Below are 72,089 nucleotides of genomic sequence, written 5' to 3'. Positions count from 1 at the left end.
GGCTTTTCATTTCTCTATTTTTTTTATTTTTTTATTTTTTTAACGATGTTTGTAACCCCCAGAGACTTCAATATTCAAACTTCCGGTCATGCCGGATAATATTAACAGTGATCGAGAAGCGGGTGCGTGCATCTATGCTGCGTTTGGAGGAAGGGTTGTGCTGAGGGTGCATGTGTTATCGCGTAGATGTTTGCCGACAAAGGGATTTAAAAGGATAAATTATATATGGGTAAAATATATTTTATGCCTTAATTAATATATATATATATATATATATATATATATATATATATATATATATATATATATATATAAACAAGATGGTATTTTGCACTTAACTGAAGATGTTTATCACTTAACTGAAGATGTTTATAGGCAGTGGGAAACTCCATGCTTGATTAGTGTAAATAACTTTGGTTGAACTTGGTCATGCTATAGTTTAGTCGGACTTGAATCAACGCATGCGGTTCTTATTGTCTAGGACCTTTTTGTGCGGCTAAAAATATTTTAAAAAAATTATATTGAAATAAATAAACATTAAAATCAAACTAAGACAAAGCATAAACAATATTAAATATAGTTTATTAATTTTTCATTGTAGTCTAGGGTTGTAATCAAGTTAAGTCGAGCCGCATATTGAATCTTCAAGTTCAATTCGTTTAATTGTTTAATATGTATATATACATTCATCATACACACATACATAAATACACATAAATCCACTCATACATACAAATACATTGTCAAATATACACACACACACACAAATACGCATATATCTATATCAAAACTCACAATTACAATAATTTAAGCTTTATATATTTATCATATTACCAAGAGATGGAGTTCATTTTTATCTTTTTAAATACTTAACATGTTCTTATAATAAAGTAAAGAATAATATTACTAAAATAATTAAAATGAAGTTATAAAATTTATACGAGCCGAAACGAGTTTATATGATCTCGTTTATTTAATCGAATCTAAAATTTTGTTTAAGCTCTGTTTGTTTAATAAACAAACTAATCTTGAGCCAATCCTATCTAAACCGCGCCTGAACTTGTTGGCAAATGACTCTTTTCATATACGGTCCAAATTGTTGATCTCTCTCCTAGAGACATGGATTTTTTTTTATTTTTTTTTTTTTTTGTGTTCAACATAAAACAAATTGGTCACGTGGATAGCTTTTTTTGGTTTCTTTGATATACTAAATAAAAACACAGTAGACTAAAAGATCTTTGAAATAGGATAAAAGTAAGAAAATTGTTTTGGTGGAGGCTATGTTGAAAACAGTGTTATATATGAAATTCATAAAAATTAAAAAAAAAAATTGAAATAATTTGATAGTGTTAAAGATTATTTTGGAAAATGTTTAATTTTTTTTTTTTTGAGAAATGTTTTGAATTTTGAAAATCATTTTATAGTTTATTTTGCAAAATGTTGTAGTAGTGAGGTCACACCTAAAATCTGTTGGGCTAATTAATATTTTGAGAAAAAATTTCCTCATTTGAAAAAGGAATAGGGTTTTACAAAAGTTTATCAAAAATGCCTTATTTTTCTTTTTGAATTTTGTGATAGTTGTCCAATTTATTTCTTTATGTTTTACGACAAAGAATTAATATCCTCCAATTTATTAGTCCATCTGACCTTTCAGTCAAATCAGTCCCCATGCATTGCGAAAGCAATAACATTTTAACAAGAGAAATGATACTTAAAAAATAAATAAATAAATAAATTAAAAAAAATAATAAAAAAGATAAAAGATAAGTACACTTTTACTCTTGCATTTTAATTTTACATTCTCACATAATTTTAAATTTTTTAAAATTACAATTAAATTTAAGATAAATTACTATTAAATTTTTTGATCTAAAAATAATTTTAAAATTATGCAAAAGAGTATGGGAATAAGGGTGTACTCTTTTGACAAATTTTATTTTTTTGAAATTGAAACAAAAAAATTTGCCCAAAAAAATGTTCACGTGCTGTTTGTGGCAACGTAGTCTCAAGGGCTGCTATGCTGAAGAAAAATAAAAAAAAAAAAAAAAAAAAAAAAAAAAAAAAAAAAAAAAATTCCTCAAATAAATAATCCTATCTCATCCAAATCATCTAACATGGATACGGAGGAGGATCTATGTAACGCCCAGACTTAATTATAACCAAGTCGTAAGCAATGTGACACCACTATAATAATATAATATTACATCAGAAATCTTGTAGCCAAATAATTTTTCTTTCTATTTCATGTCTGAATACACATACCAATGCTGCTGTATAAACTTCTATTTGAATAAATATTAACATTGTCATCAGTGAAAACATTTTTTTTTTATTAATTGTCAGTTAATACATTAGATACACAATATATCATTTGTTTAGAAAAAGTGCTACAAGTGGCACATTAGACTATATACATCTAAAATAAACTAAGAGTGCATTTGAGATTGCGATTTCGTAGACAAAAAATGCAATTTTAAACCAAATCGCAGAAAATAAATCGTTTGGAAATTGCGTTTTTAAAAATTTCAATTTGAAAATAAATGAAACTGCTTTTTTAAATCACAGGTAAGAGGGTATTTTTTTGAAAACACAAGATTTTAAAGGCTCACCTCCAATTTTAAAGGTGAAACTGCGATTTTGCTAAACCATTAACTGCGTTTTTAAAAATTTGATAAAAATCATATTTAGTTTCTAAATTTTCATCTGATTTGGATTTAGTCTTTACGTTTTCAATTTAAAAAAATAAGGTTCTTAGGTTTTGCCAAAGTTTCAAATTGATCCCTATATTAATTTAATGTCAAAGTTAAATATTTTTCATTTGTCACATATGTTTCATTTTACACTATAGGGTTCATGTTAGGATCCAATACAATGTCAATGTCCTTGTCAGCATCAAATTTAACGGTTTTCCATCTAATGGTACAAATCTAAAAGATTAAGACGACGAAGAAGATGGTTTTTGTTTATAGAGTTGGGTCTTCTTATTTTCTTTTTCTTTTTCTATGGATGATTTGGCGCTTAATGATGTGGCATTGATATTAGGTACTGATATGGACACTAATTTGTCAATTGAGATACACATGAAATATGATAAACTATTAATCTTGAAGAAAAAAGTGATAGAGAGACCTATTTAAAATTTGGGCAAAACCTAAAGATCATATTCTTAAAATTAGAAACTCAATGACTAAATTCAAATAAGATAAAAACCTAAGGACTAAATATGATTTTTCCCTAAAAATTTCATTTTAAAATCACAAATCCAAACGAATCCTAAGTAAAGTTAGTCTACGAAATAATCGAGTCTAAAGACTGCCTCATCCGTAGTATCCTAAGCAAGAATTAATGCATGTCCTCTCCTCTGCCTCGTCTTTTGTATAATCAACTATAAAATTGTAAGATTATAACAATTTCACAAGCGAAAATATGAAGCCGTAGTCCCAGTAATTATATTAAATTAAAACTAACATCTATAATATGAGCCTCGATCTTTTTGATTTTTCATTTTTCAAGATCGACTACAAAGTTTTTTTCATTTTGTGGCTCTCAACAGATTGATTAATTGATTTATTTTTTTTATTTTGGAGTAGAAAGAGAATTGGGGAAACATTTACCCCACCCGGCCTCTAACTACGAACAAATTTGCACTGTTTCCCAATCTATCATTTTTTTATTTTTTTTAGAAAGTTTCCTCGGCTCATGCTTCAGAAAAATGCCTACTTTCCAAAGTCGTCAGAAAACTCAAATAACCACTACGACATGGCGCTCACGGCCTAACACACTAATATTCAGTGCCTCAAATTCTCAAACTCCAACCACCATAACCACATGCATGCACAAGAAGACAACACCGTAACCCTCCAAACATCCCGAATTGAACAACCAAAAAATTCAAATAAAACAAGCTTAATTGATAAAGATGTTAATAGTTATCTTTTAGAAGTTGTGTATATATATATTCTTTTAGAAGTTTAATAATATTGTATTATGTAAATTTTCTTGAACTTTTATATTCCTGGCCTATTTTCCTTATTATATTATTTTTGAAATATTAATTCTACTTCTAAATATATTAAACCAATTGACATTACGCAACTTGCAGCTTGATGTCATACAAGCGCGCATAATTAAGCACACACACTATGAAGGATTTAAAAATAAAAACACATAGGGAATTCCGTCAAGTAATTAATATAGTCTTTTACAAATATGCCTTTTCAATTTTTGTTTTTAAGGTTTCTGTTTAAGGATACATGCATGGTGATTTTATGTTATTATTAAGTTAATTATAATGGTATTTTAAAGGTTAAAAGAGTGGTGATGATATGACGTTATATTGATCATATTTAGATTTGTATATGACACATATATTATATATATTCAAATAAAAGTGATTTGAAGATGACATAATTGTAAATGAGAGGGCATGCAACTACTCCATCTTTGTTTTAAATTTCTCTTAGAGTATTTAAAGCAGTTTTTCTAAAGGGAATCTGTTCTTTAAATTTTAGAGAAAATTTTAAAAAAGTTAAAAAAATCCCTCCACAGCAACTAGCTTCTCTAAAATTTTCATTTCCCTGGGAATAGTGCTTCCCAATGCATTGAGAAGCACCATTCACTTTCCATTTAATTGTTTATTTCAAAAATATATTGCATCTCTCCTACATTATCTTCTTTTTCTTACTTTTAATTAAATGAAAAGTTAAAAAATAATATTTTAATAATATAGAAAAAAATAAAGAGAAACTGTTGTAGGGTTTTTTTTTTTTTTATAGTGAAGTAAAAGTTAGTTTTTCTCTTTATATTTGAAGAAAATAATTAAAAAAAACGGCTGAGAATGCTATTATGATTAAAAGTTTGGATTTTGGTGTGATATGACATAAAGGTACGTAAAAAAAATCTTTGAGTTGTTTGTTAGTGTTGTCCTGTTGTGTACGTGAAGAAAGTTATCTGTTAATAGTTTTTTATTTTTTTTGGATTAAAAAAAGAAAAAGGAAAAAAGAAAAAAGAAGAAGGAGACAAAAATTAGCAACCATACCCATAATACCTCAACCTATAGGGTAAGGATTTGGTGAGATTCGCAGACAAGGTCAAAACCTCACATGCAGGGCTAGCTAGCAGTAGTTCTGAATTTACTGACTTTGCAGTAAAATATGTTGTTTTTATATTTTACTATTCTAATCTTATAAAGTCGATCCCTTGACAGCCTCTCCCAGGTAGATGAGGATGCATGTTATAGATGAGTGCTCATGCAGATCTCCTTCTTTGGGGTCCGTATGCAGTCACACAGAAATGTGATAGATTTCTATATATTCACGTATTGAATTACATCGATGCCATAAAAGGTGGGAGAAAAATAAATGATAAAGAAAGACTAATGAGACCAAAAAAAAAGAAAGAAAGTTAGGAAAGGACAATAGAAGTTTTCTTTTGTCTTTGCCATGCGAGACAATCCACAAACTAGCAAGAAGATTCCGCTTATAACTAAACTGGTTTAAAAAATGAACTCGAAAATTGTACTTAATTGTCTTTGCATGGTTTAAATTCAAATTTATTCCACAAAAAACAAATATGAAACATAATTTTATTTTTAAAATAGTCAATTTGGCTAAAATTAATGATCGAACCGTTAAGGATTTCTATACAGGACAAGAGAGACCCACAAAACGAAAAGAGAAAGAATGACGCACATGGTACGTACGTACACACAAATTAAAGAAGAAGAAAGTTTTCATTTGTTGCCTACACTACCAAAAAAGAAAAAAAAAAGCATTTATAGACGTTTTTTTAGAAAATAAAATTTGTCTGTAAAAAATTTATTATGGACGGTTTGATTCATTTCCAGACGGTTTTATAAAAACTGCCTATAAATTTATAGACTATTTTTTTTTTCGAAACCGTCTGTAAATGTTATTTTCAGACGGTTTAGTTAAAACCATCTGGAATTTTATGAATGGTTTTTACCAAACTGTCTGAAAATTTTTTTTTTCTCACGCCATGTCATCAATCCGCGTGATGCCCCCTTATTTCACCACATCCCTCTGATTTTTTTCCTAACCAAAATCATAACCGTTCGATTTTTTAAAACCGGTGTGTGAAACCATCTCTGTAATTACATCGAGCTCTTAAAACCATCAATCTCTCTCTCTCTCTTCTTCTTCTTCTTCTTCTTCCCCCCAATCCCAAAACTCTCTTCTCTCTCTCTCTCTCTCTCTCTCTCTCTCTCGTCTCTCTGATCCTTCTCACTGTCTTCTGATCTTATTTTGTTGTTTGCTTTTTCTTTTTTTTCCACAAGACGATTGACCACTCACCCCCACCGGCCCGGCCGCACGACTCATCGCCACCACCCAGGGAGATTGGGCGACTCAGAGAAGTAGAGATCGAGAGAGGGAGGTGATCTGGCGACAGAGGAGGCCTCCTTTTTGGTGATTTCTGGTCATTTTTTATGGTATTTTTGCTCCTTTTTTGTCCTTTTTGTTGGTTGCCGGAGTTGGTGATTTTTGGTCCTTTGTCCGTGATGGAGATGAACGGTTAAGGTCTCGTCAGGGAGTCGGATTTTAATTTTGGGTTGGATAATTCCGGACGGTTTTGCCCAAACTGTTCAGAACTGTTTCTAGGTTTGGACCAAACTGTCTGGAATTTCGGACGGTTTTTCTCAAACCGTCTAGAAATTCTTTAGTGACTTTATATGCTAGACGGTTTTAAACTGTCTAGAAAAGACCGTCTGGAATTGATTCCAGACAATTTTTCTGCATTCCTAAACGTCCAGAATTTGTTTCTTTTTTTTTTTTTTTCTTTTTCTTTTGGTAGTGAAGCTAGCTTCTTCCTGCTTTTTTAGTATATATAAATTAAATGGTATGATTTATCACTGAAATATAGGATTTCATATGTACGCTGCTTCCAAATTTCCAGGGACAAGAAGATTTCATGAAATATTATTATATATATCAAACACCTTACGTCGTCCCAACTATTTTATTATTATTATTGTTATTATTATTTTGTTTGCACTAATTAATCACACATATAATTGGGACAGATTTACTCAGATCGACTTCGAATGAGAAACTAGTCTTCCTTGAAATAAATTAAGGGATGTCTTTCGTACAAACTTGATTCAACCATTCCTATCATGAAAATTAATAATAATGTCTGCCATATCTCTTAATTAAACACAACAAAAAACACTATATAGCACTTGTATAGTACTACTCCTTGCTTGGTTAAAGGTTAACGTGCATTAACAGGCTAGGGAAAATGGGCACTAATTAAAAATAATGTTCTTTAATTTGGACAATTTTAATTTTATAATCGGTTAAAGACAGAGGATAATTTTGAAAATAAATTAGATTATTTATAAATTTGTCCAATGGGGACTTGGCCGGGGAATATTCTAATCTTGTAAATTTCTTAGTTCATCACATTAAATTATTCACTATTAATATATAATTACACTTTGGTTACACATTTGGGATCTAGATTATGAATTCCTAAAGAGACAACTCGCTAGATTCTAGACACTCGGATGGGTTAAGGTTTTCTTGAGGGAACACCATGCACCAAGACCACCCTACAGACTACAGACCTTAAATTTTCAAATGGACTGACCAGCATTACTGGCTCACTAGCTTACCAACACATGAGATCACCTTATTACGTACACCAAAGGGTTTGAGTTTAAGAAAGATGATGCTACATTATATTGATGTCTAGATTTGTTTTTGACACATTATATTTAAATAATAATTGAAAATAAACATAATTCTAAATGAGGGGACAACTACTCCTATTTTAAATCTCTTTTAATTTAACAGACAGACTTTTAAAGACTCCTCTAACAAAACAGAGAAAAAAACAACAATAGAAAGCACCCATGACACAAGCCGACATCGGAAGAGAAACTTCTCTTATTATTTTCCTATATCATTTAAATATTATTTAATTAAATACTAAGATAAAGAGAAAGGAAAGAGAAGTCATGTAAATATTGTTTCAAAAAATGTTAGAGGAGTGAGAGGGGAAAGATAAAGTTTTTTATATTAAAATAATGCTAAGGAAACTACTTATGCTTCCCTAGATGCATGGTACAACTTTCAGTTATATTGGTATTTCCTTAATTTAGAGAACAAAAAAAATATGATTCTAAGTGATTTTTTAAGAGCTTTTTCCTACGTATAAGAAATATAATAACATTTAGAAAAGCTCCTTTTAGCTATTAACTCTCGCCATCTCTCAACAGAATGGTCTACTAACCCCCATTCATACCGACAGCAATCAGCTAGCCGCTCGATCTTCGCATTCCACAAATGGGCTGTATTGAGGACCTTAAGATTTGTAAATTTATGTGCACTCCATATTATAAAAATGTGTCGCTTCAAATCATGTGTTTGAAAACCTTCACATTCATAGGTGTTCGAAGAGGAGGGAGGCTTCACACCTTCCTCCCCTAATGGTGCTTTCCTCCTAGTCCTTCTAGGGTTATGGATGTTTTTGTTTTTCTTCTGACTTAAAGTCAGTTGAGCTTTTGTTCTCCTAATTATTATAGGGCTATGGAGCTTTGGATCTCCTAGTCATTCTAAGGTTATGGAGCTTTATGTTTTTATTTTTTGATTTATTCAGGCAGGAAGGCTAACACGAAACGTCTCGTAGGGAAGTGGCTTATCCGTTCGTGTCGCCAGTGAAAGCTTGGCTGAACTTTATTCTTCTACATCTATTTTTAAGGCCAGATCTATGTTTCTGGTGGCCGCCTTGCTGTAGGGGGTGCCCGGGGATGGTGCATACTCTACACGTGCCGTCTCTCTGGCGACGACAGTTTCTCTTTCGACGTCGGCTTGTGTTGGATGCTTTCTATTGTTATTTTTAATTTTCTCTTTTTTTTTTTAGAGTAGTCTTTTAAAATCTGTTTGTCAAAGTTTGGATTTTATATATGCTTTCTGATCCACACTACTACAAAATGTCAAGAAGTCAAATTGAGGCTATATATAGCTAGCGGTTATATATATATATATATATAGTTGAAGGAGTTTTATTTAATTTTTGGATTTAATGGTATTTGAATTGTGAAATACAATCTATATAGGAGGATATGGATTTGGGTTGATAAATTAATAGGTGCCAAAAAAATCTGGGTATACATTTTTTTTTTTATATATATAAGAAATTAGCGGCGTTTTCCTTAAAATGCCGCTAATTTCTTAGGAAAAAGAAATACGTCATTTATTTATATTGACGTTAAAACTACGTACAGACAATTCTCATTGTATGTATAAAAACACTGCTAATTATCTTCAATATTTGACGTGAGAATTATATTTCATATTTAACGTCGTTTTTTTTTTTTTTTTTTATTATTATTATTTTAAAGACATTAAAATTTGCACGTTTGTTTATAAACAACGTGAACTTGTATAAAATTCTCTTCACTTTTCTAACGGTCAGGGAAATTAACATTCTCAACGCTATTACTAAAGGTGGAAAAAAAAAATAACAAGAACAAATGACGCTAAAAATTAGCATCGTTTTCTTAATGATTTGTGGCGTTTTAAAAATGACGCTAATCGGGGTTTTTTTTTTTAATTATTATTATTTGTGGTAGTGGTAGGGGGCTTAATTATTCATTCAAAAACTTATCCACGTTGACCACGATAAGAGCAGAATATAACCGTTAGGACTTTATCTTGTGAACTTAGGTAATAGACCAAACAGCGTAAAATATTTTGTCTCTCTTCTTCTTCTTCTCTAAATTTCCTTTACTTTTATTATGTTTATGTTTCCTTTCACTTATGAGCATAGTTCTCCCCGCTTGAGACAACACAATTTACCTTCCACCTAGAGATATTTTCTGAAAATTTTCTCGCTAGCTCTGATTTCCTCATTACTTCAATTGCTTAACTGGAACATAGCATGGAGTAAAGAATTTTGAGAGAATGGTTTTTTTTGTCGGCTTGACAGAAAACCAATAGGGTGATTCTTATTTACAGTGATACACATAGAGTAATTACATGGTAAGAATAAGAATAAAATATGTGCATAGTCTAAAGGGATACAAAATAATTACAAGAGAAGAAAGTAATTAACACAAAAGATACAATATCTCTAAAGTCAAGTCTTGGGCTGCACTTGTAGGTATGTAAGGAAAGTCTTGAGCAGCACACATAGGCTTTGTACAGCACGCATAGTGATTAAGGGCAGATCCTGTGAGCAGCTGGAATATTGCAACATATCAGCAATATTCCTTGCTAAATTGGGATCCTTGATTGTGGGGAGAGATGCTGAATTACAATTTGTAGTACTCTCAGTACAATCTGGATGCTAGTGTGTCAAGGCAAAGGCTCCAATAAGGTTAGGATCTGCTGCTGATATGGGAGAACTATCCTCTGATATTATGGAAGGATCCTCAGTTTCTCATGTGGAGATTGATGCAGCAGGTGCTAATGTGGATGAAGAATTCATTTTTGAGGTGGAGACAGCATGTACACTAACATGGAGACCCCACTCTGTGAAAGAAAATATGTGAAATTATTTACATCTCCAAAAAGACAATCTTTTTTATTTATTTATTTTTTCTTTCCTAATTGAATAAGAAAAAAGATTACAAAGGAGGATCATTCCCACTTCTGATCCAAAAGGAAGAAGTGGACAATCTTAATAATGAAAAAGGGGTGGGCTTCCTAACAGTAGACTCAAACCAAACTAAAACAGCGCTAAGATAATTATAACGTTTAGGAAATAGGTCAAACAAATGACTCGGTTTTATCAAAGGGTCGCGCAAGACAGTTTGAAAAGCTAAAAGAGAGTAGATTAGGACAAACCTATTTGCACACCCCACTTGGAAACAGCAACAGCCACCAAAAGATGGCTGATGTAGTAAAAGCGTTGTAAAAGTCTGAAATTAGGACTGCAAGTAAGAAATAGACCAACACAAATTCAAATATAATAGTTTCCATTAAAGGAAAACAATAACCGAAGTAATATAAAAAAAAAAAAAAAAAAAAAAAAAAAAAAAAAAAAAAAAAAAATCAGCAAAAACAACAACACAACTCCGGTTGAAAGAAAAGGTTGAGAGTTTGCCAGTGGCGGGGCTTGAAGACCACGCGCCACCACTGGAAGACCTATCTCCAGCGGAGATCGCAGGGATGCTCGTGATCTGCCGACAGCCGGGGCGAGGGAAGGATGGAGGCCGGGTGAAACATGGTCACCACGCGCCAGAAAGGGAGACAAACTCTCGGGCGTGTGCATGCCACGCTCCGATGCATGGACGTCCGGAGAGATTACGGCGAGCATCAGTGGAAGTGGAAGACACTAGCGAACCCATTGGAGAGGCGCGTGTCGTGCAAAAGTTGACGGAGAAGCATAAATCTAGATCCAAAAATTTCGACCCAAGAACCTAGCCAAAAATCGCAAAAGACACAGTGGAGGAAGAGGATGGCCGATGAACGCTGTGTTGAAAGGGAAGGAAAGCGAATAAAATACTTTGAACAAGGTAGATATAGTTAGAACAAGCTCCAACAAGATAAAGGCCTCAACAGAGGCGTAGCCAATGGAGGAAAGGGGAAGAGAGGAGGAGAAAAGGGAAAGGAGGAGGAGGGAAGAGAGGAGGAGAAAAGGGAAAGGAGGAGGAGGGAAGCTCCTTCCTCCCGTGGTATTTGGCCGGAAGGATTATTCGATAAAAATGGTTTAGAGAGAAGGAGGAGCGTCTCCATTTAACAATAACTCTTTACAAAAATGTAGACTTCAATGCCTAGATCCCCCAAAAGACAATCTTAATTGCCCCTTCATTATATGGAGGAAGTCGCCCCGCAGGCCAGTACTAGACATTCTCCAGCTTGCTATTAATTCCAATGAAGCTCGCTATTTTGTTCCTTTTTTTCTTTATATAACCGATGAAGGGAGGAAGAGGGAAAATGTGGATTCTAATAAATGACTTTCGTTTTTATGAATTGTAGTTTTCAGTCAATTGAGCTATTCTTTGAGGTATTTTTCTTTTCTTTATTTTTATTTATTTATTTTTTGCACCTATTTCAATGGATGTCATTTGATTTCATAGGAACAAAGTGGTGCATCGATATTTTTCCATTCAAATAGTCTAAAATAACTAGGAACTCCTATCCTAATCAATTAAGATCACCTAATAATCTCCAAATCAAATGATTAAGACTCGATCTATCCGCATCAGATTCTCATTGGGCCAACATATTAAGTTACCCTCATAACCCAACCCATCTCATCTTCTTGCCTTGAGGCGCTTGACCAATGTGTACCCAAAGCAAATTTTTGCTAGTTACGTACCCCATTTCCCAAATTGCTCCCTATAAGCAACTTTATTCTACAAATCGAAGGTTATTAACAGCTTACCTTATATATAATATATATTAAATATATAAATAAATAATAATAATAATATAATACAAAACAAAATTGCAATTAAGTTTAAAATCTATACCCACTTGTACACCCTGACATACACTACAGGCTCATTTGACGATGCTTTATTGCTTCTAAAAAATAAAAGCATTAACAAATAAATTTAATTACTCTAGAACAAAATACTTAAATTATTTTTACATTTATGTTGTATTAATTTTATTTAATTTTATTTTTTAAAAAATAGACATTTTTAAAAGCGATGTAAAAAAAGCTATACATATCTGACTTTTTTTTTTTTTTTTTTTTTTTTTTTCCTTTTTAATTAAGAAAAGATAAAAATGCAATATTGAAGAAAAATATTATGTGAAATGAAGCGGCTCCACGCTATACAGTACACAGTGCACAGCTGATTCTAGAAGTAACAGTCAAAAGTGACTGTTAGAGTGTGTGGTCTATATTTACTCTTCCACTCAAATATCGGGAACAAGAAGGAGAAGAAGAAGTTAATTCTCAAGCGATACCAGAACTCTCTCACTGAAGAACAATGGAATGTTGTTCTATCCATATATCCTCTGTTCTCAACCTTCAGGTAACCTCCACACCCAAATAGAAAGCAAACAAAAAATGAAGAAATTTATTATTGTTTTGTTACGTTTAAGAATCTCTCACTGCTCATGTCATAAAGGTCCTAAACTCAAAGATGAATTCTTTGTGGTTGTGGTATAAACTGTTTCGGTTAGAGGAAAAGTTTTTGAGAACGTACGAAAAAATAGGTTGTGCGAAAAGCAAAGCTAATGAGTGTTTAGCATGTTAAAGTGTATAAGGTAATCATGCGATGTTGAAAGTAGGGAAGGATGATGGGTGAACTGAAATGGGTATGTTTTATCACCTGGGATTGTTTTAGAAATAGTAGGGTAGATTAGAAACAATTGTAACAGTAGGAATATTGTCTTTTTTTGAATCAGTTTGTGGTCTTCCAGTGAGTATTTTTGCACGGTTATGTCGACCGGACACAAATCATGTTTGGTGCAATGTTCAACTGATTTTCCTGGAGCACTGATCAGTCTGATATTATTACTGATTGGATCTTCGCATTTCAAGGAGATGTGTTTGGATATTCTCATGTTCAGTTCAGTTTAATACCCAATTTTATGCTACCCAAATACTATTTTAAGGAATCCCTAAATTTGTGACTTATAACATGAATATCCAAAACCATTCCCAATTAATTTGTTAAGTTCCGGAACTACTCCTAATCATCTTTACTCAAGTAGATATTTTCTTTCTCTCTCTATTTTTTTCTTTCTATAATTTTATGCTGCTGCTGTGTGTGAGTTGCTAAAGTATATCCAAATTGTTCTTTCAGTATTTTGTCCTATTATGTCCGTAATTTGTGGTTATTTTGGCCAGGGCATTCACCCATTTCTAATTTTTATTCGGAGTTCGTCACCAGGTCCAGGATTCCTTCGAAAATGACAAATGAATTGAAGCTAAAATACTTTCCATGACATTTAATAAGAATGAAAAACGTACTGATATCTAATACCTAGATTCTACATCGTTATCACTAAACTGAAGTTTACTGCATGATTATAGTTGTTGAGCTTGCTTTTTTACATTCAAGCATCTTCAAATTCGTGATTGGTTTAACTTGCATAGCTCAATCAATTGACACTTGACACTGCAGGGCTCTTCATCACCATTTGGTAGAAAATTTTCGAACAAATCTTTGCATCCTTGGTTACTGTCCTCTCCACTTCCTAAACCGTTTCTTCAACTTAATGACAGACCGCAGTTCTTTGTTTCGCCAAAAAGCTTAGCTTCACTCTCTTCAAGAACAAAGAGCGGGTCCATATCAGCAGAAGCTATTAATCAGAGTTGGAACTTTGGCAGATTTTTGAAAACACTATACTTTTTCAATGGACCCCCATCTCCTGCTAAGGTCAGACATGGTGTCTGTTCTAATTTTGATCGCTTCTAACATGGAGAGCTTATCTTGCCCTTACTAACAAGAATTAAATATTTTGGAATTGTGAAGTTCTTTGAATTTCTGACTGAGAAACTATCCAGCCCATCACCTATATAGTAAACCAGAAAAGGCCATGGATACTTCCGGTATTATCCTGGTAGCTGGAGCTACTGGTGGCGTGGGTAGAAGAGTAGTTGACATCTTGCGGAAGAAAGGATTTCCAGTCCGAGTATTGGTATTTCTGCTTTTACCTTCCTAATGTATTTGTAATGCATGCTTACTCTTTCAGCTAAGCACCATCACTAACTGTGAGTCGTGGGTCTGCTGACCCACGGCGGGGTAACCACCATCACCTTACCGTGGGTCTGGTGGTGACCTAGCTGTGGGTCTTGACCTATGTGGCTCACCTTGCTTTAGGTCAGCAGACCCACAGCCGTAGGTCTGGTGTTGACATGACCCACGTCGTGTCACAGCGTGGGTTTTTTTTTTTTCCTTTTTAATTAATTTAAAATTTTATAAAATTTTTAGGGGCATAAAGATTATTTTACCACTTTTGCCATTTAATTTAATGTCAAACTCTAACAGACGGGGGATATTGTATCGAATTAGAAGTTCGATGATTGAAATTAAGGGTTTTTTGACTTTATGGGGGTTATTTAAAATAGAGTGAAAGTTCAGGGAAGGTTTATAAAGTTTTTCCTAAATAAACATTATAGAGGTATTCATTAAATTCAAACAACTGATGATTTTTGCCTTATGGTCATGGTTGGGTGGATTGAATTAAATCAACATTAAACAACAAAGAGCAATCACAAAATGTTACTTGTAACAAACTTAGCCACCCTAAAACCATTTTATTTTTAAAATTTTGGTTTTTTTTTAACAAATTTTTTAGAGAAAACTTCACTCACCACCCTTGATCTTTTATCACTTTTGGAATCTTACCCTTAAACGTTAAAAAATATCAATTTTGGGTCACCCCCTTTTAATTTTTGCAATGTCAACCCTCCCGTCCAAATTCAGCGTTAAATCAAACGGTTGACGACTAAAATGTCCATTATACCCTTAATATGTTTATAAAATTACAAAAATACCTTGATTTAATAATTATATTTTTAAAAAGGGTAAATATATTTTTTGAAAAACCCCTCACTTTTTTTTTAAACATTGGATCCTTTTGTTTTTCGCGAATTTGAAACCAGTCCCTCTATGAGTTTTCCATCCATTTTCACAACCTCCGTTAGTGCCACATCACCCTTTTCGCCACATCATCTTAAAATATATATATATATATTTTGTAATTAAAATTTTATTTTTTATTATTTTTAAATATATATATATATATATATATATATAATAAAAAAAAATTAAAAAAGAAAAAAAAAAAAAAAAAAAGGGGATTTGGGGGTGGCTACCAGTGCCATCTGACTTTGTTGTCGCCGAAGAAATAATTCTTGCCCATAATCTGAAAATGGCACCTTAGGAACCTGATAGTTTGAACCAATAGCCTTAGGATTGAGCTTTTTTGCCGGCGGCGGTGAAAGAAGGTGGTGCTCTTGCAACTGGGCATACGTCAGAGGCATAAACAAAGCCAGGTTAATTTTTAGCATACTGAGCTTGATTCTGGTTCATTATCATATGGGGATTGAAAATCTGTGGCTTCTCATCCACCCCTTCAATTACCCTACGCCCGGAAAAAGATTACTTGCTAGAACAAAGAACAAAGGGTTCGTGTGTTGATTGGGAGTGAAAACCGAACCAAACCTTGCATTGCCGAAGGGAAAATCGGGAGAGGGTAGAGGTAAAGAATTAATGATCACTATTTGGTTGTTGTGAGCAACTTATGTAAGGATTTAGCAATGAATACCGCACGATTGTCCATGTATACCAAGTTGGTGTTGGGGATAATGCGCTAATCCAATTAGAAACAGCGGAAGACCGATCTCAGAAAATTTTTCTTTAAGATAAACTAGGCTATATAATTTAAACAAACAAGTTTAGAGTACTTACTTGAACTTGTTTAATAATAAACTGTCACTCCTTGGCTATATGGGCCAATTGACTTTGAATCTTTCATGTTGAATGATGAAAAACTTGTTTTTCGTGTTCTTGACTCAACTTCTAGATTTTCTCACCAATGACTGATGATAACTAAGAGAGTGGGCTCTCAATTTACTCTTCAAAATTTAAACTTTATTTTCGAGAGTTAACACAAGAATATTAGTTCATAGTAAAAACTAAAGAATTGTAGCAAAATTACTTACCTTTGAAGAGCTACAGGCATATCTATTTATTGGCTCGGAATACTAGGAGATTGGGAGACACAAGCAATGTAGGACAAGCTGTTAAATGAAGTTCTAGATAGACTTGAACTCCAAGTGGTAAATGGCTAAGACTAGAGTTCATCCTAGCCTTCCATCACTTCAATGTGACGCATAGGCTAGGGATAAGGTCCATGGCCCATGTGTCCCATACATGCTACTAGGGTTGGTATAGTTTCAGTAAACCTATATATCATATGAAATATTCAAAATATATGTACATATAAAGCAATAATATATATATATATATATATATATATATATATATATATATATATATATATATATATATATATCCAATATTCAATATTATACAATTTAGCAAAAGCAACTTAATGTAATTGAAGTTTTGGACACCAGTTCCAACAGTTGGGTAGTTTGGAAGTTGCACAATTGTTATTTGAGAAAATGCCCAAAAAGGACTTTGTAGTGATTCACCTGTTATGAGTATAATAAGTATCTCTCACCAAAAGTTTGACCCACTGTTGGTCAAAAACTAATCCATGGCGGGTCACAGACATTACCGATCATGGATCACAAAACCTGACCCACGACGAGTCACAAACGTGACTGACCCACCGTGTGTCAAAGACGATCCAAGGCGAGTCACAAACATTACACATCGTGTGTCACAATGGTGACCGACCGATAGGTCACAAAAGTGACCCACCGACGGGTCACAAAACGTGACCCATTATGGGTCAGATTTCCTTTTTTATTTTTTTAGAAAGGCGGGGTATTTTGGGGATTTCACTTTCTCTGTTAGAATTTAACACTAAATTTAGATGAGATGGTTGATATTGTAAAAAATTGAAAGTTGATGACCTTAAATTAAACATTTTTAAAGTTTAAAGATATGATTGCAAAAGTAATGAAAGATTAAGAGTGGTATAAGTGAAGTTTTTCATAATTTTTATTAACCATTAAATGTTAGTGAAATTTTTGCACAGCTAATTAACATATATATCAAGTATGAAGTTGGAATTTTTTTGACTATTTAACAATTTTAACCACCCTAAAACCATTTAAAATGTAAAATTTTGGTTATTAGAGAGGTAATATTATTATTTTTAGTACATTATTAAACAATGTTTTCTTTAGTGCTTATGCTTATTATTGTCAATAGAATATTTAGGGTTAAGAAATTTCTTTTAGCCATTAACTTAACTATTCATTTTCCAATCTCCCACTTCTTTTTGAATATAATTTAATTTCAAAAATCCTTTTAACATGGTCCAAGGCTTATGTACAAATAAATTCTAGGGATTCTCTCCATTCATTCCCTTTTGATTCTCGGCAACAGTGCCAAAATGTTCACCGTATGTTTTTCAAACAAAATCATGTGTTTGGTAAAGAATTTTGTTGTGGGTGTTTTTTTTTTTTTTTTTTTTGGAATAGTAATAAAAGGTTATTGATGTGATACAGATGTGAAGTAAAATTTGAATTTTTTGTAAAAGAAAAAAAAAATGAGTGTGAAAGTTGGTTGGCAATAGTTCTAAAATGAAGTTGACTTTTTTTGGGATGAGCAAAAATAAAGAGAAAGTTGGTTGACAAACGATGCCATCAGATACTTTCGAATGGTAATTAAAATTAAGGGATCGAACACAGTACATTTCTATGGGTTCGTAAGTAATTCACCAGTGCATTCTTTGAAAAAAACGACAAGAATCTAATGTAAATAAAACTACAATATTTACTAAAGGCTATACCAAGAAACTAGAAAAATATGAATTTTCATTAATGAAAAGAAATTCATTTTTATGAACAATTATCTTCCTTTTTATAGGCAAGGTGGCTTTCTCATGCAAAGTAAATTTTTCCTTGATAAAATATTAATTAAATAATTAAATCCACTTTTTTATATCAGTTTAAATTTTTAGAATAAATGGTATTTAACATGATATTATCATGAGTTCGAACTCTAATTGTCACAGTTTACCCCATCTTAATTAAAATATTTTATGTATTGTTCACCTCTTGCTATTAGCGAGCATATACTTTTGGAATAAATACCGCTAACCTCTCCCTTACTACATGTGACCTATCCACCTACTTTTTAATTGACATGAGCCATGTTGTACATGAGATTCCATTTGGCCTTGAGCTCGAGAGTCCTTCAATATAATGTTGGGGATAGCGCCTTAAAATTTATGGTTAATGTAAGACATTTTAGTTTATATTAAATAAAGTTGTTATTCACTTATTTATTTAATTAAGCATAAATATATAGCATCATTGGCGGAGCCAACATTGACAATTTGGGGGGACCAAATTGAAAAAAAAAAATTAGGGGGCAAAACTTTTTTTTAAAAAAAATGAAGGGTAAAATTTTAATTTTTTTAGAATTTTTTTTAAGATTTTCTGTTCCTTTTTTTTTTTTTTTGGAGAAAAAATCTGGGGCTTGGGGGGGGGGGGGGGGGGCGGGGGGGGGGGGGGGGGGGGGGGGGCAGGGTGTGCCAGGCCACCCCTGGCCGCTGAATAGATCCATTCCTGTTAATAGCATATAACCTATTTACATACTTATCTTTATTGATATCTTAATTACCATCTACATGTAAATTATCCATAAATTGTATTGAATATTTCTTAAGATTGCTCTTGGAGCTGGCAGAAGCTCCTGAAGTTGCGCGATATTGCTAAGCTCTTCCTCAAATTTAAGGTTGGAGATGGGACAAGCATTCATATGTGGGTGGACAATTGGCCTCCTGATGGAGTTCTGTTTGAGTAGTATGAATTCCGGGCTGTGTATGAATATGCTCAAAGTAGGTTGGAGGCTAAACTCTCTATTGTCCTAATCAATGGTGATTTGTGCTAGCGTCCTGCAAGGTCAAATGCCCTTGTGGAAATTCAAACTAGACTCTCGGAGATCAAAATAGGTGATTGTGATAAGCTTGTTTGGTAGGCCGCCTCTAGGAAAGACTATTATGCCAGTTATGATACTTGGGATGCTCTAAGAAGAAGGAAAATGTAGGTGGATTGGTGATAGCTTGTCTGGTTTCCATATGTTATTCCCAAGCAAGCTTTTGTCTTTTGGTTGGCTATAAGGATCGAATATCCTTTCCACGTGTGATCGTATAAGTGTGATGTTTTATGCCTATTTTGCACAAGTGGTATTGAAAGTTTAGATCATAGTTTTTTCAAGTGTGGTTTCTCTTCCTGTATCTAGAAGGCAAGAATGCTTCGTTACATTATGTCTTCTCCTCCTTCCTCTTGGCAGGATGTGATTGGTGTGGGGTGTAGGAAGTTGAAGTTGAAGTCCATGGCTGATGTCAATAACCTTTGGCGTGCTATAAATGAGATTAAGCATAGTGGCCAACCAAAACCAGATGAACATATTTTAAAGATGATTTTTGGGGAAGTCTGTTCCAGAATTTTAGGAAAAGTAAGATTCAAGAAGTCTAGGGAAAATTTCAGCTTCTGTCAAAACTGGAATCTCAATGTTAATGTTCTGATATGAAGTTAGTTTTCTTTCTCTCTCTCTCTCTCTCTCTCTCTCTCTCTCTCTCTCTCTCTCTCTCTCTTTTCTGGTTTATGGGGTTAAAATTTCTGAAACAGAGATGTAGGTCTTTGTTTTGTGCCCAATTTATCTAGGTTTATTTGTCTGAGTTGTAAGTTTGGTTTAGTTGTTGAATGAAATCAATCTACTAATTCATAAAAAAATAAAAGCAAAACAAAAAAAGAATTGTATAGAATATGGTTAATGGTGTGTGTAATTAGATTATCACACGAGATCTTAAACCATAAAGGTATAAACCTTACAAGTTCATAATTTATTGATTCCATTCAATGGAACTGAGCATTTCATTTGTTATGACTATAATACATATAACTTGATGATTTATTTTCATTGAGGGAAGTAGAGACTTTGGGTTAAAGTGTTGGTTCAGAAGCATAGGGATGCAATGCATTGAATGAAACATGAGAGTTTTCATCTCTCATGAACTCTGTAAAAAATGAATGATTGAACTCCCTGATCACTTCTTATGATATATATTGATTCTAAATCCTTAGAGGATTGTAAACTCATATATCAAATCGATGCCACTTTTATGCATTTAGGAGTAATACATTTATTGTGGTCAAAATTCTTAGTGCATTTAGTGATCACATGTAGCATTGTGATAACAAATTTCTTAAAAAGAAATCCAAGTCCTCTATTTAAATGATAAGAAATTTTTGCTCGAGATAGATTTAATAGAGTAATTATTCTCAGTCTCTAGCTAGAGTATTTTGGTAAAGTGTTATAAATATTTATACATAATGAAAAGAATTTCACATGTTCGGGAATAACTGTGTGACTAAATTGGATATTCAAAGATAAATAGGTAGAGAATTAACATGACAGAATTATTAACTTAATTCTCTACGGAAAAAATTCATGAAAGAATCAAAAATCAATATTAAGAATTGTCGAAGGGATTAATTGTATTAATAAAAAATATAAACTAGAGTTCAATTACATTTTTTTAGTAAAATCAATTATAATTAAATTAGTAACATTGTGACAGTCTTGAGATGACAATGTCACATGCCTATTTAAGCTAATTTTTCTTTTTCCCTTTAAGTCCCTCACTGAGCTAATGTAAATTAACAAAGTTCATACTTCTATTTAGTTTAAAGTTTTTAAAACATAGGCTAGAGCGAAATACTACATAGAGATGCATGAAGAGAAGACTGGGCTTGAGATAAAGCCTAAGCCCAACTGCACTAGAAGAGGCGCCTGGGCTAGGAGTAAAATCCCAACCCTGGCCATGTTTCTTGTTGCAAATCAGCATTTATCCTAAAACCTTAAGCTTAGAAAGAAGTGAATTTAATCATTTAATCAATACTTGAAGACTATCCCTCACGTGAGGGCTTAAACTCACTTTTAATAAGTAGAACCTAACATATGAAATATTTAATTGAAATCGGAGTTGAATGGTTGAAACAGGGTTCAAACTTAAAACCATATTTATATATATAAATTTACAAATAAATATAAAGCGGAATAAATAAAGACACAAAGAATTATGTGATTCGGTCTATGACCTACGTCCACAGGATAAAGCCTAAAATGCTACATTTTACTTTTATTTCTTTGGTAATGTTTACAATATAACATGCTCCGATTTATAGAAGAATTAAGGTAGATTAGAATAATACAAATAGGCTTCAACTATAACTAGGTGATCATATTCTTCAACTGTGACTAGGTGATAGACTTCAATTGTAGCTGTTGACTAGGTAATACCCTTCAACTGTAGCTCTTGACTAGGTAATCGACTTCAACTACATACCCCAACCGTCGGCGTACTATATATTTGAAGCTTAATCCCACATTGCTAAACACTGCCTCCTCTATCAGCATGGTCAGACTATAAATCATTATGAAGATAGTAGACTTGTAGAAAATCTATTTTACTATTTTTCTAATCTAGAAACTTTTCCGAGTGTCTCTTGCGACTGAAAAGTTATTTTATGACCTGCAATTTGTTCTTTAACATGTTAGGATCTTGACTAGAAAATTTCAAGTAGTTTCGAGGTCGTTTGCTATTTTAATTAAATTTTGCAATTGAAACAATGTTATTGTATTTTATTTGTTTATTACAGCAAATGCTGCTTGGATTCCAATTTTTAATTATGTCTTAGACAAGCCCAAAAATTGTTTGAAAACTTGTTTTCACATGAAAAATTGTGGTTGACGTAATAGAAAAATCATTTCGGTGTTTAGGAATTGTTACGAACCTGTTCTGGTCTAATTACTGTTAAGTGATCAACGAATCTAAAATTCAGAATTCTTGCAGCATGTTGAAATTGTAAAATCTTGTTTTGTTTGATTATCAAAGAAATTTGATTCATTTGATAATGGAATATGTTGTAGTGTTATAATGTGTTGGAAACTCAAAAGGATTAATTTTACAAGTTTACTTCATGTGGTTTTACAATTCTCGAAAAATTGTTTTCCAGTTTACGTTTTGAAAACATGACCGTTTGCAAAATTATTTTGTTGTTCTCTTGATGTCCTATTATTCAAAAGGAGTTTTGATCTTTGGAGCAGCGTAAGAACACAAAAGTTTGTCATGGGTAATTGCCGTAGTATGGTTGGGAACCAAAATACCACATAAAATGTTAATCGTGTGTTTAACTCATAATTAAGGGACATTGATGAATTTAATTCATAGATGCAATGTTGCCTAGCATAGCTGCATAGTGCTAGATTTTTTGAAATGCTAGCTACAATATTTTGACCCTCATGATAAGTTTATGTTGAACATTAAAAATACTTAATGTTTTCAAAGCAAACATTAATAGGTGATGCAGGAGAATCAAGTGTAACATTTGAAGATTATTTTTGGAATAAGATCATATCAGTACAAGAACGAAAATAATTATATAAAAAATTTGACCATTACTTTTAGAATTATCAGAAATGTTTAGTTTTATTTTCTCACACATCTCTTGTTTATCTCTGTACAAGAGATATGCAAATCTATCATTGAATTTTTGGGATCCACAAATTAAATTGTATAATGAAAAAAAGAAAAAAGAAAAAAAGATGGACAAGAGTATTGTAAGAAAATGACACCAAACATATCTATTTTAAAATAATATATTTTTCTTTATCTACAAATTTATGGTTATTTTTGTATTTTTATTTCCATATTTTCTCCAAGCATTTTGCTTGGAAAGTACTCAACTTAAAGGTTTGTATTATTTTGAAAAATGAGTATCAATCAAATTTAAGGCTTTTAGATTATTCCCTATTTGCTTCTTTGGAGCGATTAAAAATCTTTCTCTTCCCCCTAAAAACCTAATTTATTCTGTTTTGGACCTAGGTTCGTTACACCTCCCAACAAATGAGCCCGATCTACGTACATGATGCCAGCACTCATTTTTCTAAAGGGAGAAGGTGCGGTCAACAGGCAAACAAAAATAGGAAACGTATTAATAAAGATAAGGGATTAAAATCCAAAACAAAAATTAAATTCATAACGTAGAAACTAAAAGAAACAGGATAGAATAGTTTGGTTATAAAACAGTGCACCAAATTAAAGATGTTCATGTAGAAATAGATTATCCAAGTCTAACCATCATCAGTAGGTGGTTTCGATCCTTACTTATCCTTAGATGCAGAAGGCAAGTTCTTCGTAGTCCCAGCTGTGATGGCATCCATCTGGGTTTTCATTGCTGCTAACTGAGTCTTTAACTCTTTGAGCTGAGTTTGAATATACGCCAATGACGCCATCATCTCCTTAGCCCAAGCTGGCGGAGTCTCGTCTGGTATACTCAATATACAACAAAATTAATCTTAGCATTCTTTCTTTGACTGACACCTTAAACGACAACAATTTATTAACCAGATAACGATGATACATGCAAACACGACACACGTACGGATTTGAATTTGGAATTTTATTTTATTAATTTTTTTTTTTCTGAAGTAAAAACTTTATAAACCAAACTCATCAAAACAAACACTCCAGTCAAAACTGGATGCAAAGTTCCAACAAGAAACAAAAACCTGCAAGCCTGCCTACGGCATAACAAGCAAAACAATAAAAAAAATCTCACAGCTCAAACAACAATACTGATCAACACATTACAGCCAAAGATCCAACAGGGAAGTCCAACACTTGGCAAAACAATATAAAAGCTCAACTTTTGTGCTAAACAAATTCCAAAGCAGGAACAGACAAAACTAAACCAGAGGGAGCCATTCTAGACGGATATTTGGCCAAAACCCGACTCCTCACTTCCCATATAATTCTGGAAAAAATCTACTCCTCAGTTCTAGGAGTTTTTCCATGAAGAAGAGCATTTCTTCGAAGCCAAAAATGAAACACAGTTGCCCCAGAGCAAAGCTTATAAGCACAACTCTTCATACTTCTACCCTGCAATTCAGCAACACTCCAAAGAACAACATCATCTCAACCAGTAGGAGGGTTGCTCACCAAACAATCACTCATAATGGATCTCCAAATCCTCTTGCTGAAGCTACAATCAAAAAAAGAGATGAGCTTGGCTTTCCTGTGTAGCACGGGAGAAAAGGCACAAGCTATCTCCACCATAGCCCCAACCACACATTTTCTCTCGAGTAGAAATAGCATTTTGGAAAGCTAGCCAAAACAATCTTATGCCAAGCAACAACGTACAAGAAACTTATCCCTAAGCTTTTCCCAGGTTCCTGCACTCGAAAATCTGCCACTTTTCGAGTCCCAAATCACTTGATCAGATTCTCCAAATTCAACCTCAAGAAGCAAACGACTATATATCAACAAGAGCTTCTGATCTTGCACTAGGCCAATACCATGAACCTTCCTTGATAATTGAATAAAGTTAATTAGGACCTATAGCATGCCGGTTCTAGGTCCATAAACATCAAATAAGCACTTTTCCAGATGCCAATTATCATACCAAAGGAAGAAATTTCAGCCATCCCCAACCGAAAGACTAATAAATTGTTTTGCAAAAATTTGAAATTTTTTGTTAAATCACCACTTATATTAAAAGTTTAAGCTAATAAAAATAGGTAAATTTAATCTTTTAATCAATACTTTAACACTCTTCCTCACATGTAAGCTCAAACTCCATTTAATAAGTGAGGTCCAACACTACGTAAAATACTTAATTGAAATGAAAGATAAATGAAAAAGACAGGATTCGAACTCAGGACCTATGTTCTGATACCATGTTATACCCAACATATATAACAGTATAATTAATATCGAATGACATAACGTACATGAAAATTTTCAATATGATAAATGCAAACACACGAACACAGATATATCCGAAGATTCAATATATATGACAAATAGCTGCTGATAGGAAGGAAAAACCTTTTGCTTGGGTGTCCTTCGGTGCTGTATGGCGTTTACTTGGCGGGTGCGGGGGGGCCTCTTTCGGTGGTACTCTTTCAGGCTTCGAAGGTCGTACAGACATTTTGCCCTTCTAGAATTAGTAAGTCTAATTAGTCTAATGCTCAGAAGAAAAAGAAACGAAAAAAAAAAAAAAAAAGTCTCAGAAAAAAAGCCTAAATAGTGAATGGCATTATAGCACCAAAGAATTAATGCTCGACAGGTCAATGATATGTCTATAAAGTATATATGTCAGCAACTGGTGGAGCTAGAATTTTGGTTTATATAGGAAGACAATTTTTTGTTTTTTTTTTTTAAAAAAAAGAATTGAAACAAAATTGAATAATGAAAGTATTAAATAATATAAGTAAAAAAATTAATGAACAATTAAAATTATTTAATTTCCATTTAAAATATATAAACCTAACTTATAATGTTTTTTTTTTTTTTACGTTAATTTATTTAGGTGTTTTAGACATTTTCTTATATTTTGAATTTTCTATATGATCATTAACACATTAATTAACTACAATTATATAGTTTACTTAAACATTTTAAATAAAAATTTTGGCGCTATAAGCCCTTGGGGGGCGTTTGCCCTTTCTCGCCCCCTACTAGCTCTGCCTCTGATGTCAGCCAATGATGACCAAACTAGTTTGTGCAGCAATTTGCTTGTATGCCTAGGTTGCTTAATTTTCATTCAGCAACTTCTTTTAAGAGTCTATTTAACCCTATAATTTTATAGGCTATAAGTGCATTTTTAAACAAATTACGGAAGTGTGTATCTCGTTTGGAATTGAGTTTTTTAAAAGTAGTGGTTTGAAAATGTGAAAAAATTTATGTTTTAAAATTACAAAGAATTAAGGGGACATGAGTTATTAAAAACGTACGATTTGAAATGTCAAACTACAATTTTAACAAATGCTTAACTGTGCTTTCAAAATTTTCGTTTTCAAGTTATACATTTTAAAATATTACAAACCCTAAGCATCCAGATCCTTCAAGTTATATTTTTGCTTTGCAATTCTCATAAATTCCCTACTTTTTCTTGGCCAGATCACAAACTGTCTGAATTCAATTACCCTATTTAATCAAATATGCATATACTGAAAAAACGGCAAGAAACGTTAAAAATAGTTATTTGAAGGTCAATAAATAATATATATTACCCTAACGAAAAGTACTCCCCAAAGACTTTTCTGATAAAAGTCAAATCTATTGAGAATGAAAAGAAAAAGTGCACATACCTTCGATCTTCTTTTTTTTTTTTTTTTTTTTTTTTATTTTTTTTTTTTATTTTTTTTTTTTTTATTTATTTTTTTTTTTTTTATATTCTTGTTAGAATAAAAAGATAATATTAGAAGAAAAAGTAACTAAAACTCGATTACCATACAATTGAGATGTCGTGACAATAAAAATCAGCTCTTGATTTTTTTTTTTTTGCAAATGCTGATCGAATAGCTACTTTGCATTACTACATTATCAAGTTGGATAACATTCATATAAGAGTCCACTAAATAACATTACTCATCTAATTTCCTACTCTACAAAAGTATAATAATATAAAAATTAAAGATAAAAGATAGAAGACAACATAAAATCCAAAAAATATATGAAACCCTTTCGTCACAGCCGACGCTAAATTAAGTACACAGGATGTCACTGAACCTTTGTTTTCACATCACTAACAAAAGAAGATCTAGATGACATACTATATACGGAAAATAGGTTTCAGGGGTGAAATACTAGTATTTATTACAGAAGTTATTTTTATAATTTTGACTATTAATTTTCTGGTTCTTTTTATACTTTCTAGCCGTTTAATTAAGAAAAATGAAATTTCATCGTGTGAAAAGCTTCACCTGCATGCAATAGATAAACTATTCTTTATCAAACATATATAATCCTTGGACAAATTTCAACATGCAAAGTTTAATAACAACCAAAAACTCTGTTGGGGGCGTTCTTATAATTCCATAACTAGCTCCGGCCCTGAAAAAAATATCTGCAACTCACGTCCTTTTTTTTGTTTCACGGTTAATTTCCAAAAGGAATTTGATTGATTAGTAATGAAATTTATCAGAAATGAAAGCAAATTCCAAGTAATTAACTCAAAGTCATATATATCTAATCATGATAGATAGTGTAAGCTAGCTAGGTATTCGATGGGTATCTTGAATGCTTCAAATTTACAAGATCGAGTACGTATAATATATATGAGACAAATGTACAAAATTATAATATGAGACAAACAAATACCTGTCGAGAGAAGATCTAATCACTCTAGCTCCCTCAACAAATCAATCCACCCTGAAGGCCGAGGAGTGCAATGCAGTTTCTGTCAGCCCTTCATGAGGATTTATAGCAGAATTAAACCTAATTAGAGAGCATCATTATCACAAAGTCAATGGTAATTAATTAATGAGCTGGCTTTTCATTTCTCTATTCTTTTTTTTCTTTTTTTTTTTAACGATGTTTGTAACCCCAAGAGACTTCAATATTCAAACTTCCGCTCATGCCGGATAATATTAATAGCGATCGAGAAGCGGGTGCGTGCATCTATGCTGCGTTTGGAGGAAGGGTTGTGCTGAGGGTGCATGTGTTATGGCGTAGATGTTTGCCGACAAAGGGATTTAAAAGGATAAATTATATATGGGTAAAATATAATTTATTTTATGCCTTAATTAATATATATATATATATATATATATATATATATATAAACAAGATGGTATTTTGCACTTAACTGAAGATGTTTATCACTTAACTGAAGATGTTTATAGGCAGTGGGAAACTCCATGCTTGATTAGTGTAAATAACTTTGGTTGAACTTGGTCATGCTATAGTTTAGTCGGACTTGAATCAACGCATGCAGTTCTTACCATCTAGGACCTTTTTGTGCGGCTAAAAATATTTTAAAAAAATTATATTGAAATAAATAAACATTAAAATCAAACTAAGACAAAGCATAAACAATATTAAATATAGTTTATTAATTTTTCATTGTAGTATAGGGTTGTAATCAAGTTGAGTCGAGCAGCATATTGAATCTTCAAGTTCAGTTCGTTTAATTGTTTAGTATGTATATATACATTCATCATACACACATACATAAATACACATAAATCCACTCATACATACAAATACATTGTCAAATATATATATATACACACACACACACACACAAATACGCATATATCTATATCAAAACTCTCAATTACAATAATTCAAGCTTTATATATTTATCATATTACCAAGAGATGGAGTTCATTTTTATCTTTTTAAATACTTAACATGTTCTTATAATAAAGTAAAGAATAACATTACTAAAATAATTAAAATGAAAAAGTTATATAAATTTATACGAGCCAAACCGAGTTTATATGATCTCGTTTATTTAATCGAATCTAAAATTTTGTTTAAGCTCTGTTTGTTTAATAAACAAACCAATCTTGAGCCAATCCTATCTAAACCGAGCCCGAACTTGTTGGCAAACGACTCTTTTCATTTACGGTCCAAATTGTCGATCTCTCTCCTAGAGACATGGATTTTTTTTTTGTGTTCAACATAAAACAAATTGGTCACGTGGATAGCTTTTTTTGGTTTATTTGATATACGAAATAAAAACACAGTAGATTAAAAGATCTTTGAAATAGGATAAAAGTAAGAAAATTGTTTTGGTGGAGGCTATGTTTGAAAACAGTGTTATATATGAAATTCATAAAAATTTAAAAAAAAAAATTGAAATAATTTGATAGTGTTAAAGATTATTTTGGAAAATGTTTTTTTTTTTTTTTTTTGAGAAATGTTTTGAATTTTGAAAATCATTTTATAGTTTATTTTGAAAAATGTTGTAGTAGTGAGGTCACACCTAAAATCTGTTGGGCTAATTAATATTTTGAGAAAAATTTCCTCATTTGAAAAAGGAATAGGGTTTTACATAAGTTTATCAAAAATGCCGTATTTTTCTTTTTGAATTTTGTGATAGTTGTCCAATTTATTTCTTTACGTTTTACGACAAAGAATTAATATCCTCCAATTTATTGTCCATCTGACCTTTCAGTCAAATCAGTCCACATGCATTGCGAAAGCAATAACATTTGAGAAATGATTCCTACACTCATTTCTCACAACACTCACATAACAAGCTGACGTGGCTTGCAATATTTTATTATTTTTTTTTCTTTCTTCATGAGGCTAGAAAACCGGTTGGAGGGAAAAATCAAATTTCATTTGATCCTCCAACACTGCCCCCCCCCCCCTCTCTCTCTCTGAAATTTCTCTGCCGTACAGGTCTCCTCTCTGGTCAGTGACGTCGTCGGCTTCTCTCTCGGCGGTCGCCCTTCTCCATTGTCCGGCATCCAGCGTCCCTCTCCAGTAGATTCTCTCTCTCTCTCCGGCATATTTCCGCTCTCTCCGACAGATTCTGTTGTCTCTTCCGGTTGTCTCTTCGCCGGCTTCTCTCTCGGGCAGATTTGATTGTCTCTTCGCCGGCTTCTCTCTCGGCGGTCGGCCTCCTCTGTCGTCCGGCGTCCCTCTCCGACAGATTTGGCAGCCTCCTCTGTCTCCGGGCGGCGATGCTAATACAAACAGGTTTGTCTCTCTCTCTCTCTCTCTGGCCGGGTCTGTTGCTACAATATAAAAGGGTTGAATTTTTTTTTTTGGCTGCTTCACAGATAGTGGAATTTTTTTCCTCTCTCTCTCAGGCAGATCTCCTCTCTGGCAGATTTCGTCTCAGCCTGGCTCTGCGTCGTCTGTAGCTCACTCGCCGGAAGTCCCCGTCCCTCTCGGCGGTCGGCCTACTCCGTTGTCCGGCGTCCACTCTCCAGCTAAAAAAAACAGGTTCTCTCTCTCTCTCTCTCTCTCTCTCTCTCTGTGTGGCCGGATCTGTTGCTATAAAAAAGGGGGGGGGGCAATTTTGGCTGCTTCACACAGTGGACGCAGCCAATGCCTATTTTTTTGTTTTTTTTTTTTTTGGTTTTTGTTTTTGTTTTTGTTTTTTTTGTTTTTTTATTTTAAATTTCTAATTTTCAAGGAAGAAATTATTTACATTGGTGGATTGCTACAAAGTTGGGGATGAGTACTCTATATATTGTTGTAGGAGTAGATTTTTGAGTTCTGAGGCTCTCTAACAAAGATCTTGGCAGTTTTACAATATTTAACAAGTTAACTGGCCTTTACATTCAGTTCACTCTTTACGCTACTCTGTGCAATTTTTAATTCTATCATGAAGTTAGAAGGTAAATATATATAAATTATGCACTGACTCTCGGTGTCATCGATAGAACATATCTTATGCTCTTTGTCATTTCATGATTGTGTCTGTAACTTTTGTTGCAAAATATTCATTGAGAAATTGTTTGACAACCTAAATGAATCATGATTGACTTAGGAAAATGTAATGTCTGTTGCAGCTGGACAGGAGAGGTTCAGAACATTAACAACCTTTTATTATAGAGTTGCCCAAGGGATCATTCTTGGTATGCTAGCAACAACCTTTAGTCATGTTCTTCTTTGAATCATTCATGGGAATATCCACTTTCGTAAATTGGTGTGAGCAAATGTTGTTTTGGTTGCAACATGTAATTAGTCAGTGTTTTAGTGCACTTGCTGCTGCCCCTCTTATTACCCTGAAGGCCTAGGAGTGCAATGAAGTTTCTGTCAGCTCTTCAGGGGATTTATAGCACAAACCTAAGAGAGCATCATATTATCACAAAGTCAATGGTAATTAATGACCTAGCTTTTCATTTCTCCAATTCTTTTATTTTTTTATTCTTCGATGTTTGCAACCCCCAGAGACTTCAATATATATTCAAACTTCCGCTCATGCCGGATAATATTAATAGTGATCGAGAAGCGGGTGCGAGCATCTATGCTGCGTTTGGAGGAAGGGTTGTGCTGAGGTTACATGTGTTATCCCGCAGATGTTCGCCGACAAAGGGATTTAAAAGGATAAATTATGGATAAAATATATTTTATGCCTATATATATATATATAAACAAGATGGTATTTTGCACTTAACTGAAGATGTTCATAGGCAGTGGGAATCTCCATGCTTGATTAGTGTAAAAAACCTTGGTTGAACTTGGCTAGATTATGTTTTAATCAGACTTGAATCAGCACCGTCTAGGACCCTTTTGTGCGGCTAAAAATATTTTTAAAAAATTACATCCGATAAATAAAAATTAAAATCAACTAAGACAAAGCATAAAAAATATTAAATATAGTTTCTTAATTTTTCATTGTAGTCTAGCTAGGGTTGTAATCAAGTTGAGTCGAGCCACATGTTGAACCTTCAAGTTCAGTTCGTTTAATTGTTTAGTATGTATATATACATTCATCATACACACATATAAATACATATAAATCCACTCATACATACAAATGCATTGTCAAATATAAACGCATATATTTATATTAAGACTCACAATTACAATAATTCAAACTATATTTATCATATTACGAAAGATGGAGTTCATTTTTATCTTTTTAAATACTTAACATGATGTTCTTATAATAAAGTTAAGAATAATATTACAAAAAAAATTAAAATGAAGTTATACAAACTTATACTAACGGAACCTAATTTATATGATCTCATTTATTTAATCGAATCTAAATTTTTGTGTAAGCTCTGTTTGTTTAACAAATGAACCAATTTTGAGCCAGTCTTATCTGAACCGAGCCCGAACTTGCTGGCGATTGAGCTACTCTTTTCATTTACGGTCCAAATTGTCGATCTCTCTCCTAGAGACTTGGACTTTTGTTTTGTGGTCCAACACAAAACAAAATGGTCACATGGATAGCTTTTTTTGGTTAAGACTTGGTTATAGAGTTGTCTATGTAATACCCAGACTTAATTATAACCAAGTCGTAATATTATATTTGACTACAAGATTTCTGATGTAATATTATAATCCTCCTCCGTAAATAGAAAGAAAAAATATTTGGCTACAAGATTTCTGATGTAATATTATATTATTATAGTGGTGTCACATTGCTTACGACTTGGTTATAATTAAGTCTGGGCATTACAGAGACAACTCTTAATTATAACCAAGTCGTAAGCAATGTGACACCACTATAATAATATAATATTACATCAGAAATCTTGTAGTCAAATATTTTTTCTTTCTATTTCATGTCTGAATACACATACTAAAGTTACTGTATAAACTTCTATTTGAATAAATATTAACATTGTCAGTTAATACATTAGATACACAGTATATCATTTGTTTAGAATAAGTGCTACAAGCGATACATCGGAATATATACATATAAAATAAACTAAGGGTGCATTTGAATTTGCGATTTTGTAAACAAAAAAGTACAATTTTAAATCAAATCGCAAAAAATGAATCATTTGAAAATTGCGTTTTTAAAAAGTACAATTTGAAAACGAATGAAACTGTTTTTTCAAATCGCAGGTAAATGGTGTTTTTTTGAAAACGCATAATTTTAAAGGCTAACCTGTAATTTTAAAGTCAAACTGCGATTTTCCAAACACTTAACTGCGTTTTTAAAAACCACATTTTCAAATCCCACATTTTCAAATCGTTACCTTTATATCGCACTTTTTAAAATCACAAATCTAAACAGACCCTAAATCAAGTTAGCCTATGAAAAATTCGAGGCTACAGAGCACCTCAGTCATAGTAACCTAAGCAAGATTAATACATGTCCTCTCCTCTGCCTCGTATCTTTCATCATCAACTATAAAATTGTAAAATTCTCACAATTTCACAAGTGAAAATATGAAGCCATAGTCCCAGCTGTAATTATATTAAAAACTAAAATCTCTAATATGAGCCTCCCTTTGATTTTTCATTTTTCAAGACCGTAACAAAGTTGTGGAAACATTTACCCCACCCCATCTAAGTACGAACAAATTTGCACAGTTTTTCCAATCTATCATTGAGGTTGTGATAAAAAAAAAATTAAAAATTAAAAAAAATAATATTGACTAAGTATTTAGAAAAAAATAAATAAATATAAAAAAAAAATTTTAGGAAAAAAATGATTTTTATTTTGTTTTTCTTTTTATAAATTTATTTTATGAATGTTTGTTTTATATTTTGGGTGCGGAGAAGACATAGCAACCCAAGAGAATTTGTAACAAGAAATGACAATCGCAACCTTCGCCGGCCAACGAGACCACACGTACAGCTCAATATCAAAACCATGGGAATCACCACCCCAAAAGGCGAGCTTTAGCGCATCTCGGCTCATCTTTAAGGAAAATGTTCTACTTCCCAAAGTCGCTAGAAAACCCAATAACCACTACGAAATGGCGTTCATGGCCTAACACTAATATTCATTGCCTCAAATTGTCAAACTCCAGCCACCATAACCATTAACCACATGCACAAGAAGACAACACCGTAACCCTCCAAACATCCTGATTAACAACCAACAAATTCAAATAAAACAAACGGGATATCTACAAAAAAAAAAAACCTTCTCGATTTGATATTTTGCTCCATTCTCTCTCCTCATGAAGAAACCTTCTCTGCTAACCATGGATGCTCCACTAACTCCTCTTCCCCCTTCCCCTTTACTCTCCATGTGACGTCCCACATCGCCTGGGTATGAGAATGGGTATGTGCTTATTTGTATATTCGCACATTTCTTGACACAATTTGTTTTAAAGCCATGATCACTACAAAAAAAATGACCAATTGTTGACGGTTTTTTCATAGACGGTTTTATAAACCGTCTAGAATTAAATTTTTGATGACGCTTTTCAGAAAAGCATCAGGAATTAAAAAATTTACAGACGGTTTTCTGAAAACCGTCTGTAAAAAAGAAATCACGACGGTTTCTTTTAAAACCGTCATGAAATTTGTTGACAGTTTGGGACCAAACCGTTTGAAAAAAAAAAAAAAAAAGATAAATAAATTTGAAAACCAGCGCATCACGAACGCTAGCTTTAGCCATTCTTTCTTCTCCAAAAGTTTTTCCTCCCAATCTTTTCCTCCCTCTCTCCATCTCCTCCCTCTACCCCATCGACCGCCACCCACGACCACCGCCACTGGTATAGTCGACCATCTTCAGTAAAAAAGGTACCATATATTTCCGGTTCCCCCAAATGTTTCCCTTATTCTCGTTGTTGATTTTTGGGTCTTATTTTTAGCATGGGTTTGCTTTCTGGGTGTGATTTCGTTGTTGCTTTTTTGGGTCTTCTTTTGGGTTATTGAAATAGGGTGAAATATTTGGGTCTTCGTTGTTACGCTTTGGGTTACTGGGCAGATCCTTCGGTTTGGATGAAATAGATCAATCATGGTCTTCTTTGTTTCTTTGACTTTTCACTATAGTAGTTTTACCTTAATTACTTCAAATTCTGAGTTTCTTAAAAATGGGCATGCAATAAAAGCATTATTTTCAGCTTCCTAGGTCGCAAACCTATAATTTGCTTTCTTTTTTTCAGGAATGGAGGTGAAGCACCTGGCAATGGTGGACTCATGGCACGGGATGGTGCCGAGAATGGACAAGAACAACAGCTATGGGAGCTGCCAGGATAAGAAGAGGCGGCTGATGAGCGAAGAAACAAAGAAGACCATGATTGATTTATTTCATCCTGTCCGAAGGATTTGCCCAGTAACCCAAAACCCAAATCGCAGGACGGAAAGAAGACAAAACCAAACTACGATGGAAATTCAAAGTAATTTGTTGACGAGAAAATTATGGGCGACATTTCTCAAAAACCTGTCCGGCAAGGAATTATGAATGATATTAATATAAAAAAATAATAATTATTAATTCTGGACGATTTGGGCAAAACCGTCTACAATCAATTCCTGATGCTTTTTCCCAAACCGTCATGAATTAAATTTTTCGACACTAAAATCTGGATGGTTTCAAACCGTCAGGAATTGATTCCTATCGGTTTTTCACCTATTCTGGACGGTTCAAAACCGTTTAAAAATAGATGAATTTTTGTAGTGGATGACCATAAACCTATCAGAACTTTGTAGTTAAGCGTGCTTCTACGAGAGTAGTACCAAGATGAGTGACATCTTGAGAAGTCTGATTTGGGGGAACCAAAAGCGAACAATATTGTGTCGTTGGAGTGGGTCGTTACAAATGGTATCAAAGCCATTGTTAAGCCTGAGATGGGAGGAATGTGCACAAGCCCATGAGAGTCGCAAGCGGGCACTCGTTGGGACGCCAAAAATTGGGGGACCCCATGAGGGTCATCAGCGGGGACGCTGGGTCCCAAGAGTGGGTGATTGTGACGTCCTACATTGCCTAGGTATGAGAATGGTTATGTGCTTATATGTATATTCACATCTTTCTTGATACAACGCATTTTAAAGCTGTGATGGTCATGAACCTATCAGAACTCTGCAGTTAAGCGTGCTTCTGCGAGAGAAGTACAAAGATGGGTGACCCACTGGAAAATCTGGTTTAAGAGAACCAAAAGCGGACAATATTGTATCATTGGAGGTGAGTCGTTACACCCCTCCTCCTCCTTGGAGGCTCCTATCCTACTAGAGTTTACTCTAACCCTATCCATGTCTTCTTTTGAGGCATTTTATCTGCTTTTCTACACGTCAACGCAACTTTCATAGGCCTCCACCTTGTCTTCTGCCGAGTTTGGTTCGAATCTAAGGGCGTTCACTGTTGGCGCATAGTCTACACGCGCTGGCGCCAGTGACTCCCAGCCCCAGCACCTCCTCCATACAGATGCTGTGTTACTTTTATTTTCACACTTTTTGTACTTCTTGGCATTTTGTTTTCTATATCTTCCCTGTGTTCCCTGTAATTATTTCGCAACTAGTGTTTGGGTCCTCTGGATTCTATATATACCTTTAACCACTTTTATTAGTGACTAGGGTTCTTGGTATCTGTGCCAAAAATCAATAGGCCCACGTCTTAATTTGATGCATTGCATCCGTGTACTTGTATTCTTAGTATTTATTTTTGGGTTGCCCGAGCCCTAATTTGATGTAATTTCTTTTCACATATCTATATTAAAAAAAGAAAAAGAAAAAAGAATGCGCTTGATAAAGATGTTAATAGTGATCTTTTAGAAGTTGTGTATATTCTTTTAAAAGTTTAATAATATTGTATTATGTAAATTTTCTTGAACTTTATATTCCCTATTTTCCTTATTATATTATTTTTGAAATATTAATTCTACTTCTAAATATATTAAACCAATTGACATTACGCAACTCGATGTCATAAAAGCGCGCATACGAAGGATGTAAAAATAAAAACACATAGGGAATTCCGTCAATTAATATAGTCTTTTACAAATATGCCTTTTTCAATTTTTGTTTTTTTAGGTTACTGTTAAGGATCCATGGTTATTTTATTTTATTATTAAAATAATTGTATTGGCATTTTAAAGGTTAAAAGAGTGGTGATTATATGTCGACGTTATATTCTTATTTAGATTGTTTATGACTCATATATTATATTCAAATAAATGTGACTGAAAATAACATAATTCTAAATGAGAGGCGCCCAACTACTCGATCTTGTTTTAAATCTCTTATGGTTAAAAGTTTGGATTTTGGTGTAATATATATGCCATAAAGGTACGTAAGAAGATCTTTGAGTTGTTTGTTAGTGTTGTGTGAAGAAAGTTATTTGTTAATATTTAGTTTTTTTTTTTTTTTTTTTTCGGGGGGGGGGGGGGGGGGGGGGGGGGGGGGGGCGGATAAAAAAGAAAAAAGGAGACAAAAATTAGCAACCATACCCTGATACCCATAATATTTATTTATCTCCTTGTCTGCCCTCAACCTATAGAGCTTTTACTTGGTCTAGGGTAAGGATTTGGTGAGATTCGCAGACATGGTCAAAACCTCACATGCAGGGCTAGCTAGCTGTAGTTCTGAATTTACTGACTTTGTAGTAAAATATGTTGTTTTTACATTTATTATTCTAATCTTATATACAAGTCGATCCCTTGACAGCCTCTCCCAGCTAGATGAGGATGCATGTTATAGATGAGTGTTCATGTAGATCTCCTGCTTTGTGGTCCATATGCATGCAGTCACACGTACAGACGTGATAGATTCCTATATATTCACGTATTTAGATGCCATAAAACGTGGGAGAAAAATAAATTATAAAGAAAGACTAATGAAAAAAAAAAAAGTTATGTATTGATCATTTAATTTGGAAAAGGACAATAGAAGTTTGTTTTTTTGTCTTTGCCATACGAGACAATCCACAAACTAGCAAGAAGATTCCGCTAACTAAAGTGGTTTAAAAAATGAACTCGAAAATTGTACTTAATTGTCTTTGCATGGTTTAAATTCAAATTTATTCCACAAAAAAACAAAAATGAAACACAATTTTATTTTTAAAACAGTCAATTTGGCTAAAATTAATGATCGATCTGTTAAGGATTTCTATATAGGACAAGCGCAGAGAGGCCTCCAAAATTAAAGAAAAGAGAAAGAATGACGCACCTACACACAAAAGAAGAAGAAAGTTTTCATTTGTTGCCTTGTTAGATATATTATCTTCCTGCTTCTTTAGTATATATAAATTAAATGGTATGATTTATCACTGAAATATAGGAGTTCATATGCCTGCTTCCAAATATGAAATATATTTAATATTTCATGAAATATTAATTATATCAAACTCCTTACGTCGTCCCAACTATTTTTATTATTATTATTTTGTTTGCACTAATTAATCTCACATATAATTGGGACAGATTTACTCAGATCGACTTCGAATGAGAAACTAGTCTTCCTTGAAATAAATGGGTCTTTCGTACAAACTTGATTCAACCATATTCCTATCATGAAAATTAATAATTAATGTCTGCCATATCTTTTAATTAAACACAACAAAAAACACTATATAGCACTTAGTACTACTCCTTGCTTGGTTAAAGGTTAACAGTAACAGGTACAATGGGCACTAATTAATATATAGTAATGTTCTTTGGACAATTTTAATTGTATAATCGGTTAAAGCTAGAGGATAATTTAGAAAAAAAAAATTAGATTATTTATAAATTTGTCCAATGGGCACTTGGCTGGGAAATTATATTCTAAATCTGTAGATTTCTTTCTAATTAGTTCATCATGACAATAATAAATTATTCACTAGTAATATATAATTTCACTTTGGTTAATTAGACATTTGGGATCTAGATGATGAATTCCCAAAGACACAACTCGCTACATTCTAGACACTCAGATGGGTTAAGGTTTTCTTGAGGCCGGGAACACCATGCACCAAGACCACCCTACAGACCTTAAATTTTCAAATGGACTGACCAGTACTACTGGTTCACTAGCTTAATTACCAACACGTACAAGAGAGACGTTATTTTACACCAAAGGGTTTGAGTTTAAGAAAGATGATGCGACATGCATTATATTGACGTCTAGAATATTTGTTAATTTTTGACACATTATATTTAAATAATAATTGAAAATAAACATAAATCTAAATGAGGGGACGTACAACTACTCCTATTTTAAATCTCTCTCGCTGTGAAAGTTTGGATTTTCTATATGCTTTCTGAAATGTCAAGAAGTCAAATGAGGCTACCTAGCTAGCGGTTTTATATATATATATATATATATGAAAGTAGTTGAAGGAGTTTTATTTAATTTTTGGATTTAATGGTATTTGAATTGTGAAATACAATATATATAGGAGGATATGGATTTGGGTTTATATAAGAAATTAGCGGCGTTTTCCTTAAAATGCCACTAATTCTTAGGAAAAAGAAATACGTCATTTATTAAAATTGACGTTAAAACTACGTACAGACAAATCTCATTGTATGCATAAAAACACTGCTATTATCTTCAATATTTGACGTGAGAATTATATTTCATATTTAACGTCGTTTTTTATTGTTATTATTATTTTAAAGACATTAAAATTTGCACGTTTGTTTATAAACAACATTCTCAACGCTATTACTAAAGGTGGAAAAAAAAATAACCAGAACAAATGACGCTAAAAATTAGCATCATTTTCTTAGTGATTTGTGGTGTTTTAAAAACGACGCTAATCAGGTTTTTTTTTTTTTTTTGGTAGTGGTAGGGGACTTAACTATTCATTCAAAAACTTGTCATGTTGACCACGAGCACGACCACCACTCCACCAGCCACCAAAAATTTATGAAAAAGACACTATGATACCAACTGATCGATCATTCAGCGCAACTAGGCTTGATACCAATTGATGTAGCACACCTAGGATCTGATACCAACCGACGCTAAATAGAATTGAAATTGTTTTGATAGCGTATATCTGGCAGTAAACAGAACTAGAGTACGAAAGATATAAATGGAAATTATGGAGAGAAAATATATATATATATATATATATAAAAAGATTAAAGATAAGAAAGACGGCCTAGTCCCTCTTCTAACTAAACGCATGTCTGCTGCGGATTGTGATTGTTTGATCTCTAAGGTTTCGTCCAGAATTGATTCCTGGTTGGTTAGGAATCTTTCTTTTGCTGGAAGGTTACAGCTTCTATCTTCAGTTTTATTTAGTCTGCAGAATTTCTGGACTCGGGTGTTTATTCTTCCTAAAAGGATTATCTACCTTTTAGAGCAGAAATTTAACAGATTTCTTTGGAGTGGTGGTGATGTTAAAGCTCATGCTAAGGTTTCTTGGGAAAGGATTTGTGTTCCTAAGATGGAAGGTGGCTTAGGGTTTAGAAGAATTGACCTTTCGAATCAAGTTTCAATGTTAAATCACATTTGGAACCTTTTTGCCAAAGCTGGTTCTCTTTGGGTGGCATGGATTGAAGCTAATTGGCTGAAGGGTAGGAGTTTGTGGCAACTTTCTATTCCTAAGTCTTGTTCTTGGAGCTGGAAAAAGATTCTTCAGCTTAGGGATATTGCTAAGTCTTTCATCCGGTTTCAGGTTGGTGATGGGAGCAATATTTTCCTTTGGCATGATCATTGGCACCCTATTGGTTACTTGTGTGATCACTATGGTTTTAGGGTGATATATGATTCAGGTTTCCATACTAATATTAAGCTCTCCTCTATTATTCTTAATGGAGATTGGTTTTGGCAGGGGGTTAGGTCAGAGGCTTTGGTGGATATTCAAAGCCAACTGCCGGGGATTAAAATTGGGGGTGTAGATACTCCTATTTGGTTATCAAAAAAGGGAACATTTTCTTGTACTGAAACTTGGGATAGGTTGAGGGTTAAGTTCCCGTAAGCCTCTTGGTGGAAATTGGTTTGGTTTTCTTTAGCCATTCATCGGCATTCCTTTATTTGTTGGTTGGCTTGTAGGGATGCTTTAGTCACTAAACAGAGGATGGTTTGCTGGGGGTATACGGGTGATGTGAATTGTTTATTCTGTCATGGAGGGATGGAGTCTCGGGATCACCTTTTCTTTTCTTGTAGTTTCAGCAAGAGAGTGTGGAGGACAGTATTGGCTGAATGTTTATTTGATAATATTCCTATTTTTTGGGAGGATGTTATTGAGTGGGGTATTGCTATGCTTAAGGGGAAAAATCTTAAGGCTTGCTTGGGGAAGTTATGCTTTGGGGCTGTGATTTATCATTTGTGGAGACATAGAAATGATATTCTACATGGGAATACTCCCAAATCTGAAGAGGCTATTGTGGCTTGTATATTGTGGGAAGTTAGGTCTCGGATCTTGGCTAAAGGTAGATTTAAAAATCTATCAAACCACATACCTATTGTGCATAGATGGAATTTGAATTTGATGCTGTCTTAGCTGCTGTCTGCTATTGCTGTGGTGCTATTTCTGGATTTATGGATCTTTCTGATGCTGAGAAGTGGAGGGCTTTTAGTCTTTGGTCCATTGTGTTGGTTTTGAATACAGTTTTCAGCTGTTTTGATTACAGAAGAGTTGTGTTCGAAGCTCATGGCAATGGGGGTATTATTTCTTGCGGGTCCAGATGAAGAGATTGAACGGCCAGTACTGTCTTCAGCAGTTCGACCCAGTACTGACTTCAGCAGATCGACTTATACAGCTCTAGTTGATGGTGTTGCAGTCTCCAAATATGGAGTGCCGGATGTACTTGATGAAGTTCCCGGAGATTTTTCTGGTTTTGATATTTGATTCTGGTGTTTGTGGTTGCTGCAGTGTTTTGTTTCTGTTCTGTTGATTTGGTTGTGTGTAGCAGTTTCCTGCTATATTAGTTTTGTTTTTTTAGGAGCAGTAGGCTATGTTGTTTGGTATTTGGTGTCCTAGCTAGGGGGTTTCTTTGTCTCTATGCAGGAGTGCTTCCAGTATTCACTAGAGTGTTTGTTGGATGTTGAGTTGTGCTTTATAAAGTTTTTTATTCATCGAAAAAAAAAAAAAAATAGAAAAGAACTCTAAAAAGACTTAAATTTGATAAATACTTCAAAACTGAAGTGAAAAAGAATACAGACCATGCATATGCCATTACATAGGCTAGATTCTTAGTGCTCTACAAGCAAAATATTTGGAGAAAAAGATAAAAATACAAAAAAAAAAAAAAAAAAAAAAAAACACAAACTTTAAAATAAAGCAAAATTCTTGTAAAAAAAGTAAAAAACAATATTATTCCAAAACTAATCCTCAAAACTTATGCCCGATTATTGCCATGCTTGTGATCATGATCTTCTTTGTCAAGAAATTCAAGCGCCATTCATTCATTTGGTATTTGACAACTCAACTGCATGCTGATTCTCCTATAAATCAATTTATCTCCCTCTTTACCCTCAAACTATATATATAGAACTTCTAATATTTATTTAGTGATTTGCGCTTTTTTGGCTAAGGATTTGGTGATTTACAGACAAGGTCAAAACGTCACATGGAGGGCTGGCTAGTAGTTCTGAATTTACTGACTTTGTTGTAAATTTACGTGGATTCATGAAACTTGAAATGCTTTAAACTTGTGTGGTTAAACTAATCTTAAAATATTAATGCATACCTTGATCATAAGTGAGTCAAGGTTACACGAAAGCATATTGCTTGAGTATATATATACTATATATTATGGAGAGGAACTTCGATCTTTGTAATTTTCATTTTAGTATATATTAAATTACAACTGGGTACAATTAATATGTCAGCTGATCAGTTTGCAAAAATGAGTAGACCTCAGAGCTAGCTAGGCTTCTGGCTGGCTAGTAGTGGACAAGATAACGATCAAGAAGTATCTCACTGCCTTTAAATCATAGACAATATCCCAGATTAGGATTTTATAAATGAACCTAATGCTGGTCGATCACATAGATGCTATTGCGTGTCAACTCTGCGATGGAAAGTTAATACAGCATGAAACACCATAAAACCAGTTCCTGCATGTACCTATTCCTAATTTTGCTTAGAAAAAAAAAATGAAATCGAGGGAGAAAAAGAAATGATAAAGAAAGAGTGTAAGGGAAAAAAGCACAAAAACATTATGCATTCATTTTCGGGAAAGGACAATATGGAGTACTAGGAGTGTGATGTCCCGATTATTATCGGGCGAAATTGGGAATAAAATTTATAGGGATAGACAGTTATACTTAACTAGACGACTAGGAAATATAGTGGGACGCGCAGATAATGTTTTATGGACCAAAGATTAGATTATAAAAGGAGAAAAAATGTGAGAATGTAGGAGAAATTGAATAAATGCAAAGGGGGATTAAATAAATAAAATTAATGTGGCGTGATGTGTTTTAAAATAAGTACTCGCAAGTGCACGAATCATTTTGCAATATAGTGTTATGCAAGTGCGAGGTCGATCCCACAGGAAATTGTGTTGCGAAAATTAATCTCTATTCAAACTAATCCTATTTTAACCTAGTTCCAAATTTAGGGTTTTTGTTAAAAGATAATATAAACAAAAATAATGAAAATAAAGGGGTCTAGGGTTTTGGAATCCACACTCACCAAATCATATCAACCTAATCTCATGCTCATCACACTTATTCGAGGTTGTCACGTATAAATCTTAGGTATGCTCTACATTGCTTCAAAAATCATTTAGATCATTCAATGATTTCGTTCATAGCACAAATCACAAAGAGTACCAATTGAAATCCAAACATCCAATGTATCATTCAATCACAATGGATATCTTCATTCGAACCGATAAAACAATGTATTAGTCAAACGACGCACAATGAATGTCCAATGTTTTGATAGATGAAAAACCAAGCAACCGATTTAATGAAACTTATTCTACATCATCACTTGTATCCGGAAACCACAAGAGATATCAAAACATCATTTCAAGAAAATCGAAGTAGAACAATGAGAAATCAAACCCATAAACTCAAATAGCATGAACAAGCAAGAAACTCGGTTTCTCTTCAATGGTGAGGTTTCATCCTCAACCCCAAACGAAAATATTAGCTACACATGATAAAATAACTACAACTTAAAACATTAAAAGCATAAAAATCAAAGAGTTGCAAAAGGAAAGAAATAAGCTACAAGAAGAAGAGAAGCAAGAAGTTATGTACAAAGAGGCTCATGCCTCCTCTCTTCCCTTGATTTTCAGCCTTGGTCTCCTTTTATAGCCAAGTGGTTTGTGTGGAATGGGTGAGTGGGTGTATGAGTGGAGAGATGAGTGGTGAGTGTTTTATGGAATGAGTGGTGAGTGTTTTATGGAATGAGTGGTGAGTGTTTTATGGAATGAGTGGTGAGTGTTTTATGGAATGATGTTGAGTGGAAAAAAAGGTGATTAAGTGGCTGAGAATGTGGAGAAAAACGTGTATTGGCTCTAGCTTTGGGGAGACAAGGGATGAAGCAAAAGAAAAATAATAAGAGAGATGGTTCCGGATTTTCGGGATGATCCGACGACTGAAATTCAAACAGCCATATCTTTTTCCACGCATCTCCAAATTGGCTGAAAATTGTTGCGTTGGAAAGCTGACATCTTGAACTTCAATTTAGACCTAAGAAACTCCCAAAACGGATATCTTTTGGTCCTGTTATGATCAGTCTAAATGTACTGGTCTGCTGCATCCGAATTTCCTTGTATTTTGCTTGAATTGTATCATTTCTCTCTTATTGTCCTACAAAATATAAAAACACTAAAACTAACCAAAGCATTAGAAAATAACAAAGCTAAAGGTTTAACTAATGTAAATTAAGGGGTCCAAATACACAATATTTGGTACTCATCATGGCGCGTCCGGACGGCTCAACAGGCTCGTCCGGACGGTACCTTATCACCACGTGGCGGACGCTCATTCCACGCACGTCCGGACGTCTACTTTATAGGGTCCGGACGGTCCGCAACGAGCGGTACATGTTTCTCTTAAACGACGTGCGTCCGGACGTCTACTTTATAGGGTCCGGACGGTCCGCAACGAGCGGCGCACGTCTTCTTAAATGATGCGCGTCCGGACGGGTGACTCATGCCTGTCCGGACGATCTGTCTGAAATGGCGCGCGTCCGGACGACTGGAGATGGCTGTCCGGACGGGAACCAATTTAAAAGGGGCAGTACACCCATTTCCTTCATTATCAACGGTTTCCTTCACTATTTCTTCACGGTTTTTCACTCAAAAACTGTGATATCTTGAAATCCAACCGTTCAATTTTAGATTCGACTTCGATAACGTAATCCTTGAAGCCTGATCTACGTTCTGACCGAATGTTTTGTGGTAAATAGTTAAACTCATATCGTTTAGAGGTTTTTGTTAAATTTTATAGAAATGAGTTTAACTTGGTATTTTCTTTAGGTTTGGTGTGGTTTGGAGTTGCCAGGAACACCCCGAGCATTTGGTCACTGCTTGGTGAGTTTGTGGTAAGTTTCTCATAGACAATAGTTTTAGGTATTTTATTAAAGTGATATATTATTGTGGATAACCCTAAGTTAGGCTTATGGGTTAACAATGTGGGGATTAATAAAATACTTAGGGACGTTAGAGCTGTATGGGTAAATTAGTAAAAAAATGGCTTTTGAGCGATTCAAACGCCACTAGGTGTAATTGTTAGTTGTGATGCTAATTAATGCAATGTATTGTGTTCTAGCAGCACATTGCGGTTGTGATGACCCGTTTTTTTTTTTTTTTTTTTTTATACAAAACGTAAAACGAGTCCTCACAGTGGCACGACTATGTGTCGCTCAGCCAACATATGGCACATGCCCCATAACATGTACCTGATAATCAAAGTATAACATACATCTATCTATGCAGCGGAAAACATAAATCTAAATAGCGAAAATTACAACTCATACATCTATCACAAATTAATTACAGCATTGAGCCATTTAACATCTATCTGTTTGAGTCTTATTAACACAATATTTACATAACAATAATGGCTTAACAAAGAATAAGTGACACAAACGTCATAAGCCATACCAAACCTATGAAATAGTGGACAACCCGTGGTCCGACAATTACAACTGTCGCGGCGAGCTTCAGTCATAATATCCCAAGCATACTGCTACCGACTCGACTATACCGAAGTACCTGCAGCCAAAGAAACATCATCTACACGGTTGTGGTGGTATCCACATCCGCATAGGTAAAATAATGAGTTCACCGCCTTAGTATACCTCATACAAAGACCTCAGTGGTATAAGACTAACTGAGTTTTCACAAAGAACCAACCTTTATATTATTTTAGTCGTGCGAGCACTATATTAGCCACAATTTACCAACAGCTAATGTAGCAAACACCGACTACTCAGAAATCATTTAAAACATACTATATAGCTGTGAAAACATGTAGAAGTTCCAGACATCCCTCCTTGGAAGTTTCTACATATAGACCCCTCTATAATAATACTTTTCACCGGTCGCTTGGACATATGTGCACACGATCACTCCATCACAGATATCACGTATACACATAGGTCTTAAGCAAAGAACATGGCATCTTACTTTTCTGTACTAGGATAACATCCTTCAACAAAACACTCGCAACACCATCTCTAATCGTATTCTAGCTTCGTGCCTTGACGTCAGTAGATCATGAGAGCACTAGAGTTAAACTCAATCATGCTAACACGTCTTTCCTGATGAACAAGAACAGTCAACATTCCTACTCATAGACATGCTATTACTCGCACCTGGGTAGTCATGTATCCATGTACTTTCAAGTTCAATGTATGACCTTAACACATGACTATCCGATAGAAATATACATAAGATCTTTTTCATGAAGACTCTTATGCATACCAATACGTCTAGTAAAACTACTCATAACATAAAAACATCTCTCACAAAACAATGCTATATATGCTATGCATGCCTCAATGTGTTGCTGATACTGCCTGAATGTGCTGATACTGTTACTCTGCTGATACTGTTACTCTGATATGTATGCTCTATACTACATGCTCAATGTTCCGTGCTTGACCAGTATATATTTTCTACTGTGTCACGCTGAAATCATGCAGTTGTTAAATCACGCCCTTTTAAAACTAAACAAATCCAGCATTTTACCCAACACTTTGAAATCATTCAAAACTTAGTTTCTTTATCAAATCTACGCAGTTTCAACATGACATATTCTCAAACAATTTGCATAATTTACTTCTCAACCGCAGAACTTAACACTTTAAATCTAGTCAATACTTTTCACTCTTGCACTATCTCGTTAACATCATTGATATAGTTTAAACATAATCGAAACTAATAAATCATCTCAAAGCATATACATTTCATCATATGGTTGGTTCAGTTTCAATAACAATATATATATTTTTATCAATACAATACATATAAAAATATATATTTTCTCAGTGAGTGGAATACCCACCTTGGCTGCATTAGACTCCTGACTCGAACTCCCACTGGATTCCAATTACTCGAACTCTACTTTGGAGAACCCATTGAAGTCTCCAATTACAACACAATCCTGCAAACATTGGTAGCATTAGACTATGCTATTGAATTACATACTCTATGACATCCTAACTACCCGCGTGCTCACATGTCACGTTACTCGCTCCTAAAGCTATCTAGATACCTTAAGCTATTATTAGATTAATCATTCATTAATGTTGTACTACCTTAATATTACTAACCATTTTTATGGCTTATCATGTATTTACTAAGTTATCAATATTTATACTTGAGCCATATACATGTATTTGTATACATATATACGTATATATATATACAACGCTTAAGCCTATTCCATTAGTACACGTAAATATTAAGTGTACATGGATAAGTGAATTAATTACTAAGTTGTCACCTAATGGATTCATGCTATATTCATGTGTTTCTTATAGCTTCCTAACTTATACTTATTAACCTACTAATTTAATAGCTCCTCTAAGCATCCAAATAAACCATAATAAAGAATCTAACTCAATTGAGTCAACCCTATTCTTCATGTCCGAAAAATCCTTATTTACATAACAAGATCAATCTCCTCTAATTGGAATTACTTTATACCAAAATTTCACACTATCATCAACAATTGACAATTACATTCTCTAAATTCACCATAAAGCCTCAACCCAAAGTGTATCAATAAATCCAACTCATATGGTTAATCTCTTAAATAAACAACTTGAAATCAATTATAACCTTCATCAACAAATTACAACCCACTTACCACATTCCAAAATCATCCATCAACTATAACCAAGCAATATACCTCAAAAGCACATCCGTAGAATTAAATCACAACCAACACAAGTAAATCCTCCACAACAAATATTACCTATCCAGATATCTCTAACATAGACAAACACCAAACCTTAAGGAACCCATCAACATTGATTCTAAAATATAATTTCCAACAATAGCCCAACCAACCGAACATCAACCCATAATCACGGCCCTCCACAGTGAATACACTAACACTAACCGGCTAGCACCACAACACAGAAAATCCACCATATCACAATATCTAATATTAGCCATATGAATCCAATACGCCCAATACCAACACACAATCCATTGATCTCCAAATCTGTACACACACTATAGTCAATACAATATTCGGCCAAGTCACAATCAAAATAGAGAATTTCTTCAAAACAGGGTATATAACTATCCACAGAACCGATCAACCACAAAACCCCTAATCCACAATTTATCAACTAAAATCATTTGGCCAAATAGAGAATCGGATTACAAGGAATAACCAAATTTGATCAATACACTTAGAATCCAAAACACTTAAGTTCAAGGCAAAACATCACACACATAGACACTGCTCGGCTGAAACAGGGAACACCCAAATCAATACTCGGCCAAACAGTGCACACACATCACTCAATCAATCAAGACCAACACCCAATCATAGAAAACCCCCAAAATTATCAAACCCTAATTCAAAAATCAACAAATTAATCCATATAAATTATAGAATTTATACCTTGGGAATTTTCACAGAGAATCCATCAGAATTCGCTCACTAGTTCCATCGGAAAAGCCGCCGGAAAACGCCATGAAGAATCGGGTCTTCCTCACGGGTTCTGCGGGTCGCGGGTCTAGGCCACAGGTCTTCGTGGTTCGGCTCCTGGGTTCCGCCGGAGCTCCTTAGGTCGCCGGAAATCGACTTCTGGCCACCGGGAATCAAGTCGCCATCGAAAAACGCCCATAGAGGATCGGGTCTTTGGGTCGTTCGGGTCACGGCTCTCTCTCTCGGGTTCAATGGATTTCGGGTTTCCATGGGTTCTTGGGTCAATGAGCTCGCCGGAAATCGCTACTGGGACCGCCGGAAAACTCACCGGAAATCGCACCTAGAAGATCGGCCATCGTAGCTTCACCCGCGTCATCCACCGGTGGATCGGGCTTCGATCTCTCCTTCAATCTCTCGACTCTCACTCGGTCTCATCTCTCTGTCTCTCCACTCTCTCAATCTCATGATCTCACTCTCTCATTCATTGAAGAGAAAAGAAAGAAAGAAGAAATGAAGAACAGAGAAGAAGTAGAAGGAAGAAGAAAGAAGAATAATAAGAAGAGAGGAAGCAGTCGTGGACTGCTGTCCACCGAGGAGAAAAAAGAAGAAAAGAAAAGAAAGAAAAGAAGAGGAAAAGTGAAAGGGATAAGGGACATGTGGCAGGTTGTGAATGGCTGGGAGGGATTTCGTTTTTTTATTTAAAGCCTCCCTACTTATATAAATTAATGAAGGACCCCATTATTTTAAAACCATATCATTTATTAACTAACATTTGACCCTCCGCATATTTTTAAACCACACCTTTGTTAATGTAATTAATTACTCATTCAATTAGGACCCACTATGATAACTATAATTATATTCCTATTATTTTATCTTAGGCTTAATTTATTTTGGTAATATAAATATCATCACCTAAAATACAATCATTAGTCTCACCATTTAATAAATACAATTTATTAAATGCTAAACTCCTATTAATTTTTCTTGGTCTTCACAGCGGTTGAGCTTAGAGTTGTTTGGATAGTTGGGAGTACAAGAGATCTGATGTGGTCTTTTGTTTACCAAAATATATCAATAATAAATAACCACTCGCAATAGGACAAATCCTTGTAGGATAAGGATATAGAGAGGGTGTCGAACCTCAAGGACTGCAGGGGTATTACTATCAAGTTTTTCGAGATTAAATATAACTTAATTAAAAAGATGTTTGATTTGGTTTTTTTGTTTCATAAAAAGAAATACATAAAAGTAAAAGACATAAAAGTAAAGATAGTAGGGATGAGATTAAGAATAGGGGATTGATTTCACCACTCACCGCATAACAATGGTCAATCATAAATTAACAAGGAAAATTCATACTATGCATGATATAGGGCTCGTCTCACTCGAGTAGTCAAGAAATTACCTCTAAAGAATAAGTATAATCCATCTTCGGTTGACACGGACCATCCACCTAACCACTAAGATGCGGTACGACCCGTCTTCCCTACGCATGGACTAGCTACGTCTTTAATAGGATATACACACAATCAATGGAATAGTATAACCCATCTTTGGTTGGCACGGATTGTCTACCTAAATTACACTAAACTAGGGTGTAGTACAATCCGTCTTTCCTAGGCATGGTCTATCTAATCCTCTTGATCATATATCAATTAAAACCGTTGTATAACAATCATTCACATAATCACAGAAAATATGAAGGACTGAGTTCAATCAATATAAAAGACTTTCTAAGACAAGATAAGAAATTCATAATGATTGAATATAAACATTAAAATCAATTCTCACAATTATACAACCATAATGCATAGAGAAAATCCCAAACTAAAATATAATTAAACCATTGTTACTTGGAAAGGGCTACATCAACACCCTATTAGGAATTTAACCGCTCATCGTAGTGCTGGGATGGCCTCCTGCCATGTTCTTCTCCTCTTCAACTTGTCAGGCCTCCAAGAAGAATTTTGTCTAAATCTAATCACAAGCCTAAGCACCAAGCACCAAGCACACCTTCTCTTGAAGCTTAGGGGTCTATTTATAGGGAGCACACAAGTCCTAGAAGCCTTTAGAATTCCAGAAAAATCATCTTTTGAGTCTTCTTGTCCAAGTAGGAGATTGAAACTTCAATCCAAGTAGGAAAAGGATTCCAAATTTGGCCAGAATTGTGGTCTTTTATTGCGGGGCGATTTTGGCATAGTAAAAATCCGAATTATAGAAAATCTATTTCTGAAATATTTGTTGAATATTGTATTAGCTTTCCAAGGCCACCAATTTTATTGCAATCCGATATCTGACTCAAAAGTTATGATCCAAACACTGAGACATATGCAAAATCCAAATTTGAATCCAATCCGATTTTGACTCTTAGTGGAGAAATTTCGATTTAATCCTTCACTTGATTTGATTAAACTTAACCACATCATATAGGTATTCTATTATGATTGGTTAAGCTTAAACATATCTTCTAGGTCTTCTCAAAGTGTGCTTTAAGCCCAAAATTAATGGAATTAATTGCATCTTTATTTAAAACCTGAAAACAATAAAACAACACAAAATCAAACAAATAACAATGCTAAGGAATTAACATATATAAGTTAAAGGGCTTGAATGTACAACATTCGACACTTATCAAGATCCAAGGTGGATATTCCACTCACTGAGAAAAATATATATTTTTATATGTATTGGATTGATAAAAATATATATATTGTTTATGAAACTGAACCAACCATATGATGAAATGTATATGCTTTAAGATGATTTGATTAGTTTCGAGTATGTTTAAATTATATCAATGATCTTTATGAAATAGTAATAGAGTGAAAAGTATTGAATTGTTTTAAAGTGTTATATTCTGCGGTTGAGATTTAAATTATGCAAATTATTGAGAATATGTTATGTTGAAACTCCTTACACTCTGTTTTGAATGTCTTCAAAGTGTTGGATAAAATGCTGGATTTGTTTAGTTTTAAAAGGACGTGATTTAACAACTGCATGATTTCAGCGTGACACAGTAGTGAAATATATACTGGTCAAGCACGGAACATTGAGCATGTCGTATAGAGCATACATACCCCACCAGTGACAGTATCAGCAACGGTAACAGTATCAGAAGGGTAACAGGATCAGCAGCACAATGAGTTATAATGAGCCATGGTCATGCATGTCATGTATAACATTGTTTTGTGAGAGATGTTTTTATGTTATGAGTAGTTTTTACTAGACGTGTTGATATGCATAAGTGTCTTAAATGAAAAGCGCTTATGTATATTTCTATCGGATGGTCACATGTGTTAATAGCATACATTGAACTTGAAAGTACATGGATACATGATTGCTCAGGTGCGAGTAATGGCATGTCTATGAGTAGAAAGGTTGACTATTCTTGTTCTTCAGGAAAGACGTGTTAGCATGATAGAGTTTAACTCTAGTGCTCTCATGATCTATTGGCGTCAAGGCATGAAGCTGAAATACGATTAGAGATGGTGTTGCAAGTGTTTTGTTGACGGATGTTATCCTAGTACGGAAGAGTAAAATGCCATGTTCTTTGCTTAAGCCCTATGTGTATACGTGATATCTGTGATGGAGGGATCGTGTCCACATATGTCTGAGCGAGCGTTGAAAAGTATTATTATAGAAGGGTTTGTATGTAGAAACTTCTAAGGAGGGATGACTGGAACTTCTACATATTTTCTCAGCTATTTAGTATGTTTTAAATGATTTCTGAATAGTCGGTGTTTGCTGCATTAGCTATTGGTAAATTGTGGCTAATATAGTGCTCGCACGACTAAAAATAAAATAAAGGTTGGTTCTTTGTGAAAACTCAGTTAGTCTTATACTACTGAGGTCTTAGTATGAGGTATACTAAGGCAGTGAACTCATCATTTCACCTATGCGAATGTGGAAACCACCACAACCGTGTAGATGATGTTCCTGTGATTGCAAGTACTCCTGAGGTGGACGACGATCCGGTAGCACACTACCTGGGTTACTACGATTGATGCACGTAGCGACGATCGTAGTGAGGTAGGACTATGATGTCCTTATTTTTGGGTATTTTTGTGTATGGCTTGATGTGTGGGTCACACCATATTTTGTATCAGCCATACTTTTGTAGTTACATGTATTAAGCTTTAAACAGATAGATTGTATTATGGCTCGCATATGTTTAGACAACTAGGGTGTTTATAGTTATGCTTTCCTGCTTTATTGATGTTATCATAAAGTCTTCCGCTGTAGATGTAACTCTGTATATCAGGTGCATGTTATGGGCATGTGCCTATGTTGGCTGAGCGACATATAGTCGTGCCACTGCGATGACTCATTTTGTGGTTCGTATGAAAAAAAAAAAAAAAAAAAGGGTCATCACAAGGAGAGGAGATCTGAAGAAAACAATTATACTTGCATGACAGTCAATTAGAAAGGCAGACCAAGAGCCATAGAAGTGGCCGGGCTCCTTGTTGGAAAGCTTTTGTCTATGCCTATCGATTGTTTCTTTAGAAAATAAATGTAAAGATTCATACTAGCTGATTATTTAATTATAATATTGTTTCGACAATTTTTATTGTATAATCGGTAGAAAATGATAATTTTGGAAGGAAAGTAGATTATTTATAAATTTATCTAGTAGGTACTTGAGGAATATTCTAATCCTAGCCTGTAAAATATTAATTTCGAACAAAAATTAGCTAAAATTCAGTCTAATAAAGTAACATGTGTTCTTAAAGCATGTGAGAAACACGTGCTTTTTTATTAATGCTATTAAAAAAACATGTGAGAAGACATACTATTAAAAAAATATGTACTTCTCACATGTTAAAGGACATGTGTCACTTTATTGGACTGGTTTGTAGTTAATTGTTATAAACGAATTTGTAGTTAATTTATGTCTATTAATTTCTTTCTAAGATCATTACATTAAATTCTTCACTATTAATTATGTAATGCCTTGAATTAATAAATGCATTATCAAATTAAAGCATTTACCACGTGGAGCTACTACTATTACCTTATAACATCGCAATAAAAATAAAAAATAAAAACATCACAACAAAAAATGCTATATATATTTTTAAACTTTAACTACTTTGCATAAATAATGATATATTCACTAGATCTCCAAACAATTGTGCATTGCTATGAGCATTACATGACTCTTCATTGGGCCAACCAATTAAGTTAGCCTCATAGCCCAACCTGTCTCATCTTCTGGCCTTGACCAATGTGTACCCAAAGCAAATTTTTGCTAGTTACGTACATCATTTCCCAAATTGCTCCCTATAAGCAACTTTATTCTACAAATCGACAGTTATTAACAGCCTACTTTATACATAATATATATTAAATATATAAACAAATAATAATAATATAATACAAAACAAAATTGCAATTACGGTTACAGTTAAAATTTATAGCTGTTTATATACCCTGACATACACTACTGGTTCATTTGACAATGCTTTATAACTTCCTAAAAAAGTAAAAGCATTAACAAATAAATTTAATTGTTTTATACACACAAAATATTTAAAATTATTTTTCTATTTATGTTGTATTAAAATATTTTTTTAAAAAAAAAAAAACAAAAAACACAGGGTTAGTAGGTTTTTCCTTCCAATCATCGGGTTAGCAAATTTTCATGTTGTCATTTAGGGTGTTTTAGAGACGAGCAATGCTACAGAGTCTCCCCGGTTCTCCCAGGGTTCTCCTCAGCTGACGTGGACTGAATTTTTTATTCTTAAAAATATGCATTAAAAAAGAGCGTTAACTAGAAAAAATAAATAAATAAATAAATAATTCAAATGAAGTCTCCTTCTTGCATACTCCAGAGTCCAGACCCTTACTCCCAAAATTTTCAGCTCCTCCCTCCCCTCTCTCCTTCCTCCCGTCAGTGCAACTTCTCCCTCCCCTGTGAACGTCGTGACCTCTCTCCCTCCTTCCTGTAGATTAGCCATCCCTTAGTGCAACGGCAAATCGTGGACCCGAATTCTTTCCCTCCCCCCTCTCCCACCAAGCAGCGCCGGCCACCACCAAGCAGTGTAGCCACCGCCGACAGTGCCGCCGCCCACCACCAGTAGTGCCTCCGCCACCGGTGGAATCATAAAATATTTTAAATGCAACCTTCGCCTTCAAATTTTATATGAGATGGATTTTGTTTGGGTAGATACCGTAAATTTATGGAAATTTTGAGTATAATCGAAACCCTTTTGTTTCATGATTTATCAAAGAATCTCTCATTTTATTCTGCTAGTTGTGTTCTGTACTCGCAGGTTAGATGTTTGTCAAAATTCCTAACTAAGATACAATTTTGTTTTGATCATATTAAATTTTCGTAGATACTATTATTTGAGCTAATTCTACTTTCGTGTTAATGCATAATCTATAAACTTATTTCATTTTATCTTGTAGGTTGCTGTTTTGGAGGTGGTACTTAAGGGGATTGCATCATCTAGTCGTTTAAGTTTTGAAGATTGCATGCTTATTTGCCTCTTTTGTTACATTGACTCCTAAAGCGAAATTAATAGTGTAATGTTTTGTAGGAAAGTTCTACTTCGATGTGGGATGCATTGTTTTCATACCTCCCTGTTTTGATGTTTCTACTGATCCCACCTCGGAGGCAACTATAAATGACGTAGGTCATGAAATCTTTCACTGGATCAACAATTTTGAAGCTATTTGAGAGCTGCCTTTAATATTTTTGGCATTATCTTATATGGCAGATAGGGAGAGACTATTGAAGTTAAGAACTGGGCATGTAGTTTTCGAGCAAACAGCTACATGTATATACCATCTTAGCTATATACGAAATATGTTATTTTGATTAATTGTACCTAGTCAATTTTGGCTTCTTTTATTTTACATCCCGTGAAGAGTTGAGTTCCACATATTTGCAATGGCTTGGATTAGAAGATTGTTTCTGATAATGAGGCATTTGCTAGCTGTTAGATCCGTGTGTTAATGAAACTGTAATTTTCTTTTGGTGGATTTCATAGCATATTTGAGCTTTGAAATCTTATACAAGTGTTATTGAAGTTCTCATGACACAGCACCAGTAATCAATTCGCAATGGACCAATAGAAAAAAGCAAAGAAGTGATATTGGCATCACACGATTCACACCAGAAGCAGAACTGGTGGCAGAGCAATCACAAATCAAGAAACTGCAGAATGCAAATTTCATAACAAGATAATTGGTGCGCTACATCTTTAAATAAAGATCCACTTATTGAAATACATAAGAAAACTACTACTAATATAATTGACAAATACATCCACACATTCCCTGTTCACACACCATTTCAGCAAAACTCTTTTTAATGATCAAACATTGCTACTTGTCGGTCTAGAAAGGGGATCCATCCTAGCTTTCTTTTGAGAAAAAATAATGCTATGTATCTCACTACTATATAATTGTATACTACAACAAATTATCCAACAGGGACCAATGTCTTCCTGGAACAAAAAGTAAAGAGAATGCCATTTAACAATGAAACTCCATTTAACATGGCCATGATATGACTATTTAACAATGAACCTATATCCTCTCCAAGTAGTTTTGACACGTACCCAATAAAAAACTGCTTTCAAATGTAAATGAAACTCCAATATCAACATTCTGTTATTAGCATAATCATAAGTGATGTGAAGATAAAAATAAATGAAAAGCAGCAAAGCCTTCCAAGCAACTTGGGAAGAATTTCTGCCTTCAATTCATACACCAGAGCTCAAAAAATTTATATATCTAAATGCCAATCAAAATGTACATCAAATATACATTAAATATAATAACTTCAATGACAACCAAAATGTACATCAAATACCATTTCACATTCACAAAACTTACATGATAGTACTATTCCACAATTACAAAAATTACATGACCATGATAGGACTATTTCACAATCACAAAGTACAAATATAATAACTTTCGGACTATTTCATAAGTCAATCAGAGGCCATGAGCATGGAATTGATGATATTCATTAAAAAAACAGATACTTGAGAGCTCATCACTTTTAATTGTAGGCAAGGTACATTGATGGTTGAGTATAACATAGACTTGAAATAAGATGGGCTTCCCATGCGCTGCAAACCCGGGTTGGTTGGAATCATGGCATTGGCCACAACTGTCATCCAAGCAAGCTTTTGGAGTAAGTTGTTATTGATATCACAAGCTAATTGCCATAAAAGAGTTAACAGTACTCATTGGCTCAAAGGGAGAGGAATTACAAACAATATCCATCGTAGATCAACCTGAAAATAAAGTATAAACATAAACTTTCAATAAATAACATTTTATAAACTTTCACCAATAACAATCTATAACAAATTCACTTATGAGCATAGCCATGACACAATGGACGCATCACATCTTTGTAGGGCTACATTGAAAGCCTTTTCAAAATTGTGTTCACATGACAATTTCGATAACTCATTTGTAGGGTCAACTGACACCCCAACCTAATACACACAAAAGACAACCCAAGGCTTGAAAGGAATTAAAAAAGAAAAAAAAAAGAAAAGAAAAAAAAGAAAAAGAAAGAAAGACAAGAAACCAAGTAAATCGTCATATTTATGTATATACCTGAGTACAAATTATACAATCGTGTTGATCATCAATTCCAGAAGGCAATAGATGTTGACTTGTGTTTGCTTGATCTTGCCTTGCTTTTGAGGTTTACAATTAAAAAACGATTAGGTAAATGTGTTTCCAACAAAATGCAAGAAAAACATATGACAGACATGCTAATGTGTTTCTATCCTATTTTTTTCCCGCTCTTTGGTTTGGCATTGTTGTCACTTGCAGCCTTCTTTTTTCGTTGTGACTTCTTCCCCTCTTTTTCGACAGTGGGCACCATTCTTGTTGACTTTGATCTTCCTTTACATTTAACCTTAATTGGACTAAGCACAATATTACTTTGCATCGCCAAACTATCATTACTTTGAACGAATTCATTACAAGTAGAAGATACGACTGCAACTGAAATGTGTTGGGAATGGTGAATGGGCTCAAGCATTATTTCAATGAATTCTTCCTTCATTGTATCAATATTTTTCATCACCTTCTTGTATCTGTCCACACTTTCTCATGCGAGTAATGCTAGTTCATAAAAATTCTTACATATGCTATCATATCTTTCATCATCAGGGTCACCACCAAAAGCATAAGCTCTACTCTTAACCAAAGTGTATTCTCGCTTTATATCCTTCATCCATCTCGTAAGATAATATCTTGGTGGCAACATTGTAACTTTCTTAAACAGTAGCACAGAAATGGCATGGCTACACAAGATGTCTCTTGTTTCAAACAATGCACAAGTGCACTTCACATCTACTTCTTCTTCATTGTAACAAACACAATATGGTACTTCTTTCATATTTCTATTAACAACACTCAGTTCAATCACTTGATAAATAGAAATTGCACCTTCACTTCGAATATAAGAGTTATTACAAGACAAAACTTTTCCAAACTCCTCCTGAACTTCTTTGAACTTTGCATTGGTGTACACATCTTGAAACCTCTCTTCTAAAAGATAGAGGGTTAAACATGGAATCATACGATGAAAAGAATCGAAATTAAAACTTGTCTCTTTCTCAACCATTCGATCTCCTCAAACCATTATCAAATTGATCAACAAATTCCTTTAGTGTGGTCTGTGAGTACACATAACCATCAAAAAATGAATTTATACTTTCACTTCGCTGCGTAGTACTCATTTCTGCCCAAAATGTATCTTTCAAATATGTCAGCACCCAAAAAGTCCGCTCACTATATAACCCACACAGCCATGCATTATCCTCAAGTTGATATGTTTCAAGTACAAATTTTCAATTTTCCTCGAATTCTTCACATGTTTGAGAACCATAAACACATGTATTTAGAGCACTCTTAATGCCCTTGTATTGAGCATGTGCTTCAAAATTTTCTAGTAGTTTTCTCATAATATGCCACAAATAATATCTATGTCGAGTTATCTCTGGAAAAACTACTTCAATTGCATTTTGCATAACTCTATCCTGATCTGTTATAATTCCACTTGGAGCTTTGTTATTCATGCAACCTAACCAAGCATTAAACAACCAAACAAATGTGTTTGTATCCTCGTTTGATATTAATTCTGCCCCCAAAAGTATTGACTGACCATGATGATTCACACCTACGAACGGAGCAAATAGCATGTCATATCTATTAGTCAAGTACGTAGTGTCAAATGTAATGACATCCCCAAAGAATTCATATGCTTCCCTACTTCGTGCGTTAGCCCAAAACACATTTCGCAACCTACAATCATCACCCATGTCCATCACATAGTAGAAGCCATTATTCTGCTTTTGCATTCTGCTGAAATAATCGCAAAGGGCTCAAGCACCTCCTTTGCCAAGCAGAAGCTCTCTTGCCCTGTCAATAAAATTCCGACAATCTTTCTCTCCAAATGGAAGATTCTCAAACCCTCCCCTTTCAACAACTAAAGAGTTAAAATTCTTATTCGTACGTACACCGGCTATATCATTTAACTATAGCCTTCTCTTCGCAGTAGCATCTATATTCTTATTACATCTAAAGAACCTTGCTTTTCCTGGGCTTAAGTCATGGTTATGCTGAAGCACAACATTACTCAAACACCACATTCCATTGGCACATAACATTGCACAAACCCTAGCTTTACACTGTTCTAATTATTTTTGGAATAGCCTTTTTAGCATCACTTTTATTTTTTCTTTGTTTGCCTTCACGAATACATGCAAGAATTATGTAAACGTCACGATTACCTTTCTTTTTGATGCCTCTTCTTATTACAGCAAAACCAATTTGCTTTGCATACTTCCTATAGTAGGAGACAACTTCTTCCAACGAACTAAACGTACTTCCACTCTTAGGTTCTTCAACTTTACCATTCCCATCTATTATTTCGTATAGTGAGCCATTGTCTTCTTTATCATCAAACTCCTCTTCATCATCCAACTCTAAATTACATAAAAAAAAATAAAAAAAAAAATAAAATAAAATAATACTAAGTTTAGAGCTATAATTGGTGGGTCAAAGAAAAATAATTCGAAGCTAACCAATTTTAGGGTCGTCTTCGTCAGTTGATGCATCGTCACTTGAAATATGTATCCGTAAAGATTCAATTTCACCCTCATTCTCCAAGTGTGAGCTTGAAATGTCCATTTAGAAGAACAAAAGGTAGCCACAATGAGCAACTGAAAAGGCAAACAAATTTCACAAGTCACAACAAAAAAAAAAAAAAAAAAAAAACCATTTTAGTATACAAATGAACAAAAGGCAGTTTAAATGACAATTTGACATTTTAAAGAAATCTGATGGCTTTAATTTCAAATTTGGAGTCACAAGTGAAGCGATGGACTATTATTATTAATTGCTTAGGAAGGGAAAAGACAGTCTCTGTTTACCGACATTAGACTCTAACAATTGATTTGGTAACATGGTATTCGAAGACTGAGATTAGAAATGTTCAAGTTCGTGAAGTATATAACATGAACAAGAATGAAGATGGAACCTTTAGAATATCCTTCATCTGTCTTTAAGGTGGTAAAAAACATGTTGAGCCAAAAACTTTTGTTGATATGTAAGCTATTTGTCAGAAACTAGACAATGCAGGGGCCTTAGGGAGGCCGATTTTTTTTTTTTTTGTTTCTCCAAAGAGATTGATTATTATTTACTGTACTCTGCATAAGTAATCCATGATGGACACTTTTCCTCTTTGGAGGCCAAAACTACACTCAATGACTTAATATATGCAAGTGCTTCCTTGACACATTTTACCCGAAGAAAGTAACCAAGGGATGCCAAAACTACAGTCATCAAAACCCAACGCCAAAATCCCTCTAAATTTCGGCCAAATCTATATATTTTTTTTAATCAAACCGAATCACAACCCAGCAACAACATACCCAAAAAGTAATGCAATGATATTTTTCATTTTCCTACCACCATATGTAGAAGAAAACCAGAAACCCAAAAGCAAAAATATACAAGCAAATCATCAAACACATCAGCTACAGAAACAAACATGTAAAACAACCACCACAAATCCAAAAGCCAAACAGGAGAAATAATAGCCAATCAGAAAGTCTAAATGGAAAAATTGTTTGCTAGAGGGAATCAAAATATATTCCAAAGGAGAAAAAAAAAAAAAAAAAAATCTAGATCAAAAGTGGGTTTACCAGAAAAATGTGGTGTCCGCCGGAGACAGATTCTGCCGCCAAATCTGCAGGAGACAGAACGCCGGTGAAGGATGGCCCGGAGGAAGGTGGCTGACCGCCAAGAGAGAACAAACAGCGAGACAGCCGGTGGACGACCGAAGAGCGAGCGCAAGGAAGAGAGACAGCTGTTAAGTGGCGGTTTCCGGCGAGCGTACGGAAGTTCCAGAGAGAGAGAGAGAGGAGGTAGGGGAGGGAGGACTGAATTTTGGGGGAATGGCTTCTTCTGGAAGACGCTATTAGTTTTTTTTTTTTTTTTTTTTTTTTATATAAAAACTTGTAATTAGCATGCAGTTTTTTAAGAATAAAAAATTCAGTCCACGTCAGCTGAGGAGATCCCGGGAGAACCCGGGGATGCGCTGTAGCATTGCTCTTTAGAGACTTCCTGAGCATATATATATTACAGGACACTCCAGCTTTGGGCAAGGCTGCTTTGCCTTTCGCAACACCTATTTTTTCTTACGTTCTCAAAATCTTTTCCTCTAACCGAAACAGTACTATACCACAACCACAAAGAATTCATCTTTGAGTCTAGGACCTTTATGAGAAGTGAGAGATTCTTAAACGTAACAAAAGAATAATAAATTTCTTCATTTTTTGTTTTCTTTCTATTGGGGTGTGGAGGTTACCTGAAGGTTGAGAACAGAGGAGATATGGATAGAACAACGTATATTCCATTGTTCTTCAGAGAGAGAGAGAGTTCTGGTATTGCTTGAGAATTAACTTTCTTCTTCTTCTTCTTGCTGATATTTGAAGTGGAGGAGTAAATATAGACCACACTCGCTAATAGTCACTTTTGACTGTTAATTCCAAAATCAGCTGTGCACCGTATACTGTATAGCGTGAACCGCTTCATATCACATAAATACATGCTCCAATAAGTGCAAAGTGAGATTTAACATAGACTTATGAAGTTTCAATTTTTCTCAAAGTTTGTGTACCCCAAAATTCATAGGAATTTTTTCAGATGAAAACAATCAAGGCTTAAATTAAAATGTGATTTTTTTTTTTTTTTGTGTGTGTGGACTGTGCAATGCTCGACTCCCTTAAGCTTTCTAATTGACCTATGTAGCGAGTGTTGGGCCAGTGACTCCCAAACCAGATGGTTTTAGAACACTAGATGTAGAAACATCCCTAAAGACTTAATTACTCAAGTCAAAAAGACTACGAAGCCAAACTAGCCATACTATCAATCAAATTTAAATTCCGCATATTTTTACGCAAACACTCAATGCTTAGTGAGGCAAAAGGCCCGGTTACTCAATGAGAACTCAAACTGATGTTTTTTTTTTAAAAAAAAAAAAAAATTATTTTTTATTAAACAACCAAGGTTTTATCAACAAATCATCCTACAAATCTTATAATACACGTACATTCCTTAATTTAAATTTCATACCCCACAGAACTAATGCAAATGTGCTTGTGAATTTCAATTAAAACAAGTGAGGTCTCTCTAATCCAGCAGATGAGTCAACAGATTCAAATTTCTAATGATATGCAACGTTCAGGATGTTAAGCAAACTAATTATATGCAAACCAGAGTAAGATATAATCACGCTCAATCAACAACATAGCATTTTTTCATTATTATTTGTCACACAAAAGCAATAAAAATAACAACAAAAATAACATCCAGAAATGTCTACCCCACCCCCAAACTAAAATGACATATTGTCCCCAATGTGTCTAGAAATACAATACCGAATGGGCGATGTAAGTCGGGTGTACCGTAGAAGAACTTTCCCCCAAACTTGAATGGCAGACACTGCTCCTGAAAGACAAGACAAAACAAACAAACAAGATCAAGTGATAAGTAAAAGAATGAGGTTTGCCTCCCACAAGGGCTAAGTTTTCAGTCTTCAACAAGACTTAGCTTCCCACAAAAGACGACAATCACTCCAAGTAACCAGAATCTTCCAACAGGGTCGTCTCAAACACTCATGCCACACCAAGTACTCTACCATTGGATCAATGAATGGGCGTGAAAAATAAGCCTTCCTCGTGGCAGTATACACTTTGCAGTAGTCTATCCATGCTCTCCATCTTGACTGAATATGAGTTGGCACAAACTCGTCATCCTTGTTCTTTACTACTGTCAAACCAGCCCGCTTAGGCACGTCATGAATCGGGCTCACCCACTTTCTATCATCAATAGTCCAACCGTTAGCTTCCTTGTGCTTTCTTAAAACATCTGGTAACTTTTCCTCTGGAGCATCAAGCAAATCCAAAGCTCTACTGGTGTGCTGTCGCAGGCAACCAAAAATAAAACCTTTACTCCTGAAAATATATGTTGTAGTGCAAGCAAGGGTCGATTCCACAGAGAGTATTTAGCCTAGTTTTATGCTACGTGAACAAGGATGAGGGGTTTGAGTATAACGAAAATAATTTTAAAAAGAACAACTAAGGAACAATTCAAATCAAAGTATAAATCAAAAGAACAAACATTGGTCTAAGTCAACATCCACCATCGGAATTTTACAACTGATCATCGATGCAAGTATATATATCAATTCATACTTTGAATATTCACCGTTGGAACTATTTTCTTATCTCTCCTTAGTCGTAGTTAATTAGAAGACAAGCACTCTAATTAACCCTAACTACTAAACAACCCAAGACAAGTGTTAAAGGTTTAATCTAGTAGCAGCCATAAGAATTAGAGAGATCGACAAAGCGAAACAATACAAGCACAAGCGGTTGCATTTAATTTCGTCGGGCGTTCTTCCTAAGATTTAATAATTTTTGACGCAGCAAATCATTAAATCTTAGTCGCTTCATAAATTAGAGAGATCAAACAATTACGGATTTGATATCTAACCCAGCAGTAAATTGCAACGAATAATAAACTAGTAGGCCTCCTAGTAATTAAACGAGACAATCATGAAAATAGACACATAAGAATATTCGATACTCAAAGCATAAATTAAATAATAAAAACAAATTAGATCTCACAGTTTTATTGATTTCGAGGCTTCTGTTTCCTTCGACCAATTATGAAAGTTTAGCCATGTAGGGCCATAATTAAAACTAAAAGGAGAAGTTAGAGAAGAGGGAAGAGAATGATGATTTTCTAGTCTGATGATTCTCCCACTTTATACATATTCATCCCCATATTAGAAGCCTACAAAATCTCCTAAAAATATGTTAAACCTTATCTCCTAAAGATATTCTAAATCTTATCTCTTATCTTCTAGAGATATTATAAAGTTTATCTCTTATCTTCTAAAGATATTCTAATGCTTACCCTAAAATAACAATATCCAAATCTGACTAATTAAGGAAAATATTAAAAATAAATTAATGTCCTAATATAATTAGGAATGTGGTATTTTCAACTAGACTTTCGTGCACAAGATCTGAAAACTTCCGCAAATAGACCGCTTATTAGAATGTCAACTTCAAGCCCGATTTGTACCTTGATTCAATCAATATCTCTCAAAACGCAAAACATGAAAGTTGTACTTTTTCTTGGTCTTTCATAGCATCTTGAATCATCTCAATCGGAGCTCGGAAGAGAGAGTTATGCTCAGATTACAAAATTATGTCGAAACTGTCCAAAATTGCGCAATTAGCTTTGTTTTGCATTTAACGCCTCTATTTGCATCCTAAATCAAAATAAAGAATAATGAGTACATTTAGGTACCAAATAAGGATAAAAGACTAAACATTAAGGGTAAAAAATATGACATTTTGAATTCTCATCAAATTCCCCCACACTTAACTTTTGCTCGTCCTCGCGCAAAACTCAAATTCATCTTCCCAATTAAAAACACTAAGGTTGCAACGCCATTAACAAAGAACAACCAAGCTCTTCAAAAATCATAACATATAATGAACAAACATTCTTAAACAACTTACAATTACTTAGTAAGCATTTTCACTCGAAGATGGAGTAAACTAAAAATGTAGACCCTCATAGAAATAAACACTCAACTCTCATGTGTTAGAAGGGAATGTGTTTCGCTCAAATTCATTCCAATGGAAATGATCTACCATTGGCTTGCATATCTTCTCATTCTCCACTAGTAGAGTCACATGCATAACACGAATCATAAGGACTTTTCAAGGGTTGTAACAAGGTTTAGGATCAAGGTGAAAAATATTTGGGAGTATAGCTCAAAAGCCATTGAAACTAGTGGAGCAAAAATCAATCAACTTAAGCTCGAATATATAAGATATGTAAACCAATCACTCCATTTACCAGCTTCTTCAATTTGTATATATCACGTATAAACAAACCCCTTTATTGGAATTTTAGGAGGAATTACGAACATGGACAGTTTGTAATATCAAAAGCAATTTCCTCCATCACTTCAATTCTTCCTCTTCTTCTTCTTTCTTTCTTTTTTTCTTTTTTTTTTTCAAAATTACCTCAACCATGGATCTCACGAATTGAGAATGAGAACATGTTCCATTTCACCAGTCATAGCCATACCACAAATCCAGACACCCTCACACTTATTTCTTGCACACCTATACATATCATAATGATGAACAATGCTCCACTAGCTTTACGGCATGGGTAAATGCATTGTTTTTTGGGTTTAAAGCTTGTGTTGTGGGTTCACAATAAACGATAAAGCTCAAAGGGGTTCAGCAGAAGGAAAAATTAATTACAAGGTAGGCAATTTGGCTTTATGTAGCTTATAACAAAGAGAGCCTTAATCATATTCATACATGCATGTGTCAATATGACCTCGAAGAGAATCAAGGCAAGTTCTAGAGAAACAAATCCATGGAATAATATCTCACATGAAAGAAAATAGTGAGACTGATATGGATGTGTCAGTCTGAAGGCTCAAAATCTCACTGGCTTTTGTCTACCAAATTTCGTCATTACCATTCTCAAGGAAAATAACCAAACTAATTAATTTTAAGTCGGAAGATTACTTATTCAATTAGGTTATGAATTTTTCAAGCTTAATTGAATCTTTCTCATGACATACACAACCTAAATCATTGAAAACCACAAAAAAAAAAAAAAGAAAAAAAAAAGCAAAACTCTTTTTTTTTTTTTGAAAGAAAACAAATTAAAATACAACCTAAATCCCCTCCCCCACACTTAAAACTTACATTGTCCCCAATGTAAGGTGAAATGCAAAGAAAAGGCAAAAATAACCAAAATATAAATGTGAGAATAAGAAAACAAACTCCCCTTGGGTTGCCTCCCAAGCAGCGCCTTTGTTTATTGTCGTTGGCTCTACTCAAGGCTTTCTTCTTCAATAGTATAAATTGGATCCTCAAGGTCCAATTTTCCAACATTCTCTACTTGGAAACCTTTATAGAAAATCTTAAGTCTATGGCCATTCACCTTGAACACTTTGGAAGTTGCTAAACTTTGAATTTCAACTGCACTATGAGGAAAAACATTAGTAACAACAAAAGGTCCAATCCAACGAGAACGCAACTTACCCGGAAACAAACGAAGCCGTGATTGGTATAGAAGGACTTTTTGTCCAACTTTAAACTCCTTCCTAGATATCATCTTGTCATGAAAAGCCTTCGTCTTTTCCTTGTAAATCCTTGCACTCTCATAGGCATTCTTCACTTCATTGATGGATTGGCTTGTAAGTTGCATGAAGGCCTTGAGAGCGTCCTCTAACGTGGACTGTGAAGAAGAGGCTTGGGCTTGAGTAGGGGGTTGGTATGCTGGTGCTGGCGGCGCTTGGCGACTATAATGATGAATAGGATGATGAAATCTGGGGGGGTATTGATTATGGGCTTGATGAGAGGCTCCCCCTTGACTCATTGGTTGGTTCTGCTTCCAGGAAAAATTAGGATGGTTTTACCACCCTGGATTGTAAGTATCAAAGAAGGGTCCATTCGATTGCTTCCGAAAGACATTGAAAGCATTAACCTGTTCCATTGATGACTCGACAAAGGTTGGCAAAGAAGGGCAAGCCTGTGTTGAGTGAATGGGGCTAGCACAGATGGAACAACAATCCACGTGGAATAGGTTCACAGTGTTGATGAATTTCCCAATGACGAGAGCATCGATCTTCTTAGTGAGGGCATCTAACTTCATCTTTAGCTCCATATCTTCCTTCACCTCGTAGATGCCTCCCTTCTTTTGGATGCGAGCAGATTTGTCCCGACAGCTCGAGAAATCCCACTACTGGGAATTGTCGGACAATTGATCTAACGTCCGATAGGCTTCTTCTCCAGTCAAATTCAGAAATGCGCCTCCATTCATTGACTCGATCATGATGCGGTTGGATTGAGTCAATCCTTGATAAAAGAATTGCACGAGTCTCCATTCCTCGTATCCATGTGGAGGGCATTTGATCAACATATCTTTAAATCTTTCCCAACTTTCAAAAAATTTCTCATCCTCCTCCTGTGAAAAAGAACTTATTTCCTTTCTACATTCGTTCACCTTGGACATTGGGAAAAATTTGTTGTAAAACTTGGTTAGCAAGTTATCCCAAGAAATGATAGACCCATGCATATTTGAATCCGCCATGCCTTGGCTCTATCGTGAAGAGAGAATGGAAAGAGTCTAAGATGCACAGATTCCTCATAAAAGTTCTGAAATTTGAAAGTAGCACAGATATCTTTGAACTTTTTCACATGGCTATAAGGATTTTCAAGGTCCAAGCCATGGAATGAGGCAAGAGTTGGATGACATGCGGCTTCAGATCGAAGTGGGTGGCATTAGTGGGAGGCAATACTATACATGACGTAGAGTTTGTCGCAATAGGTGTGAATAAATCCTTGAGTGATCTAGTGTAGTCCACATTCTTCGCTCTTGACTGCTTGGGCTGCTCCACATTTACATTGGGATTTCCTGCCATGTTGTCTCCCATCTCAGAAGTTGTTCTCTGCTCAACAGGTGTTTTGTGCTTTTTCCTAAACACCCTATCTATATCGGGATCTAAGGGTAACAATTCTAAGTTTAAGGATCTCCGACCAAGCATACACAGATTTCCAAACAAAATTTAACCACAAAACAAACAAAATAAAAAATAAACAAGATAGAGAAAAGAAATTGCAAGAAGGGTAAACAAAACTCTCCAAGGTGCAATCTAGGTTAGTTCTCAGGAAGGTGAGGGGGGTCACACCAGACACACTTAAATCCCAAGACCTTCCTAGCCAAAATTTCCCTCGATATTGCCCCTTAGATAGCTCTATAGACCCACACTAGCAAAGTCTTTTCTTTTCTCTTATTATTATTTTTTATTATTTTTATATTTTTTATATATACATATATTTTTCTTGAAGATTAAGAGAAAAATAGCACAAACAAATCAAATAAGAAAAAAAAAATTAAGACTAACACAAATGCATACAACCAAACAAAGACACTGAAAAGGCAAGAATTGAAACTTACAGGTTTGGACTAAATTTTTTTATTTTTTTTTAATTTTTTGGCAAAAATTTTCTGCTACTGAACTTCTCCAGGTAACGCTTCCTGTGTTGGTTTGATCGATCAACTTTGACGGTCGCTCGATTGACTTCGCAAAATTCTGCACAACCTGAAACAACCACAGAACATAAACCCTTGCTCTTTTCTTTTCTTTTCTTTTCTTTTCTTTTTTTTAAAAAAAATCTAGTAGAAAAACAAAATTAAAATAAACAAAACTTGATGTGCAAATTTATTTAACTCGCAAGCGCACAAATCGTATGTAGCATAGTACATGCAAATGCGAGGTCGAATCCGCAGGGAAGTGTGTGTGAAGAATAAAATCAATTTCTATTTAAATTAACTATTTTAACCTAGAGCCAAATATTTGAAAGATTTGTCAAGCAAAATAATAAACAAAAATAAAACTGAATAAAAACAATTTATAAAAACACTAAGGTATCAGAATTTCATCAAATCAAATCAAACACCATACTTTTGCATTTTATTCATAAATTCAATCTAAAGAATATGATTCAATAAATCGATATGGAATTTGAATATATATATATATATATATATATATATATATAAGAACATGAAATTTATGAATATCATGACAAGAGCATAGGTGTTATCATTGATAAGGTGTCATCCTCAACCTTAGTTGATGATTTTAGCCTCTTCATGACTAGAAACACCAACAACTCTTGAAATGAAATCATAATAAAAGCGAAGAAGAAAAAGATGAACAAAAATTTAATAAAAGAAAACAATAAATTTAAACAATGGGGAAGAAAGAAAGAACGAAAATTAAATAACAATAACCAAAGAGTAAACAACAAAAACAATTGAAAAGAAAGAAGAACAACTGAAGATTAAATAACTTTAAATTAAAATAACAATAAACAAAGAATAACAACAAAAACAATTGAAAAGAAAGAAGAACAACTGAAGATTAAATAACTTTAAGGGGTAATTACCTTTTTCCCCCATGAATTACCAACTTTTGCACAAATCCCCCATGACCTACCAACCCGACTAAAATAGAGCATTCAACTACCAAAGTTACACGTTTTCCCCCATTCCATCAGTCAAAGGGGTTAAATCCAACGGTCAACCTATCACGTGACCATCACATGCATTTTTATTATAATTTTTTCCTCTTTTGCCCTCATCTTCCTCAGTCCTCTCACTCTCTTTGTTTCTTCGTTTGCGCGCTCTCTCTCTCTCTCTCTCATCAGATTTTTCGCCAAAGAATAAGAAGAATTCGAAGAAAATCCCTACAAAATTTTAAAAGATAATCAGATTTAAACACTTGACAACAAACAACCTCAGGAAAAATATTATGGAAAACTCATTTCCACAAGCACACGTAAAGCTTCTCCATCAAACGTTTAGTCTTTGCAACTCATTTCTGCTTACACATAAAGCTTCTCCATCAAACGTTTAGTCTCTGCAACTCATTTCCACTTACAAGACTGATAATCCAAAACCCTTCATCGATGAGAGGGTGAGCTGGTTCGGACCATCTTTAACGTTTTCGGTGAACCGACCGTGTTCTCCGCCGACCCAGAATGACCTGAATGAAGCTTTAAGTGTAGTTTCAGGATACATATTGGTTTAAGATTGCAATGATCATTGATTCAAACTTACAACCGCAGCACTGTTTGAGGAAAAACTATGAAAGAAAGTGCTACAGGAGGGACATCATAGGAAATTTCCACAGTTAACAAGTATTTGTAAAAGTCCATGGGCCTTACTCACTCTCAAAAGACGCCTTAAGAGAGGAAGGGTGTCCATGGCTTATAAAGTCTACAAGACAAGGATCTCTTAACAATGTGGGAAACTTTAACACGCCCCCTCACGTGTGGCATCTTTGGCCAAACACGTGTTCAACAACGGGAGGGAAAGGCCCATCATTGTCAAAGGAACTTGCTCTGATACCATGTAAAAGTCCATGGGCCTTATTCACTCTCAAAAGAAGCCTTAAAAGATGAGGGGTGTCCATGGCTTATAAAGTCTACAAGACAAAGATCTCTTAACAATGTGGAACACTTTAACAGTATTACCATTCCAGTAGTAGACTTAGAAGACAGAAAAGTGCGGTGCTTCGTGCGTGACAAACCGAAATCATAGACCTGCAGAGAGAAACAAGATATTAAAAAACAAGAATCAATTGACTTCTCTCATCAAACAATATGTCAGTCCCTCTATTTAATAAATGAAACAATAAGCATAGTCATGGAGTTTTGCTCTTTGAGTGCCAGAACTTGGTTTGAGCAGAGCTTAACAATTCATTTTTTTAATCAACAAGGAGAATAACCCAGTTTTTTAGCCAAGTTGTGGTTTATCCACCGAAAATCACCAGATTGGGATACATACGACAGACACCAAACAAGAAAATAGCAACTAGACGAACTGAATACCAAAACAGGGGCAAACAGAGCAACCTGAAAACACTGCCATTTTAGCATCAATTGGCTCCGAACGAGAATGTTAATATTGTATTTTCCTGAATCTTTATTAACAACTGATAAAATTTTTGATGTTTTTATATATATGAGGTTTTACGTGAATGCTATGATTTTTAAGCAAAGGATGATCAAAGATCGACTATTTATAGATATCAATGCAGTCAAAGTATTATTCAACAGATGACAGTTGTCCAGCTACAGCAACAAGCTACAGCCACGTACACAACAACAAGCCACCTGGCAATTCTCCCTCTTAATTTAAAGCTACACGGTTGATGGTGGCCATGGCCCATGGCCATGTGGCATGTCTGAGATGGCTGTTGAGGATTCTCTTGAGCCAACTCTAAGTGGTGTCATAAACTCTGATCTTCTCCCTTCTTACCCGCATGCAATCAAACAAAGAGACATGCGAAAAATCCATGGGGCTGACCACCTAGTCCATTTGAAAAATCAGCACCATCAAAATCTCGATCTCAACCAGTAGCTTAGCTTCAAAAAGTGTCTTAATTTGTTGATGGATAACTACTTTGTGTAATAGACAAGAGAAATAACACAAGGCTCTGGTCTAGCTAGATGGCCGGCAACCTTTTGTTCATACGTATATAGAGAGCTTTCGTCTCAAGTTTTCTTCCGTCCACCTAATAAGTAAAAATGACATGGTAAAAAGAGATTGTGAATCGACGTTGGTTTTGCAAAAAAAAAATGGAGAGTAATGAGAGCGATGGGAAGAGCACCGTGAAAACAAGAGGCCAAAGTGACTTTGAGCTTCTCTGCCATTAATTTGTGTAGGTGAAGGATTAAGAAAATGAAGGTGTCGAAGAGTAGAGCTGGTACTTTGAGCTGCTCTACCATTTATATCCATGCATTTACGCAGGTTGGACGGTGGGGATGAGTGGTTGACGAATCCGACAATGGGAGTCAAAAAGGTAAAAGGGGTTAGAGATGGGGTCCACGATTCAAAGTACATGAAGAAATATATAAAATAAAAAATGATAGACTATATATGTGAGGGCAAAATAGGAAGAAAAAAATAATAAAAACGCATGTGACAGTCACGTGATAGGTTGACCGTTAGATTTAACCCCTCTGACTGACGGAAGGGGGGAAAACATGTAATTTTGGTATTTAGATGCTCTATTTTGGTCAAATTGGTAGTTCATGGGGGATTTGTGCAAAAGTTAGTAGTTCATGGGGGGAAAAGGTAATTACCCCTAACTTTAAATTAAATAGCAAGAAAATAAAGATGAATTGAAAATTGAATAAATTTAAATTAAAA

General features: G+C 34.3%; 1 protein-coding gene, 2 long non-coding RNA genes and 1 other non-coding gene across 5 annotated transcripts; 1 reads left to right on the top strand and 3 right to left on the bottom strand.

The window, feature by feature from the left end:
* Positions 1-23,597: 23,597 nt before the first annotated feature.
* Positions 23,598-27,869, bottom strand: LOC133869926 (uncharacterized). Its single transcript, XR_009900582.1, has 3 exons — positions 27,753-27,869; positions 25,476-25,587; positions 23,598-23,913 (listed from the first exon to the last, which is right to left on the bottom strand). It is a non-coding gene; the product is annotated as an uncharacterized LOC133869926 (long non-coding RNA).
* A 17,735-nt stretch (positions 27,870-45,604) lies between these two features.
* Positions 45,605-49,343, bottom strand: LOC133869760 (uncharacterized). Of its 2 annotated transcripts, XR_009900525.1 has the most exons (3): positions 48,738-49,343; positions 47,163-47,261; positions 45,605-45,889 (listed from the first exon to the last, which is right to left on the bottom strand). It is a non-coding gene; the product is annotated as an uncharacterized LOC133869760 (long non-coding RNA). The 2 variants fall into 2 exon arrangements; XR_009900524.1 differs by lacking the exon at positions 48,738-49,343 and having other exon boundaries at positions 47,163-47,480.
* A 7,628-nt stretch (positions 49,344-56,971) lies between these two features.
* Positions 56,972-61,166, bottom strand: LOC133869255 (uncharacterized). The gene is made up of 5 exons (XM_062306209.1): positions 60,959-61,166; positions 59,837-59,974; positions 59,543-59,737; positions 57,354-57,436; positions 56,972-57,022 (listed from the first exon to the last, which is right to left on the bottom strand). Exons 2-5 carry the CDS (start codon positions 59,940-59,942, stop codon positions 56,972-56,974), a joined length of 435 nt encoding a protein of 144 aa, XP_062162193.1. The 5' UTR covers positions 59,943-59,974; positions 60,959-61,166.
* Positions 61,167-67,257: 6,091 nt separating this feature from the next.
* Positions 67,258-67,363, top strand: LOC133869965 (small nucleolar RNA R71). The gene has a single exon (XR_009900593.1). It is a non-coding gene; the product is annotated as a small nucleolar RNA R71 (small nucleolar RNA).
* Positions 67,364-72,089: the final 4,726 nt, after the last annotated feature.

Source organism: Alnus glutinosa, chromosome 5 (genome assembly GCF_958979055.1).
Source record: "Alnus glutinosa chromosome 5, dhAlnGlut1.1, whole genome shotgun sequence".
Classification (NCBI taxonomy): domain Eukaryota; kingdom Viridiplantae; phylum Streptophyta; class Magnoliopsida; order Fagales; family Betulaceae; genus Alnus; species Alnus glutinosa.
Note: the sequence above shows the minus strand (reverse complement) of the source record. Positions and strands in the feature narration are given on the sequence as shown.

What these genes read in the sequence shown, in the direction of transcription:
- LOC133869255 (XM_062306209.1), bottom strand. Translation starts at nt 59,942, where the DNA reads ATGGACATTTCAAGCTCACACTTGGAGAATGAGGGTGAAATTGAATCT. An exon ending in AAGAGGCATCAAAAAGAAAG is followed by an intron (nt 57,437 to 59,542) that starts GTAATCGTGACG and finishes AAACCTCAAAAG; the next exon opens with CAAGGCAAGATCAAGCAAAC. An exon ending in ATTGTATAATTTGTACTCAG is followed by an intron (nt 57,023 to 57,353) that starts GTATATACATAA and finishes CTTTATTTTCAG; the next exon opens with GTTGATCTACGATGGATATT.